This window comes from Pinus tabuliformis, chromosome 1_2 (genome assembly GCF_031772625.1).
Source record: "Pinus tabuliformis cultivar Carrire ecotype Pingquan chromosome 1_2, CPIR1, whole genome shotgun sequence".
Classification (NCBI taxonomy): Eukaryota; Viridiplantae; Streptophyta; class Pinopsida; order Pinales; family Pinaceae; genus Pinus; species Pinus tabuliformis.
The window spans coordinates 975,233,029-975,305,117 of record NC_142298.1 but is presented as its reverse complement, the minus strand read 5'-3'; positions in this window follow the sequence as shown (position 1 = coordinate 975,305,117).

Sequence of the window (72,089 nt, the reverse complement as noted above, 5' to 3'; positions counted from 1 at the left end):
GTACTACATTCACGATGGTTATTTACCGGGGAATAGTTCATTTTTTAATGAGCTTAAACGCGGGGGGAGACATTTGCTCATGTCTTATGTTTATTTTTTAACGAGCTTGAACTATGTGCTAAAACTCCTCGATGCGGGTTTATTTTTTAACGAGCTTGAACCCTACATTAACACTGCTCGTGATAAGTTTGCATGCCCCCAGCATAATAACGCAAATCGAGGTGCATGCCCCCCAAGCTTCATTGCATTCAACTCGGTGGTTGGAATGAAGGTTTACCTTTGAGATTTGGAAAGGGGATTTGTTTCATTTTTTAATGAGGTTGACACAGTAAAAGAACTATCCTCATGACTCCTTGTTTCATTTTTTAACGAGGTCGACATGAGATAAGAACCATCCTCGAAATCCACCGTATTTACAGTATTTGATAGAAAATAAAAAACTGATGGATGATTAAGGTTGCTGGAATAATCTTCGTGGTAATCCGGAAGATGGGAGTGATGGTGGTAATCTTCCCATGGTGCCTCTCCTATCATCATTGATTGAATGATTCCTTCGTCTGTAGAATGTACATGCGACCAAGGATCTGAAGAGGTGCCATATTCCTTAGACCTATCTATCCAAACACTTGATGAGCGTTGATTTGGGTTTGCCCCGCAAGCCAAGAAAATTGATTGCTACAATATTTCTAATATGGCGATGATCCATGCTGAAAAAATGTTTAGGAATCTTCTGAATCCATTAGATATAGAGGATTTCATATTGTAGGTTTCCACTGTGGCCACTTCTGCCAGAATAATTTGAGGCGGTAGGGCAAAAGTACCCATTAAGGCAGGGTCTTTTAGGAGGCCTACTCCAATATTTTGAAGCGAACGATTGCTTCCATGGATCATTGGAATGCTTCCCGTAACTTGTGAACTGTTGGGGAGAAATGTTTGTTGGTCGACGATTGTAATTCTTCCTTGAAAGGGAAATGCAATCTTCCTGAAGTAGGTCGACACAACTGCAGCCATGGCATATATCCAGGGCCTTCCCAGTAGGATGTTGTAATCGAGGTTTCTGTCAATTACTTCAACATCCATTTCTATTGTTTTGCCCCCTAGTTCAACTTGCAAGTTACTTAAAATCCCGTATGGAGTGTATGATCGTCCATCAAATGCTTTTAACATTGTTGATGATTGCGACAAGGGTGGTGAGCCTAAATTTTTCCAGCAACTCATCGACATAATACATGTAGATGCGCCCTCATCAATAATTGTTCGATGAACAGTTTTGTTGAGGGCTTTCACTTGAATAAGGAAAGCTAGTTGAGCTGGTAACTGAGGGTCATATCCTTTGTGATTAAAGGATACAAGATTGGAATCCGTTGGGTCAATCCCACCTTTTACTGATAATAGATCCTGCTTTTGGGAGAGGAAATTTTGCGGTACATCAAGTGTCGACATAGCGGACGACGATTGGGCCAAGTCCTCTAGTATATTATAATTCTGTGCTACTTTGGCACGAGGATTAAATGTCGATTTGTGTACTACTCCCTTTGGTGGTTTTATCATTGGTTTAGGAATGATGGGTGGTACAACTTCGGTCAAAGTTGTTGTCGAACTACTAGGTTGTTCATTAGCCTTGTTATTCGACGGCTGTGGATTCCCGTAATCTTTATTCCTTGTCAAAGTATCATTTTGCTGTTTTGAGATAGACAACATAAGCACTTGGGATCGGGAAGCATTTTGATTAGCAATCATTTTGGTTCCCGGGCTTGGAAACGGATCAGTTGATACTGCTGAGGTTTTTGAACTTTTAAAGAGTTTCTTAACTTCAGCTTTATGTGGACAATCTCTCATCTGATGATCCTCATCGCATATATGACACCCCGTAGGGGGTTTCCTTTGCCCAGAAGGGTTTGCAGAAGATTTTTCAGGAGATGAATCATCTTGCTTCTTTTTCCTCCCTTTCTTTTTCTTCTTGCCCCTTGGTTGCTTCAGTTGTTTTCCCTTGTCGGTTGACACGACATTCACCTCCGAGGCGAGAAGTTTTTCATTTGCATTTTGACTAGAAATCTTACGGGCCTTTTTAGATGTAGCCTTTGTCGATTTCATGTCTATTGCGCCAATCACGCCATCGCTGGCATGAGAGTCATTGTTTGATTTAGGAGGAGGAGGGACTGAGAATTCTGGTCTAGGAGTGTCAGGTATTTTATCGTAGAGCGTGCCAGACTGAGTGTAAATCAAGTCCAAATATTGTGCATGAGCGATAACTTGCTCTTCGGTGATGACTCCCCCTTTTGCCACATCTTCCGTGATGGAAGGTAGTAATGACTTGATAAACCATTCAGCTAAGAGCTGATCGGGAACATACGTTTTTACCATTCTACGACGACGTCGCCACTCATGTATATGATCAGATATGTGAGTGGCCATCATCTCTTTGAAGTTGGTAAGGAGTTCCGTTCCCATTTCGTACCTTATTGGTAATTGAAAATGGGTTAAAAAGGTTGTGGCTAAGGTACTGAAGTTGTCGAATGCAGCTCTAGGCAATTCGATGTACCATTTTGCCGCTGGACCAGTTAACATCCTCTGAAAAAGGCGAAGCCTTATTGAATCATCATTTAGGGTGTTTGATGAACACCACAGATGAAAGGTCATCACATGATTCGATGGATCTTCACCCAGATTTCCATTAAGTTTAGGAATATCTGATGGAAGTTTATGCGGAATCGCTGGCCACCAAGGGGCGTAAGCGATTGGATCATTTGTTAACCGATTTAAATCAGGTAACTCTAAAGTTGCCACAAAGGGTAACTACTGATTCAGGTTAGGTGAAGCATACCCAGGATAAGATGGGATTGCCTGAGCAGTTGGTCTTTGCATACCGACATAATGCATTTGATGCTGGTAACTTTGGTAAGGTTGGTGGGCATGGCCATTGTAAAATGGTTGATTTTGACCGTTTTGAATATACGACTGCCCACTATTTGCAAAGATTTGTTGCTCAGAACCTTGGTATAATTGTTGGAATTGCGGTTGTTAGTATTGTACTAGCCATGGTTGTGAAGCCATGTGCTGTTGCTCGATACTAACAGTTTGACCAAGATGAGGGGTAATTGTACCCATCTGAACCTGTGTCGTTCCACCATTCGGCAATTGTGGTTGAGTCGCAGGGTCAAGGGGCTGTTGCATCACAACCTGAGAAACCTGAGGTTGACATACAACAGGCAGTGCTTGAACTTGCGACACCGTCACAATAGCTGGCGTTGTCGGTATATTTGACATAAGTAAGCATTGTTGCATCGAGTATACAACTCTTGGTTGTTGAGGCAGTATCGGTACCCAACCGCTAGAGGTAATTCCAACATAACCCGAATTTTGTTGTGAACTCCCGTATGGTTGTCCTCCTTGAGGGGATAATGAAAGGGCATAGTGCCCCCCATACGGTGGTAATCCAGAACTCAAAGGAATGGTTTGCCCTTTAGGGCTGGACTGCCCAAATTGACCTCCAAATGGATCAATTTGTTGGGACTCAACATAAGAGTTTCCGGATATAATTCCGGCTGAACAAACAGGAACAGACCATACTGTCGAAACGACCCCTGAGTGGGCTCCTTCTAGCGGTTGAGAGCTAGTTGGGACAGATGGTATACCGGCGAACATTGTTGGAGTGATAGCAGGGAGTTCTGCCGTCGCTGTGTCAGATGACACAGTCCTAGATGTTGACGGTTGTTCAGACATTTCTAGTCTATCCAAAAGATTACCTAGCGATTCTACAGGAGCTTCCGCTGGCGGTAGACTAACTTCTGATGAAGAAGGATATAGAGTGATCCCGACTCCAAATTGCGATGGAGTAGTAGTTGGAGGATCTTCCACAATCTCTTCTATGGCAATCAGACCAGGTGGAAGGGGGAGACCGTCAGGTCCGTAGAATATTTCTGGTGCCGAAGAAGGTATGGAATCGGCAGCGACAGATGTTTGAGGAGCAAGACTCTCTGAACCGGTTGTAAATGGAATTGGTTCGGTAACACAAGTGTTTACTCTCAGACTAGGATCAGTACTACTATCCTTCTATGGCTGCTGAACTTCTTCTGTAGAGGCAGGGATTCCAGAAATGTTTGGAGTAACCGAAGTCTCTGATGTTGTTGTAACACTTGTTCTAACTTTAATAGGAGATTTGGAACCGGTTAAACGAGTTCGCTTTGTCCGTACTATCTTCGATTTTGGAGACAAAGATGGTTGACTCGTAAGCCTCCGCGAACGACGGGGTTTCAATTGACTTTCTTCCACGATTGCGGATTACTCGATCAACTAAAATAAAGGGGAAGTATGTTTCCGAATTAAATGAATTTTAGACGCTTTGACACAACTTGTTTTTTCAATTTTTAAGAGTCGAGAAAAAACAAAAGATGACTCTAGTCTCCTTCGATTTTTAATGAGCCTGAAGTGACAAGTGCTCAGATGGACCTTTTCCGTTAAGGAGTCTGAAAAGGAACGAAAGGGACTGCTATGGAAATCTAGGTAGAGGGATTACCAAACCAATCGTAAAATTGCAGAATACTTTTTACGGTACGACAGTCAATCTTCCCGAATGCTGTGTTCAGTGCATTGTGATCGACAGGGCGGCAGACACGGCTTCCTATGGATAAAAGATTAAGCCTATTGGGGTCTCCAAAAATATACTCGACGGTATGTGGGAGCACAAGTCTGTACTGGCACTTATCGTCTCAAAGTGGAGGAATCACCCAACCATTAGTGAGAACAATAGTTACCAGGCTTTACGACACCGGAATACGTCTCTAGCCTAGACTTCTAAATGTTGTGCGTTAAGTTCCAAAGCGTTGTTAGATTCATTGAATTTATTTTAAGTTGATCTTGTTTATGAAGTTTGTCTTTCAGGTTCACCGCGAGATGTAGATGTAATTCCTAAAATGCAATCTAAGATGATAAACAAACTTTTTATCCTCTTTGTGCAATGAAAATCCTAGCTACTAAGGAAAAGAAAGACAGAATCCTTTCACAAAGAGCAAAGAGCACACCCTAAATGCACTTCCCTAAATCAAGCCAATCAGACTGTCTATATGCAAATGCACATGCATGTATTTGTTTTCGACTTTCTTAGTATATGAATGCTAAAAAGAAAGTTGATGCACAAATCAGAATTTCTTTTCAAGCGACAAATATCAACAAGTTTCTTTTCGAAATAAAAAATGGAGACGATCACAACACCTTACGATTTTGAAATGAATACTTGTTCTTGACACTAGAAAATTACAAATTCAGACCAAAAGCAATAGTAACAGGATAACCGACCATCAAAAACAATAAAACTCTTTCCTACGATTGAAATCGACACTTGCGACAATTTCAAATCAAAGGACGACAATACGATTATGCTACTTTTGCAAAGGAGAACTGAAAATGACTCAACAAACACACAAAAAAATTTACAGTTCTTTTGTACAAAGGCTGCGGAATAATAGCAAGGAAAAGGGGTTTCAAACAGACATATACTGATCACAGGCAGCAAAATTCAGGAATAGAACTGGAAAGAATGAATCACAGAAACCAAAACTGCACAGAGCCTAGTCTGATCAGCGCACCTGTAACATAGAGAATTTGAAATTCAGCGCAGCTTGTCCACTCGGGAAGTGCGCTGAAGTTCAGATTCTCTGAACAATACCTGCGCTGGGCCAGAAACGAGACTCTGTTTGGTTCCGAGTCACAGTTTGCAGTTCAGTTCTTGGGTTTTGGCCGAGAAAAAAGCAATCATTAATGCAACAATCAGGGGTAGATCTAAGGAGGATCTAAGAGCTATCACAAGGGAAATCAGAGAGTTTGTGAATCAGTTGTTTAAATCACAGACAAATCTAGTAGATGGATTGAAGTAGCATTTATCTACTTTGCATTTGTTATGGCAAATGCAGTTCAAATGCTACTTGTAAGTTTATGAAACAGAAAACAAAGAATGATAAACAAACAAACTAATTCTTCCCCAGCGGAGTCGCCATTTCGTTATAGGGAAAAGTGTCTATATAGAACTGCTCTATCCCACTAAGGTGTGACAGCTACCTTAGAAATAAACAGAGAAAAACTACTTTCGTTTTTCCTTTATGAATTATAGATAGAGAGGAACAGAAAGACCAACCTTTGTCTTGTGCTAATCTCCTGATTTGATTCCTCTCTTCTTTGATAGTCTTTAGCTACCTGCTCCCTTGCACGTCCAACTTCACAAAGTACATGTAAGATCACAGTAGCATAGCACTATACAAAGACATGGATCTATAAACATAAACAATCTAGGATCAGATTGAAATTGACCATACAAATGTAGCAAGCATCAATGACACAAGAGCATGGAGGAAAACTTGAATAGCTTTTATTGATAAACAAGAAAGAGCCAAGAGGATTTACAACCAGTTGTTCTGACCCAGCATCAACCTCCCAGCTAAAAAGCCCCTCTTCACCTCAAACAAAGCTTAGATCACCCAACAATCTGATGTTTGTCTTAAGAAACCAACGACAAATCCTTACAATATGCAAAATTCCAGCCTCTGGATCTCTGGGATGAGGGATCCATATATAGATATCTGTAATGGAGATGAGTCAGCTCATAATTTGATTAGTGTCTTCTCTCTGATAGTTCTTGCTTCCACTTGGAGATTGATGATCTCTTACTCATCCTTGGTCGAATTCAGTGAGGCAAGTGTCACAGGAGAAGATTCTGGAAGCTTCCATTGCCTCTCCACCTCGCGGAATGACACTGCCATTTGTCATTTCTCTCCCATCGCACCCCACATAAGGGATTTTTGAAATGCAATGCACCCACACAGTGTATTTAGGTGAGATGCAACGCACTTGGCTAGTGGAGCAACTGAAATGATCCTGTTTTGACCAATTCTGAGCCATTTTTCATGGAGAACTTCTGGGAGAAGCTGTAATCTGTTGACCTTGTTCCTTTATGGGTTAGAACAACACTTTTAGGGACTTAGGAGCCCTTGATTTATGGACATTTCATGCTTGGGGTTGTAGGGCCCAAAAATGTCTATAACAATGAGAACAATTGCAAGAGAAGTTTCAGAAGTGAAAGTATACAATAATAATTCCTTACCAAAATCTAGACTATATAGTGTTGGGGCTTCGACGATTGCCTACTTATTACGAACAAAGACATCCTTTTCTATTTTATCCCATTTGTATATTACATCCTTCTTTATCATCTCTTTTAATGGTTTTACTATTTGTGCATAGTCTATGATGAACTTATGAAGTAAATTGATTTTCCCTACGAAGGTTACTCACTGGAAAGGGAATCTAAGTAAAAGCTTTGACCCAATTTGGGTCTACTTTAATCCCACTCTTTGAGATGATAAGGCCCAAGATATTTCCCTTGAAGACTATGGAAATTCTATTCATAGGATTTATAGATTTCCTATATTTGTGACATTGCTAAGAAATCTACCTTAGATGACGCAAGTGATTAGATTTTCTCTTCGAAAACACTATCATATCGTTTAAGTACACCACAACACTTTGTCCAATCAAATCGAAGAATACGATGTCCATAACATGTTAGAATGTATCCACTACATTGATAAGTCTAAAAGGCATTCTTTTGAAGGAAAACGTAGCCCACTTGGCCCTAAAAGTGGTCTCATGTCTATCAAGTTCTACCACCAAAACCTGGTTGTAACCAGAAAAACCGTCTAGCAAAAATCAACGCACAAGCATCTTTCCCTGTACTTCTTTCTTATGGGAGGCTAATTAGAGACCCATCTCGAATGATGAACTTTAAAAACGATCTGAGCATCAAACAAATTTCTTAATTCTTTCTGAATGAGGGGTTCAAGCATAGGATGAACTTTCCTCAATTTTTGTTGAAATGGTTGAACCCCTTATTTAATGGGAATCACATGCTATATTATTCACCTATCATAACTTTTGATATCATTTTACGTCCATGAATAAATATCAATATTGTTTGAAAGGGAAAATCAAATATTTCTTCTTTTGAGTTGTGCAAAAAGTACCGAGATTTCTAAAATTCATATTTTCTTTCATGCCAAGATTTACTTGTTCGTGCAAAAGTGTGGATCTATGAGTGTTTTCATTAACTAACCCCTTAAATCAATTTTGCATATCATATAACTTTTCTAATGATACCATGCCCTTAGGCATGGTATTTCATTTATTTTCTTGTGCTGACCCTTGTAATGCCTTTTTGTGTTTGTCTTCATCAATGGTTGCATCCTTAAATACATCAGTGTTCCCCATAAAGTCTAATATATGCTAGTCATCATTAAAAATGTGAAAGTTAGTAATATTATAAGGCATAGATCACCTATAAATGATTTCAACTGAAATTACATCCCTTAAAGGTGACAACCTAGTAGCAACATTTCCTATGTATCAACAATGGCATTATGAATTCAAGGAACAAAAATAATATTAAAATCTTAGAAATTCGAAATTAAATGTCATACCTCTTTTTGATAATTCCCGAGATTAGGTGACACACAATGTATCATATTTCATACTTTTCGTGTAACAAATTTTCAGTCACCTATTTCTTTAAGTGCTTTAACTTTGAGGTTGATGGCTTTCTTTAAACCCAGAATGAGTACTTCATATTCAAGAACATTTTTAGTACACTCAAATTCGAAGCAGCAAGAGTTTAGATGTTTATTCTATCATGGATCTATTAAAATGCAGTTAGCTCTAGAACCGCTCCATGGCTTCAAACAATCAAAATACATTGCCCAAATGTTAGCAATACTAAAGTTATGTCCTACATTAATACTATTTAAATCTAATATGCAAGAGTCATTTGCGCTATTTAGATTTCGAGGAAGGATTTCCAACTATGTGTCTGGTGGGATGGGTAAAGGATGTGCTAGATAACATATGTGATCTAATTCTAGAAAACAATTTCTAAAAATGACATCTGCAAATACTACCAGCTCATTATGTCCCTCAAGTTATGTCATGGTATATTTCATATAAAACTCACTCTCTACTCGAATCTAGTTTTTTCTACCCTTACGTGGAAGTCATAAATGTGTCCAATTGGCTAAAATGTACCCTTGTAGCTTGTTTTACCAATATCTGCTCAAAATTAAACCATAGGGTTCATGGAATATCCATAATAACAATGTTTATGCACTAGTGAACTCTATGGTCTAATGAAAAACGAATCATGACATTGTTAAGTTCATCAATTGCGTAGAAAAATTATCTATCCAGCTATATGATTCATGCATCAATATTTTACCATTTAGTGTTAATTTTCTTGGCGACAGATAATGGCATGATATTCGTGGATGCACCAGAATCAAAAAAATGATTATGGACATTATAATTAAATATTTCAAATGTTAAGAGAAATAAGGGGTAGAGAGTGTTAGAATTTAAATTGACAACATTGAATATAAACTTGATAATATCATAAGAGTTATCAAACATAACTTGAGAAGAAGAAATTTCCTTACCTGTCGAAGAGTGCAATGAGAGTGCTTGGTTAATTAGTTCTAGTTTTGCTCAAATATTGAAATGTTAGCACAATCTCCTTTCATGTCTTCTACAATTATGTTGTAATCAATACTTTCAATATTAATGGGTTGTGATGACGGATTGAGTGGTGTAGCTTTGTTCGTGGCTTCAAGAGTGGTGGACTTGTTCTTACTATTGGTGGAACTATTCTTAGAAGGTGGAGCACTTCTCAACTTATTCTGTAATTTTTGAGTTGAATTGGAAGGTGGTAGAATCATTCATAATAATTACTTCTTAACCTCTTGCCAAAAAATAGATCCCTTTCTCCTCAAATTATAATGGCCAGTTAATTGTTGGGTAGAAGATTCACTCACTAACAGTTCATCAACACTTTTATTCACAACATTGTATACAACACCAAACATATTTGCTGAGTGTTCAATACCTAAACTTTCATCTGTCACGGTAGGTTCATTTTCTTCCTCACTATGCTCAGGTTGTTATTCTTCTAATTAGGTGTCTACAAGATTAGTCATCGTAGTGTTTGTATTAACATTCCAGTATGGGCATGCTTTTTTTCGAATGCCTCTCCTTGTGAAAAACAAGAGTTATCCATGCCCAAACTTTCGATGTTGAACATTGAAGTGGAAATCTGAGCAGATTTAGATGGTTGGGAGTTCTTATTATTTTTAAAGAAAGGTGGCTTAGAAGACTTGTTGGGGGTGGATGCCTCACTTTCCTCCTCTTTAATTCTGATACTTCATTTGGGAGAAACCTCAAGGACTTGGTCAAGCTTTCCGTATCAAAATAATCCTTCTCTTTAGCCTTAGTGGAAGAGGCTTGAGTTTTCTTATCAGTTTCCTTGGAGTGTTTAGAATCATTAGGATCTTCAATGGATCCAATTGATCACAATTCCTTTTCAACAATGATAGCTTTTTCAAAGTTTAAAGTATTCTTTTCAACCCTTTTGAGAAACACCAAATGTTAGTTAGCATGTAAGATGCATAATAATATTTTGTGATAGAATCATCGGGTTGCATATATATGGCGAACTTGTTCAACAAATGGGTATATCTCTTATTAACATTATTTATTTTTTCCTCGTTCCCCATATTAATACTACCAAGTTATTTCAACAACATGGAGAGAGATTTAGCAATAGAAACATTTTCCAAAAATAACTTCTTAAATTCCCTTCGACTGTGGATTGAGTTGGCCGAAAGACTATGATACCATATTGATGCTCTACCTTCTAGAGTGCATGACAAAAGTCTACAAGAAACATCATCAAAAATTACATCAAGCATTCATAAATGCATGTAGAAATCATTGATATGATCTTCTTCCTTTGTCTTCTTATCAAGATTTAACTTTGAAAGAAACTTTTCTAGGTGTTTGGGCGTGTGATGAAGATTACTCGGAAGAGCGAGTGACCCTTGGGCCATCCAATATAAGTCTTGATCAACCATGTATTCACATTCTTTGTCTTCCTCATGCTATGAATTAGAAGAATCTTCCCCTTCTCCATCTAAATATTTGTTATAATTAGGTAGTTCTTCTTCCCTCAACTATTCTTTGTTAGAAAAATGAAAATCTACCTTGTCAGCTTCTACACCTTCCTCAATAGGTGGAAGTTCCTCTTGTTTAAATGGCTCTTCTTGAGAGTATACTAACTCCTCAAGAGTGGTGAAAACCTAGTCTTCCACCGATAAAAACCAATACATAAGTACAAATTGTTTATTTATTTCTTGGATTATGAGGAAGACTATGAGTAACGGGAAGCAAACCAAGAGCTCTTGCAAACCAATGAGTAATGGTAATGTCTAGAGATGATCATAAGTAACTTCAAAAGTTTTTTCTGGACTAGGATGAGATGACAATCCTACCTCAAAAGTATGAGTTGGAATGGAACTAGGTATGTTACTTGATTGCACAAAAGATGAATTATTACGATGAGATTAATTTTCAGCCATAAAAAGGTAGCTTCCCTCCTTCTAACACCAAAATGTTGATGATGCTAGAACCGCCAACATCCAAGGGGTCTCCCTGATGTGAAGTCCCAATTAGACTGCACACCATTTATTTTAGGAGCCCTTCTAGAAATAAGGCTCGATTGCCATTATTCTTAAATATTTTCCTTGGATGACATGGTTAACACAAGAGAGTAATGTACATGTACTTTTGAATGAACAAGTGAGTATGCTTTATGAAATTTTTAGTTGTAGAATGTATCAAGGTTCTTTCACCAAAGGGAAACAAAAGTGAGTCTTAAGGAGAAGAGTAAGAGTACTAATCTAATAAATACACACGAGCATATCTATACAAGAATCGTTAAACAACTAGTGAAATAGTTCACATAGAAGTAATGATTTTTAAAACAAGTACAACACACATTCAATAAGATAATAACCAAAGTCACTGAAATAGTTCAATTCCTTTGGTATAAAATAAAAACAACGTACACCACAAACATTCAAAGAGTAGTCTTAAAACATTCATGATATATTAACAAAAGTGTGCCGACTCAATGAGGTTCAAGTATTAAGTGAAAGTTCCAATATGCATCAATACCATGAACATCGCTAACTCAAATAATGGAGCGTTAGAGCTACCACTTGCTCTCCAAAAGAACTATCTTCCTCTATAATTCCTAGTAGGAGAAGCCAAGGTGAAATTTCTTTGCTTGAGCTACGAGGGTGTATATATAACAAATGACATGACTCTCTACCTCCTTTATGACTCTTGGACTCCCCTCATGACTCTTGGGCTTCCATATGACTTTTTGAATTCTCATGAGACTCTTTGACTCCTATATGGCTTTTCACATTCTATAGGTGACTCTTGGACTTACACTTTATATTAAAATTTTCATATTATTAAAAATTACAAGATTACATCCACAAATGATGACTCATATGACATATTGAAGTGACACCTTAAGAAGACATGACTTGACATTGATTGCATGGACTTGATGATGATGTGGTGGTGTCAAGCCACTCTTCCCGCTCCTATATTTGTGTCTTCTTGAGAGATGATAAATGCTCTTCCAGTTCCTCCTCCATAAGGCTAGAAGATAGAGAGTCTTCACTGTGATATTGATCTTCCAACTTTTGTCACAATCTAGTGTCCCTTCATCTTCTTGTTCAAAGACCAACTTGTCTTTACGACTTCATAAGTGTCTCCTAACATTGTATCCTTATCATTCTCTTCAATCATAATCCTATCATACTAAGGTATTGTACCTGCAAGTAGAAATAACTCATGACAAGATGAAATCATTCCAGAAATATCTTAGTATAGCTTGCTTCATGAAAATCATTGTTTGAGCAAGAATTGGGTATTGGACGGGGGGGAGGCTCATGGATTGCGTAGTGCATATCTTGAGAGGTTATGAGTGAGTTACTGATGCTTGTGAATATGATATGTGTAGTTCTAGAGGACCAAGAGGCAAGACTACATAGTTGAGGGTCACAGTAAGGCATAATTTCCCAATGTAACTACATAATGCGTAGTTCAAGAGAAAGAGAGACAAAGGATTGCGTAGTTACATAGTTCAGGAATGTAGTGAGACAAATTATTGCCTGCAAATATGTAATGTGCAGAAGGAGACTAGCTCAGAGGCAAGATTGTGTAGTTCTGGATTTAGGAGTTAGTTATTGGGCACTGTGACTATGGAATGCGCAATCCTTGGAAGCAGTAATTGTACAATGCATAGTTCCAGGAGGCAAGGGTGCATGCTTAAGGCTTGTAACTTTGTAATGTGTAGTTCGATATGGGAAAGTAAAATCAAGTTGGTTAGGCATGAGATATTCCAAAATTTGACTAAGTGTGGGATCAATGAGGAAAAAATTAAACTGAGGTTGGAATTGAACATGATCACACACTTAGAACAATTGATGGCACAAAATTAAACAATCAACACTCAGAATGAACATGATCCCCTTAATGCGATGACAAAACAACATTCTCCTCAAAGTGCGACACTTAGGATACACTTTGTGATGATAGTGGTGACACTAGTATTATAATGCATAAGACTTTAGGAATGAGTCTAATACATGTCTATATGATAAATAGGATCCATTGGTCTGAAAGTTGCCACTTGAAATGAACCATAAATTTTCTTTAACAATGTGCGACACTTCCCATGCTAAATGAAACACTTAAGTTTTCTTCATAGAGGGACTAGAAAACATAGAAGAAATACATGGAACATCTCTTGCTAGTAGAAATGAAAGCTTGCAAAGTCAAAGTACCATCAAAAATTTGGATGTAAGCCAAAAATTTCTAGGGTTTTTTAGTAATGACAACACTTGGAGACACACCGGTAGAATTCTAGCTTCTCTCCTTTGGTCTAACTTTATGTGAAAGGTTTAATGTCTCAAGAAGTATTTATTCATCATGTAGATTATTATGGTTTTCCCTCTTAACTTGGTTATAGATATAGTCTCCTCCATTCCTTTCTCAGTTAAACACATTCACAAGGCTACCTATATCACAATTGTTTCGAATCATGAGAAGGGTAATATATTTGCGAGCTTAAGATAATTAGAGTCTTAGTTTCCATCTCTAGTGTTGTTCCATTTCCAGTAGGCTTGGAGAATACCCCGATGGAATCACTATAGGAACACACGAATTACTTCGCTGCCAGCGATCATGAATAGTACCTTGGCGAAGTTGCTTTCTTCACTTCAGGAAAAATTTCTCTTCTTTCACCTTTTATTTACTTTATTTATAGAACCATGCTTTGGAACTTATTATTTCATTGAGGTTGAAGAGGAATCTCGTTTTATTGAGAGAAAAAGAGGTTGTTCCTTTAGAGAAAGATATATATACCTCTGATATTAACATGGTCATTATAGATTTTCCCCTTGTCCTTATCTACTTGATTGGACCAACATGCAAAACATCGAATCATAAAGAACTAAGCATAGAAATCAAGTTCCTAGAATAGATACAAGTATCATGGTTTTGCACAAAGATTTCCTTACGACTAGATTGTATTTTCCATTGAATCATCATTTATTAAAAGATATGAACCAAGACAAAGAAGAAGGAATGAAGGTTAGATAAATGTTGTAGTGTCAGAAGGCCTCTTTCAAATTTTCCCCATGCATTGGTACCAAACTAGACACTTTCATATGAGTCTATATTCACAAGAATGACACAAGAACATCGGAAAAGACTCAAAAAAAAACCAAACAACTAAGAAAAGGAAATAAATATATACATAGGGTAGGGACAAAACCCTAGACTACTATTGAAAATATTGTTTGAGATATTTTCCATTGTTAGGAAGAGAATCCATCTTCCCATCAAAATATTGAAAATGATAAGTGTGGCGGCCAAGATTGTCATGAACTATGAATGGTTGGACCCATAGGGGATGGAATTTAGTGTATTTCCCTTTCTCTTCATGGGATTTATCTGACTTCAATACTAAGTCTCCCACACTAAAGTCCTTATTCTCTTCAGACTTCTTATCAAACCATCACTTAATATAACTCTGATGAATGGAAATTTTTTTATTCGCTTTCCTCCTTTATTCCTGTAACTTAAAAAGAGTTTATATCCTACTCTGAACCACAAGATACAATTTTCCACGATACTCTTGAGAAAATTAGAGGGCTAGGAGGCATATGTTCAAAGGTAGGATGGATTAGTTTCCATACATTAGAAACTAAGGATAGTTTTTTAGAGAGGGTTTAGGTTTAACATTGTCAACCCATAGAGCATTCACCAAATTGTTACTACAATTTATTTGTTCAAAGTAAACTACTTTCTTGATAATGCAAATCATATTTTTATTGGTTGATTCAAAAATATTGTTACCATGTGGACGATAGTTAGATGAATGTTTCAACACGATGCCATTTTCTAATGCAAAATAATAAAGTTAAAGTTATGAGAAATAAGTTGCATTATTGAAAACAAGTGATGTAGGAATGTCGAACCTGGTGATGATATTTTTTTTGAGAAAATTGATGACTTCCTATTCATTCACTTGTTTGAGAGGAACTTCTTCTGTCCACCATGTGAAATAATTTGTAGTAGTGAGAATATATTGGTGCTTCTTAAATGAGTGTGGAAATATTTCACCAATGATATCCACACCCCATTGTTGGAAAGTTTCTTTTATCACGTCCAAAACATATATGACAAAGTGGACACTTACAGGAATAAGCATGAGCATCCTTGAAAAGTGTGGGCCAATAGTAATTGGCCCACATGAATTTATGGGTAGTAGTGTCACCTACATAATGTCCATCAACTGCTTCATCATGAAGATAATGCAATACCCTTTCTGAATTGGGTGCTTCCAAACATATGAGAAGGACCTCGTTATGGGTGCTTTCGAAAGAGCACTCCATGTACCAATTGATACGATAAATAATTTAGTCGAATAGCCCTCTTTTATCTCACTGATAAGGGTGAGGGAAAGGTACCCTTCTGAAGACACTGTCGCACATCTGCATACCAAGAGGTGGGTGTGTCAGTGGGGGTAGCTTGTTTGATATTATACATCTCAATTTCCTACTCCCATCTAGAAGAATAATCTTCTAGTGTATTAACCACTTCTGCTGCAAGCTAGTATAAACCATGGAATTTTGTCATGTTAAATGGATTGTACTCAAGGTCATACTATTCTAAGCTTGTCATCTAGTTCTCTCTTCTTGCACCCAATGCTTGTTGACAAACATTGATTTGACTGTCAGGTGAGGCACAAAGATAATAACTTGATTTTTAAGAAGATAAGGCATGAAGTGTTTCACTTCCTTATACACTGCGTAATCTTGCTTATTGATGGCAAGCTAATTTAACTTAGGTCCTTACAATACAACATTCATGAATGATATAGGCTACTCATTACCTTGATCATCCTTTTGTGTGAGAAAGAATGCAAGAGAAATGTCAGAAGCAAAATTATACAACAAGAAATCCTTATCTAAATCTAGACTGTATAATGTTGGGGTTTCAATGATTCCTTACTTAATACATGTGAAGGCATCTTTTTCCATTTTATCCCATTTGTATATTGCATGCTTATTTATCATCTCTTGTAGCGGTTTTACTATGTGTGCATAGTGTAAGATGAACTTATGAAGGAAATTGATTTTCCTTAAGAAGGATTGCATAGATTCCTTATTCACTAGAAAAGGAATTTGAGTAAAATATTTGACCTGCTCTGGGTCTAATTTAATCCCACTCTTTGTGATGATATGGCCCAAGAGATTTCCCTCGAACACTGTGAAAATTCAATTATAAGGATTTAGAGATATCCTGTATTTGTGACATCACCAAAAATCTAACTTAGATGATGAAAGTGATCATATCTTCTCTTTGAAAACACTATCACATCCTCTAAGTAAACCACAATATGTTTTCCAATCAAACCAAAAACTGCGATGTCTATATCACATTGGAATGTAGCCCTTATATTGATAATTCCAAAATTCATTTTTTGAAGGAATAAGTACCCCACTTGGTCCTAAACGTGGTCTTATGTCTGTCAAGTTATGCCACCAGAACTTGGTTGTAACCAAAAAAATCGTCTAGCAACAAGAAAATTTCTAACCCTGATGCCATTTGTAAAATTTATTCCATAGATGGCATAGGGTAGTTATCCTAATCCGAGGCTCGGTTCAGATTGCAAAAATCAATGCACAGGTGTATTTCCCATGACTTTTTCCTTACGAGAACTCGATTAGAGACCAATATCGAATGAAAAACTTTAAATATGATCCAAGCAGCTAGCAGTTTTATTAGTTCTTTGTAAATGAGGGGTTCAAGTGTAGGATGAAATTTCCTCAGTTTTTGCTAAAATGAATTATCCCCTTCTTTAATGAGAATCACATGCTAGATTATTCACATATCGAAAGTTTTGAGATCATTGTACATCCATGCAAATAGATCTCGATATTGTTTGAAAAGGCGAATAAAATATTGTTTCTCTTGAGGTGTGAAACACATACCAATATTCACAAACTTTGGATCTTCTTTCATGCCAATATTTACTTGTTCGTGTGAAAGTGTGTAGTTATGAATCTTTGCATTAACTAGCCCCTTAAATTGATTTTGCAGGTCATACAACTTTTCTAATGATACCACTCCCTTGGCATGGTGTTTCCCTTATTTGCTTGAGTTAAACCTTGCAATGCCTTTTCGTTCTCATCTTCATCAATGGTTGTGTCCTTAAATACAATAATGTTTGCCATAAATTCTAGTATCTAACATGAAAGTTAGTAATATTATTAGGCACGAATGACCTATAAATGATTTCAACTAAAAAGCCATCCTTTAAAGGTGACAACTGAGCAACAACATTTGCTAATGTATCAACAATGAATTTAGGAATTCAAGGAACACAAATAATATTAAAACCTTGGAAATTATACATGCACAACTGCTTCCAAACTCCAACAATAAAATACCTCATCCCACCTATAGTGTTGAAGTACAAAATTTCAAGACATACAGATATGTCCTCTTGGTATGAATGATATCCATCTTAGAATAGGGAGAGCTTTATAAAATAAGTATCCCCTTATTGTCATTGAAGAACATACATAGGAAGAGGTTCCTAAAAAGGAAATAATTCTCGAGAAGGAATAAATTCCTAATAAAGTAGATGAAACAAAAATAAGACAAGCTCCTACTACTACTCTAGTAGAACAAATGTCTATATCTTTACAAAATCCTCCTTTACTGGAGATATTAAAAATAGATAAAGGTGTAGAGAAACAATTGATTTTTCTAAATTCCAATACACTAAATGAGTTATGAAATATTTTCATTAAAATTCCCTTACTTAAAGTAATAGGGTATATTTGACGCAGGGCTAACACCCCACTATACCCACAATATGCATATAGTATGCATATTCTCTTGTTCCCAGGAATTCCTATGGCCACCTTGGTCAAAATTTCATAAGCTAAGGTTAACGTCCTTCATTTATTCTTCGAGCGGAAACATTTCATTAGACTTCCCATAGTCTAACCCTTCATTAGTCTCCCTATTGGAATTTTATAACTTAACTCTTCATTAAACTCAACCCAATCCTTAATCCCTCACATATATAACCCTGGTTAATCCTTTCTTAACTCTTGTAACTCAATAGAGTATACCTTCGGAGCTTTGAACTTGCAATATGTGACAACATTCCCCACCATTGATTTCTTTTACCCAGATAAACGGCTATTGCACTATCGCATCCTTTAACATTACGTGCCTTTGTCGCCTCTGGCATGCGATATGCGATTATAACCGGACTTCAAATAGAATCAAACCACACCTATAATCTCTTTGGTTCCACCTTTTCAATTCCTTTATCGCGACCTTCCTCATCGTCAATCTTGTCTTCGATCCGACGACTGATGTCCTTTCCCAATCACCATATTAGCTTGACATTGTGTGACTGTTGATCTAGATCCGCTTAATCTGATGGTCCAAAACAATGTCAGGTGGACTACTTATGTAAGGTTTAATGCCTTTTTGGATCCGATGGGAATTATAAACCCTCAACTTATAAAAGTTTGGGTCTGCCCTTACGGTTAACACCTGACCAACTTACACCCTGATATCCATTGGATGATGAGGCCTTTAAATCCTACGGTCCATATTGATTCACGTCTTGTTCCTTCCGCTAGTACTTAGATTGAATTTCCACCATCCATTTCTTAGCTCTATCTTATGACTTAATCCTGGCTTCTCATCACGAACAAGTCTTGTCCATTGATCTTCTAGATCCAACGGCTACCATGCATCAACACTTCCATTCTTCGCTATTCTCTTCACTTGGGTTTTTGCACCAATTCTTTAATGTTCCTTTGTGGTTTCGTTTCCTTCAGGGTTTCTTTTCCTTTAGCTGTTCTGCTACAATTCTTCCCTTATCTTAAGTCTACTCGCACCTTTATGTTCTTTCACCTTCACTGTAACACTAAAGGCTCCCTTCGATGTATACAAAGCCGAAACACAGCTCTATGGTTCTCTCCTTGAACCTCTTGTCGACGACACAATTCTACCCAACACTCCTTTTGTTGGAATTGTTCTCTAAGACAACTCTACCCACAATCGCAACTGTGGAGCTGGCTCAACAACTTCTACCCAATTGCATTGGAAGTTGTTATGTTACTCTTCTCTGTGTTTCGTTTCCCTTCTGCACCTGCAACATAAGTTACACAGAACTATTCAAGATCATCTAAATGTTATGAAACCAACTCACAAGAATTGATACAGAACCATCAAGAACTATTCAAGCATTGAGGACAACACTTTTTGAAGGAGAATGGAATGTTAGGTCCCTATAATACTAGTGTAATCCCTTATTGTTATTAGTGCAACCCCCTTCTTATATTGTTATGACCATGTAGTCCCCAGATTGTTATTATTGTGCCCCATAGAAGCCCACTATTGTTATTATTGTTATGTCTGCTCTGATTATATTATGAACTCCTTTCTTGATATAGGAGTCTAAGGGGTCATAATATAATCAGATCCGACATAACAATAATAATGTAAGGGAACAATAATAACAATAGTGGGCTTCTATGGGGCACAATAATAACAATATGGGGACTACATGGTCATAACAATATAATAAGGGGGTTGTACTAATAACAATAATGGACTACACTAGTATTATAGGGACCTAACACGCCCCTCTCCTTCAAAAAGTGTTGTCCTCAATGCTTCAGTAGTTCTTGATGCTTCTATATAAATTATTATCCTCCCATGTGGAATCTTCAACAGGTAAGTTCTTCCACTTGATGAGATACTCTGAAATTGATCTATTTCGTAGCTATCAATTTCTTGGTTCTGTGTTTGCTTCTGGTTCCAATATGATTTTTCCTTCCTTGTCAAGTTCTTGCAATAATGTTTGAACTGGGATCTTCTGTAACTTTTGAATGAGTTCCCACTCCTTTGGGCATATGGATATCTATGAGGCCTGATGTTTGGAGGAATACTTCCTGGAATCAAATGAATAGCATGATCATGGTCACAAATAGTTGGGAGGCCTTTGGGAGTCTCAAATTCCTTGGAATGATTGTCCAAAACGTTTTGGAGATCTGGAGAAATGCATGATTTCGAGGTGGGATCCTCTAGTGAACATAATTGTGCAATTACGCCCCGTTGTTATTTAATTAGAAGCTTTGTCATGCTGTTAGAGTTGATTATCTTTCTCAGTTTCCCTTCGATACCACTCAATTCAACTTCCTTTCCTTCCCAAAAAAATTTCAAGAAAATTTCTTGAAAATTAAAAGCTATCGTACCCAAAGATTATAGCCATTGGACTCCTAATAAAACATCAGCACCAACCATTGCAATGGAAAGCATTGGTCTATTCAATACATATTCTCCCTTGGATAGCTTGATATTATGGCACTTTCTAGAGAAATGTATGGTTCCTCCACTTGCAACCATAACTTGACACTTTGGTGCTGGATATAGGAAGTAATTCATTTCCTTGGCTATGTTACAGTGAATAAAATTATGGGTATTGCCCAAATCAATCAACACTATTACCTTTTTCTTCTTGATATGTCCTTCTATCTTGATAGTTTGAGGAGTGGTAATTTCTTCCAATGCATTACAAGATATGGTCGGATTCATTTCTTGATGCTCGATGCGATCTTCCACTTCTTGAACATTTTTCTTCTTGATATGTCCTTCTATATTGATAGTTTTAGGAGTGGTAATTCCAGCCAATGCATTACAAGATATGGTCAGATTCATTTCTTCTTTCTCAATGTGATCTTTCACTTCTTGAACCTTTTTCTTCTTGATATGTCCTTCTATCTTGATAGTTTGAGGAGTGGTAATTCCGGCCAATGCATTACAAGATATGGTCAAATTCATTTCTTCTTTCTTGATGTGATCTTTCACTTCTTCAAACTTTTTCTTCTTGATATGTCCTTCTATCTTGAGAGTTTGAGGAGTGGTAATTCTTTCCAATTCTTTACAAGATATGTTCGGATTTATTTCTTCTTTCTTGGGGTTGGTTCTTGGTGTATATCCTCTTCTTTTAATGTTTCTTGATTCTTTTCTTCCTCCTCTTCACAATCTATGTAAAATAATTTCTTCTCAGCACACTTATGACCTTTAGTGTATTTGCTATCACAAATGTAACAAATCCCTTTTTCTCTTTTTTCTTTCAATTATTGTCGTGTAAACCTTGTAGGTTGTGGAAGGCTAGAAGAAAAAACACTTCCATATTTATACTTGTGAGTGGTAGGATTCCTTGTTTCCATAATTCCACTTTCAATTTTTCTTGCCAACCTGAATGCCTTCTCCAATGAATCAGGTTCCCAAAGACGAACCTCATGTTGAATGTTATCCTCTAAAGTCCCCATGAAGACATCAATCCTTTTCTTCTCTGGAATATCATTTACCCTTATATTCAATTTTTAGAAATCCTCAATGTGCTCTGCCATTGAACCCTTTTGTTTGAGATTTATCAGTTGGCTAAAGATGGTGTTACTCTTTGTATCCTCATAATGTGCTATGATTTCTTCTGTGAAAATGATTTCTTCTGTGAAAATTGACCAAGTGACAAGTGCTTTATGAGAACACAACCCTTTATACCATTAAAAATGATCTGGTTCTAAATTTGAAGATGCAATACGTACCTTTTGTAACAGTTTCACCTCATGTAGATCAAAATATTTCTCCATCTGTGGTATCCAATTTATCTGATCCTTGCCATCAAACTTCCTCATATTGCCTTTTCTTGATTTTAGGAACTCGATCTTGAAACGATTGTAACTCTGTAATTTCGGATTTTCCAATTTTGAAATCGTTCCCTATAGTAGCCCTATGCATCTTCTTTCCAATGCCACCATTCTGATCGAAATTAGATTCTCTAAGAAAGAGTTATGCACAATCTCCCAAGGTGACCTAATTATATACCTTTTAAGAAGAGTGAACTTCTATGAAGTGCCACGTGTCAATATTTTGACCTTTGGATTTGAAAAATATAAAAACAAAACGACAGTCTGTCCTCTTTCTATAACTTCTTACAAAATTTCAATCTGATGCTCAGAGCGAAATTTATGACAATTTTCCCAAGGTGATATGTTTGGAATGTAATTTGGGGATCTGTAAAAACCTTAACTTCCTCAGTTTATATCTTTGAAAATATAGCGATACAGGATTTGAAATTTGGACCAGAGGTTTAGGGTGATTTTGTCTCAAATGGGTTTTCGTTTAAACGTTGCAGAAAAACAGTTATAGAGAAAATTCCACGAAGACTTGTTTGGAGCAGCGAAACCCTAGAATCCAAAGCTCAGATACCAAATGTTATGAAACCAACTCACAAAAAGATAGAAAAGATAGATCAACACCTTAGAAATAAGCCTCTTCGAGGGGGAAACCTCCTTTACATTACACAAATGAACAATTCTTTGATGATACAAATGACAAGACCTCCTTTTTATATATAGGAGTCTAAGGGGTCATAATATAATCAGAGTCGACATAACAATAATAATGTAAGGGCACAATAATAACAATAATGGGATTCTATGGGGCACAATAATAACAATATGGGGACTACATGGTCATAACAATATAATAAGGGGGTTGTACTAATAACAATAAGGGATTACACTAGTATTATAGGGACCTAACACTCAATTACTCAATACACACACATGAATCAGAATTGAGTTGTTTATATTAATAAACAAGTATTTACACAGGAACCCTTTCCTTGACCTGATCTTCTATATCCATGGCCTTTGTTCCTCTCATGCTCGTAGGCTTACAATTTGACTAACTGAATCCTCCAACTACTCTTCTCATTATCGATTGACTACTTTTAGGATTACCTTTATACAAAAAAAAGGTTCTGTTGAACTAAATCTAGTTCAAATCCTTAATTTACTGAACTAACTCCTCAATATTCTCTAAGTCCACTTTTAACTCCTACTTATCCCTAAGAGTCCTCTCTAGCTCCTCGAATCATGAAACTAATTTCTAGTCTAAGACTTTTAATTGATTTCTAACTCTCTCAACATCATTAATTACTCATCTTCTCCTTCATTCGAGAGCATTTACAAATATCCTCACTCTTATCTAATTAACCACTCAAAACATTAATAATTACATACATAGGAATCTAACTTCCTTGTAAACATAAGACCCCATATGTCTACTACAATACAATGACAGGTTCGAGCTAATGCTCCTGCATCAATATTCCAAGCTATGCAAAAGCAATAAATGAGCTGTGTATTAAAAATTTAGGTAGAAAAAGAAAAGAATTTCAAAATGTTCAACTTATTAGAAAAATAATTGAAATCATGATGGGAAAAACTACTATAGAAAAATATCTAGCTATAGGGAGTCCTATCATGAAAATTCCATTAATAATGTTGGAATCCCATACTAATTAATTGATGTAGGTGAAACACTATATGTTATGAAAATAATCACTATGGATGAACTAAAACTACACAATCTTCAATATACACCCTAAAATTAGTAGAGGGATCTACTATAAAATCAGAGGATGTATTAGAAGATGTACTTGCATATCTAGATTCATGCAAATATCTAGCCGATTTTATGGTATTAATACCATAAACAAATCTATATGGTCATCCATTGATATTAGGTAGGCCTTGTTTAGCCAAAATTGATGCATTTATTAACTATAGATAATGTGACATGATAGCTTCTAATGGAAATTCAACAAAAAAAATTACATTATATTTTCCATGAAGAGAAATGACTAAATTTAAAAATTAAGAATGAATTTATGATGATGAAGAATATTCAGATGTATAACCTATTTTAATTCTCACAAGCAATGCCTATTAAGCAAAATGATAAGGAAAATCAATTAATGGATTTTACGAATAATTATGATTTTTTTCAATATTTTAAATAAAATTATTGTGTGCATATGTTAGAACAAGGTTTTCAAGAAAAAAAATTAAGATTGAAGATTTATCATCATGCCATTCTATGCTATCACTAAATTCTATGGAGAAATTTGGCAATACTCTTATACAAATTAGTCCAAGAAAAACTTTAAATATTAACAATAACCTGGAAAATTTTCAGAAAGGTTAATTAATAAAAATGTTGCAAATACATTAATTTGATTTTGCATGGGAATATACAAGCATGAAAGGAATAAATCCTAACACTTGAATGCATCATATATACATACAATAAAATTCTAAACCAATCATACAATCTCAAAGAAGGATGAATCCTAGCTTGAGGGGAATACATGTAAAATTTATCTATCCAATTTATAATAGCTAGTGCATATCACCATTGGTTATTGTGCCAAAGAAAAATGGTAACAAGTGAGTTTGTATATATTATAGGAAATTAGACAAAGAAAATTAAAAAGATCATTTCCTACTTCCTTTTATTGCTCAAGTCTTAGACACATTAGTAGGGAAATAATAATTTTATTCTCTTGATGGCTTCAGTGGCTATAATCAAATTCAAATAGCACTAGAAGATCAAGATAAGATTGTATGTACATGTACTTGGGGAATGAATGATAAAGAGTACTTGATTTTCAAAATTAAACACTCAACAAAGGTTTTCATTTCCAAAATTTTGGTACCCAAATGTCAAAAGGAGATAAGAAATTTTCTTGGATTTATAGGTTATTATAGAATATATGTAGAAAACTTCAGAAAAAATGATTTTATACTTTTTAATCTACTCACCAAAGATCGTAAATTTTATTGGGATTCTTCATGATAGTTAGCTTTTGATTCATTCAAATAGATTTTTTTTGAAGCACCTATCTTAATAGGGCCAAATTGGTCCCTCTAATTTCATATTTCTACTGATGCTTTAGATACAACTTCATGGGTTGTATTAGGGCAACAAATATAAATCATGCAATTTATTATACAAGCAAAAATTAACTCCTATATAGTCAATGAAAATGAGTTCTTAGCAGTAGTCCATGCCATCAATAAATTTAGGTATTATATCACTAGACACGAAGCTTTTATTCATAATAATCATTCTACCAGAATATCTCTAATGATTAAACCTATAACTAATGGTAGAATTACTCGACAAAATTTATTATTGTAGGAATTAAATATGATATATAATATAATGCACTGTGAAAACCCCTCAATACTTGAATACAAAAGAGTGAAGGGAGCTCTATTTGAATGGTTCATGAGGCACAATACTTGCTAAGGTTTTGCAAATGGAGTAGCAAGATAACTGGGATTGATTTTGGGGAGAACTCCACAATTAAGTGTGCTTGAGCAAGAGGCAATCTGGGATGGGTGACCTCCTAGGAAGTCCTGGTTACTTGGTGCAAGCCTCGTAAGTGATGACTGACTCTATGTGATTCATTTCACTAGATTCAATCCCACTTATTCACCCTTGTGAGCATCACCTGATGCAATGAGTGCTAAGTTGGATATTCAAAAATCGCGAGAAATTAGTCAATTACGACTACCTCTCATGGAAATGGTCATAGATGAATGACTTACTTAATGTAGTTGAATCCCAAAAAATGATATCTAATATTTGTTGACTTTCTTTCCAGTATGAAAAATACTAACACAATAGTTCCTATAAAGGATAGTTTTCCTAGTGAACATATTTTTTCAATTTCTACTAAATATCCTTCATTCAAATACATTACTAATTACTTGGAAAAAAGAAAGTTTCATCCTAGATTATTAGCCAATAAAAGGCAAAAATTTATCTAATCGAGTACACCTTACTCATGGATAGAAAGATAATTGTACTAAATAGGACCAAATCTAATAATTATAACGTGTGTACAAGAAGATGAAGTACCTGATATACTCAAAGCATGCCATAATGAACCTTGCGAAAGAAATTTTGTTGATAGAAGAAATTTATATAAAGTCCTTCTCTCTGGATATTCTTGGCCTTTCACTTTTAAGGATGCCAAAGAACATGCGAAGAGATGTGGCAATTGTCAATGAATGGGGAAACCTATTCAAGTAGATGAAATTCATCTACAACCTCTTGTATTGATAGAGCCATTTGAAAAATGGGCTCTAGAATTTGTAGGTCCAATTAATCTAACTTCCAAGTAGAAAATGTACTTTCTTGTTTTTATTGATTGTGTCACTAAATGGGTAGAGGCTAAACCAATACATTTTTCTACTAAAAATGTTGTTGTAACATTTCCTTTTGAGGATTTTTACTTGTTTTCATCTCACAAGAGAAAATATTATAGATTAGGGTACACAATTCGCATCCAAAATTGTTTAGAAGATCATGAAGAAGTATAAAATTGGACATCAGAAGTCCACTCCACAGCATCCATAGACCAATGGACAAGTGGAATCCATGAATAAAGGTCTTGAAGCCATACTAACCAATAATATTCATCTACGTTTGAAGGATGTTGGGAAGAATACTGAGAGGTGGGGGGGGGTGAATCAATATTTTCAAATTATTAAACTTTTCAATTTTATATCTTGATTTCTATACACGACTTTACTGAAGGGAAATCGCGTGTGTATGTGACTGTTCTTAAGAACACTACAGTAAATCTAGTAAACTTACTTTTCAATTAATTCATCTGCTATTTATCTTGAGCTAGTGCATCAATAATTTATTAAACATTAAATAGATAGTAAACATGTGATGTAAGAACAAAATAAACCATCACACATAATCAACACACATGAACACCAGGACTTAACGTGGAAACCCAATGCAGGAAAAAAAGCCTACTTTTATGGTTTCTATATTCTTTCTAATATAAAGAAAATCTTTTACAATCTTGCATTGGTGCAAAATCATACTAGTACATAGGAGCCCACCTACAAAAGGCTACAACAATCGCTCATTCTCTAGATCCTACATGAAGGGAGCTCCAACCCCCTGAATCTTGTATTGGCGTAAACTCATACCATTACCTAGGCACCCACCTGTAGGAGGCTACAACCTTCGCTTATTCTCCAGCTCTTAATGGAAGGGAGCTCTGACCCCCTCATTAAAGGCTTAAACCCTCAACACCTTTGGGGACCATGTTTCATTAATTTTCATTTTGGATCCAACTGCTACACAACATCACAACTTGTAGGCCATGTTTCTTCAAATTTTCAAACTGGACCCACTACAAACATTTAAGCTCAAAAACAATCATCAATACTGAAACTTGTCAGTGTAACTCAATTATTGAACTCTTACCCATCTGAATCAACCAATCACTGAAACTCAATCACTGAATCAAATTAAATCTCAACCAATCAACCAGAATACCAAACAACATACTTCACATCACAAAAATCAAATTTTGTTACTCCAAACCTTGAACATAGATCTTCCAAAATATGTACACTACTTTATAGTAGAAAACTCACATGCGTACGTTCTTTTCATGAAGCATACCAACGTACAGATCTTAAACCATTGAATCCTAAGAACTGAAACCTGAGAACAAAAAAACATCAAAAAATCAAAACTGATCAGACATCCTTTTCATCAAAATCCTACTTTTTGTATGATCTTTCTTCAAAGCATATTTGCGTGTGTATATGCTTTTCAAGAAAAAACCCACCTGTACGTGACTTACTAAAAACATACTCACGTGTGTATGCGCCTTGCAGGGTATAAAACCTGTGTGCAGATCTGCAATTTCAAAATCAAATCTTCACTGTGACACAAAACTTTAAACATACCTAGATCTTGGAATACACGAGAAAATCACATGTTAAGAAGCTATCAACCCAAATCAAATAATATCATAATCATGATTGTCATCTCAGATCTATTGGATTTGATCCATCATCAAATTTCTGGGTGCATACTTAGTTTTAGATTAAGAAAAGCATCAATAGCGCATTACATGCATATTTTCTTTAGATCTAACTATTCATAAGATTTACATCACTTGCACACCTCTACCACTTTGATCTTCATCTCCTTATATAGTTTAGCCTTTATCCAATACCACAGGTCAAAACCATACTCCAGCCGATGGTTTTCTTAGACAAGATAAAAACATCTGTTGTTGGGCTCAATACCATACGGAAATACCATGGTAAGGACCTTTGATATTTAGATAACCATGGTGAAGAAACTGTATCTGATTTTTCTTATTCATACTTGCATCTGTATGTGGATTTTCTTAATAGAACCCAAATATACTCTTGAAATTTTTACTTTATCATTCCTTTGCCCCTGAACTGCTATGCCTTTGTCAAAACACTCTGTCACATCTGTAGACACATCCCATTGACATCTATATCAATTTGGTTTCAATCAAAGAGCAACTCATCAAGTAGGTTGGCATTAAGGACGACAAAAAATTCATAATGCCAACAATCTCCCCCTTTGGACTTGATGGCAAACACTTTGGTGTTTGGTCACCACAACCTATAAAACATATCAAGCCAACCACCAAACCAATCTACTCTTAAAATACAAAGCTATTCTCCCCCTTTGACATCAAGGGAAAAGGGTTGAACAATGCATAATGAAGACTTCTATATCTGAATTTTTGAGTATGAACATTGATCATGCTCCCCCTTGGCACATGCTGAAGTTTCTGATGGATGTACAAAGAAGTACATGACTCTATGACTCATATGACTTGTCCTATCACCAAGGACTCAAAATTACATCAATCACCAAATCACAATGGGTTTACATATTTGACATCATTATTACATCATCTTCCCAAACAAAGTGGGTTTATCTTGTAGCAGCCACAACCACCCTCCAAAATTTTTCCTTCACTTTGTTTTGGAGCGTCCCTCCTTAAATCTCAGTAGTTTATCTTGCATTGCTCAGGTACTTGTTTTTTCATTTGAATTTATATTTCGATTTATAACTTGTGTTCACTCACTTTCTTTGTTGTCTAACCACAAGCTGACCCCCCATGACTTGGTTGCATTCGGTTCTTGCACTACCTTGGAAATTTGCGCAGTCCTAGAGGGTAGCCAATATTGCTCTCAGGAATTGCGTAGTGCAGCCCAACAATGAGCCTTGCTGTCAAGAATTTCACAGTGCAACCTAGCAGTGAGCTTCGACTCCAAAATTGCATAGACCCAGCTGGAAGCTTGTCTTTAGCTAAGAAACTACGTAGAATAGTCCAAGCCAGAAAGTGAGCCTTCAGCTCCAGAATTGCTTAGACCCATCTAGAAGGCTACCTTCAGCTGGGAAATTGTGCAGAGCCTGAGAGGTAGCCCATAACCACTTAACCCAGAAATTACATAGAACATATTGTGCTCAACATCTGCCCAGTGCATAAGCTAGAGGGTTACCTAGTCCTTCCCATAATTATGCAATCTCTCTAGATAGTGCATGGCGGTTTTCTAAAAAAGAAAGAATATATTGGGATTTATTATTAGTTTCCCGAAGGTGACACATTGCCATATTTTCTTCCAAGTGTCATTGTTGTCCTCGATCTCAAGCATACACATCCTGAAATCTGTTTTGTTCAAATCTATGTAATGGAAACATCTGGAGCTCACTTATACACCTAATCATCAATCTCTAGCTTCCTTAGAGATCAAGAAGCCTTCAAAGCATTGTCGTCACTTTTCAGGGTGATTTTTTCTTTTATCACCTTTTGTTGCTTTCTCTGTGACTTTTGTTTGTTTAGCTTGTGAGAATTTTGTTTCACTCATTTTTTTGAATGACCACCGACGTTTTAACTTGTAGAAGTGTTGTTTCAAGTTATACATTGCCTTCCCCAAGTGTCTCATGAGTCTTCCCATTTTTGCACCAACGGTCGCCGTTAAATCCCTTCACATGCTTCATGTTCCTTCAATTTAATCGATTCCTAAACTTGTTTTACATTCATAAATATACACTTAGTCAGATCTGCACTCATCCTTACATCATCCTTCAGATTTGCCTGTTTTCACGCTCCCCATGAACAGGTATAGGCTCCCCTTGCCCAGATCTCACATTCGCTTGCATGAACTGCGCAATCCGGTAGCTCAATGCCTTTACCTTGGCTTCTAGAATTGCACAGAGGTTATCCTAGGATGGATCCAATTGTGCACTATGCAGTTCCAGGAGCTAGTTTCCCATCTTAGTCATTGAGACCACGCAATACGTAGTCTATCCCAGGCCCTGTCCTAGACATAACTCCACATTACACAGTTCTAATCATCAAGCTTCCACACTGACTGTTGGGACTGCACAGTGTGTAGTTCCCATAGTTAGTCAGCCACCCATATCAGTCAAAACTACACAATCCCTCTCATCAGATGCCCTGATTGCTACTTGATCATGTTGTGAAGTTGGATTTGTAAGAGCTAATGTTTGCTTGCCATGAGTGTCTATTATGTCCCACAGGTACCACACTCATGAAGCAATTCTCTCCCGCAATCATTTTACCATGTCACCAAAGAGAGTTGTTTCAAGAGCAACCACGAGAAGAAGTATTAGCAGTTTAGAAAGTGCCAATTTACTTGCTAATATATGCAGATGCTTAACACTAACATGGAAACAAGACCAACAGTAGTGGAAGAAGGTAACAATCTAGTACATGAGCAGGAAAGAGGAAATTGTTGACATAACAGAGGGAGAGAAAAGCTGCAGAGTGAAAGAAAACTTAATATTCATGGAGATAGCTATTATAGCAGAAGAAAAACGAAGCACAATACATAGAAAATAGAGCAGAGGAAGAGAGAAAAGTAGAGCTTGCAAGTAGCAGAACTGAGATCACAACAAGAAGAACATGAGTTGAGAAGTAGAAATAGGAAGAAAAATGAAGGCAAGGCACAATGACAAATCAAACAACACCAATATAGGTTGATAAGACAAAATAACCAGTGGCTGAGGAAGAGAGTGAATAGATACAACTTCCCTCACCAAAGCTAAGCACGAGAACAAAGTCCGGTCAGAGGTCGACAAGTACATGGACAAGTTGATGCACAAGGCAATCATTGATGACTTGCTACTGAGTTCAGGAAACATGTAGAAGTACATTGGTGGTCCAACCACACTCAGGAAAATTCTGCATATACTTCAAGATGAGACAGAGTCAGGGTCGAAGACCACATGCCTGGATTCCATGGAGGTAAGAGTCCGCTTTTAGCAAGACAACATTAATAAGTTTGGGGACATCCCAACAAAGTACCAAGCTTGGCATCAATACATGACTGAGAAGCATCAAATGGATGTTTCCAAGTTGGTCTTTCCCCAAACCTCAGATTCATAATGTTTTTTCTTGTTAGGCTGTCACTTGCCTAGTTTGCCTCACATGGGTACATGTGGAAAATTGTATTATTGTAAATATGTTGTAAGTGAAATTACAAGTGTCACTAATGGAATGCGAAAAATCACTATGTAATTGGAAGATTCATGAGGGTAGTCCAAGAGTCAAAGGGGAATGTTAAGGGGCACTGCACCATTTACTATATATATAATCTCATAATCATAGTACATGATTTTTGGAGCCAAGATTTTATTTAGGCATTTCTTAAAGAAGGCTTAAAGAGTATTGTGATGAGACTTGGCTTCTCCGTAGTGTAGAGCGAGTACATATCTTTGGAGGAGCAAGTGGTGTTGATTGGAATGTTCCACTATTGGGGCTAGTGGTTGTCAATGGTGTATGTATGGATGGAACTTTCACTTAATAATATAACTGAGCCAACATGTTTTCATGAATATGTTGTTATAGTAGTTTGACTATTCTAGTTACTTTAGAAATGTATGTTATTTCACATACATATTTGTCTATGAACTATTTTGTATGCAATTGTGTTGGGCACGGGATCCCCCAAGGGCAGTTTTGGAGCTTAAAGGCCATATTTTGGTCCAATTTGTAATCCAAATGTAAAGACTCCACATTTTTTGGTTGTGGAGCGTGTAGATGTTAAAGAGTCATACGGTTGTCCGCCCTTATTTTGATAATGTAATGTCGGTTGTAAAATATCTACCCATGATCTACGGACCATGGGATTGTATAAATAGAGCGAAGCTCTAAGTAGTTAAGAGATAGGAAGAAATCAATGATCGAAGATGTATGAGAGATATCTCTGAAGTACAAATCTGAGTTTTGGGGTCATAGCATAGGTAGAGGCTCTGCAGCTGAGTGCGCGGTCCTTGTAGCTGAGTGTGTAGGGTGAGTCGAGTTGGTAATCATATGGAATTATCAATAAAGAGAAGTATTATATAATTTCTGCGTCTTTATTTCCTGTTTATGCATCTATTATATTGGGTACGAATTTCACTTCTAATGCTTATATGATGCGCGAATGTGCATAACTGTATTGGTTAAGTGAACACTAGTAAGAACATATGTTTATGCGAATCTAAATAAGGTTTTTTAATAAGATAAGTAAGATACTTAGCTTAGTTTGGGAGATATTGCAGTTTGCTTCCCTAGTAGTGCGAAATCATATCAGCCCCTGGTTAGGGTTGTGTGGAAGCCGATTGTAACATTTCATGAAGGTAATGAAGGGTAGAGGAGAGGGATAAGAAACCTGCGCGAAGGAAAGTATAGTTGGAATAAACTAAAATCACAACCATCTCAAGGGTGTGGAAACTTGGTTCTAGCATCCCCCCATACTGCTTCAGGTGAGACTTCAGTCCACGCTCTGCGGGCCAATGCCGAAAGGGCTAGTAGTGTAGGGATTTGTTTTGCTAACTAACATTGAACCTAGGTCAATCCCCCTCAAGCCAACAAATGGTGTCGTTGCCAGGACCAAAATCTGCATGAGAGATGTGAGATGTCGTATCACTGGAATCCAACTAAGAAAGAAATTGAAGGTTGGTTGGACAGAAGGATTCACGAGTTCGCGACACAAGAGAACAGAAACCCACGACTGCTAAAAGAATAGTGGTTGGACCAATACCTCTATGCATATATCCACAAAATCTTTTTCGCCTCTTTCCTTACTGAGCTATACGAGTGGATCGCAAAGCTAGTAGACAACTAAGGAAGGTGGAAACTTGACAATCCTATTGTGTGGAACCTAGACCTAGTGCGAAGGTTGGAAGCATCGGAGGATAAGATCATGTGCCCCATCGATCATTGGCTCGATGACATTATAGGAGGATTTGTTACTGAGTTCGCATTCGACACCTCTGTCAGCTATAGTGAGGTAGAGAGATGCTTTTTTAAAGGACCATGAGGTAAGTACGTAAAATCTCTTAATACTTGGATTAAAATGTTGTTGTGCGAAAAATGGGTTATGCAGTTACCTTGATTTTTGGAACTACACGAAGTAGAAAAAGTTATAGAAACCAAGGAAATAAGGGTCCAGAGTATAGCCCCTTGATTTCACCACCGTGAAGGGATGAAGAAGGGATAACGAAGGTCTCTCTGCGAAGTGCTATTCAATTGATAAGACAGGGATTTCCACGAATACCATCTCCGCCCACACCACCTCCATCTTCACTGCCATCACCTCCAACTTCACCCATACCACCTCCACCACCATCACAATTCAATATGGCAAACACAATGAAGTTGTCGTTGTTCAAAGGCTTGGGAAATGAGGACCCAAACCAATTTTGGTTCGTTGTGATTGCTGTATAGGAAGCTCAAGGTGTTACAGATGATAACATAAAGAAGGCAACACTGGTTAGTGCTCTGCAAGATCACACGCTAACTTGGTATATTAAGTACTCCAGTGCTAACCCGAATGCTAGAGTAGCGGACATCCAAGCAGCATTGAATAGGGAATTTAGCAGGCCTAAACCTGAAGCACAATTGATTGTGGGATTCAAAGAGATCACGATGCTACCAAGAAAGATGCCTTGGGAACTAGATCAAAGGCTAAAATGTATGATCCATGAAGCCAACATGAATTTGACAGATGGACAACATCGCGAGTGGTTTGTGGCTTCGCTAATACCACATTTAAGGAGTGTGCTATCGCAGCAGAAGATAACAACTCAGCCAGAAGCCTTGGAGATTTCCATGAGACTACATCAGACTTCGATGCAAGATCCTAATATAGGAGTTCAGTAGATCCACGTGCAGCTAAACAATCTGTCTTGAGATGCAAAGTTTGAAGAAGGATTGGACATTTCAGCCAGAGGTACGTGGAGAAGTATGGTGCGTAAAATGCAAAAGTCAGGGTCATAAAGACCACTTCCTGGTCTTTAAAAATTACCTTGCTGGAGGAGGACCGATTCCTTTAAGGCCAAAAGCTCAAGTAGGACCTAGCACGACGTTTGCTTTGAGGTGCGCTATCTATCAAATAGCCAGAAAACATGCCACGGATAAATGTCACTTGTTACAGAAGTATATGCAAACTCCACAACAGTTATTTTACAACTTTTGTAGATCGATCGGACATGATGAGCGTTCTTGCAGGAGTTATGAATTGATGATGGATAGAACTCCTGCCTACAGGGTTCAGGCCAAAACACAACCCCTTGACCAAAATGCAGGGATGGCACAGACAGGATTTCAGGGGCGCAGATGAGGCTGAAGTGGAGGAGGACTTAGTAAAGGTCACGAACAATTGATTTACTACAATTGCGGAGGGTGAGGACACTATGCCCGGGATTGCACTAATCCAATGTGCCTTCCGTGCAAGTATTTCATGTTGTTTGATCATGAACATTAAGATTTTCCTACACTGATAGCTAGGATACGGGACAAAGGAGCGCTACTGCCTCCCCCGACTCAAAACATGCAGATGATGAGGTTTGAACCACATGAGGAAGATCCAAACGTAAATATAGTGCTCTGAAGTGGAATCACGATGGGTGATGACAAAGGGAAACAACCAGAAGATAGTACCTGGGTTCGCAAGTCCCTGAAGAAATAAGCTGAGTTTGAGTTGGAGCACGCTCGGGAAACCTTCATGGAAGCTAAGAAGAGCTTCACTGAGGCTTCCACTTCAGGAAGCAAAGATAAGCCTGAGCTGGAGATTGACCCCTCTATGCTCACTACTTTCTTGGAAACTTGTATGAAGCTACTGCGTGATAGTGAGGCTGTGAAAGGGCTATAGGAACTTATCAATAGATGTTTTAGGACCAAGCTATTTGAACTGCATGTAGTCCACAAGATCGGAAAGCATAAGACAAGGACGGGGCATGGAATGAGACTGACCGCATAGATCGAAGAATATGAGATGGATCAAGCCATTCTGGATTTCGGATCAGATGCAAATGTTTTATCGAAACAAACATGGGAGTGAATGGGGCAACCTGTGCTGCAATGGTCTCCTATTCATCTAAGGATGGTGAATTAGAATAAAATCATACCCATGGGGTGATCGCATGGGGTAACCGTGGATATTGAGGGAGCAAGCGCGCTGGCAGATTTTGAAGTAATAGAGATTGTTGATGACAGCAATCCCTACCCTGTGCTCCTAGGAATTGACTGGGATACTGATATGAATGGGGTAATCAATCTAAAGAGGTGAAAGATGATCTTTGAGAAGAAGTCACTACGCGTAATAATACCCCTGGATCCCGTTGAAGGATCGCGTTATACGGAACCAGTCCACGACTATGAAAGTGATGATGATCTGTACTGCATCTACAAGATAACAATGCGAGACCAAGATTGGGTGAATCCCACCATGGATGGGTGGATTACATGGAAGCGTGAGAGTTCCTGCACTTCGGATTTTGATGAAGAAATAGAATGCTGGTAGAATCGGTTACACGAAGTAACTACGTTGAATTGAAATATAATGACCCGGTCACTGCGCTGTGCATCATGAGAAGAAAGGAATCTACCTACTTATGATGGTTTAATTGAGGTAGATATCTTCTTGGATGCATTTGAAAGGGAGGTTCTAGAAAAACAACACTTCTGGGCCTTGGACTGGGTACTATGCACTACGCCTGTAAGATGGTGGGGTACACACAAAGGAAGATTTGATGATTGGTATGAATATAGGAGGATGATGGGAGCATGATTTAAGAAACCTAAGATGTGATTGACAGATAAGTATGATGGGTAGGATGATCTGTATGCGCATCTGGCCAAATGGATGTAGGCTTATGGATAAAATCCACAACCTGAGTGGGTGCACCTGTTCTGTCACACCCTGGATGTTGTCCTAGTGAGTTGGTATATAGAAACAGAGCTCCACCATGGGACAAGTGAATGGGATATCCTACGCGAAGGATTCATGATGAAATTTAGTTTTGAGGATGGATTTGACAGCATTTATGAAGAGCTACAAGAGGAGAAAGTAGCCATCTTTAGGATACCATGGGATCCTTTAGACCTAACTCAGCTTGAATGGGCTACCCAGTTGAGTCGAGCACTAAAATGTTATAATGTAACTACTGAAGAGGAGGATGAGGATCCATGGAAGATTAACATTCCAAAAATAGAAGGCCACCGTGACATTCAGGGACCAAAGATTGAGAACCCTGATATAACTGCGTCGATGAAAACTAACAGGTGAACATTGGTACGAAGGCAGAACCCAAATTTGCAAAGATGGAGATTAATGGGATGATGCAATGGTGGATAAGGTCACTCAGTTACTCTGCGAATATCAAGACTTATTCCTGACCAAGTTTATGGATTTGAAAGGAATAAATAAATATCCAGGAGTGATGAAGATCACGTTAAAGCTTGATGGAAATCCATTCAAGCAGAGGCCTTACCACCTAAACCCGAAATACAAGGAGAAGGTTTCCTTAGAGCTAGACAAAATTGTAGTAGCGAGCATCATTGAGCCTGTGGAGGAATCCGAGTGGGTAAGTCCAATGGTGGTGCAAGAGAAGAAACATAAGGATGAAATAAGGATATGTGTAGATCTCAGAAAACTGAATGATGCTTGTGTACATGATCCTCTCCCAACTTCGTTCACGGATGAGGTCTTGGACAATGTAGGTGGTCAGGAAGAATATTCTTTCACTGATGGGTTCTATGGGTACCACCAAATCAAAATCGCACCCAAGGATAGAAGCAAGGCAACCTTCACAACTGATTGGGGTTTCTTTCAATATACTGTAATGCCGTTTGGATTAAAGAATGCACCTGCTATCTTTTCGCGCGTGGTTGTTGCGGCATTCAAGGAATATATTCATAAGTTCCTGGAGGTATACTTTGATGATTGGATTGTATTTGGGATAGTTAAGCACCATGTAGTGAGCTTGCGCTTGATTTTGGATACCTGTCAAAGATACTAGATCACGCTCAACCTCAAGAAGTGTCTGTTTTGCATTCCTTTTGGGAACCTATTGGGGCATGTGGTTTGCAGAAAAGGGTTGATGGTAGAACCTACAAAGATTGTTGTGATTCTGAACCTGGAAGTGCCGAGAAGTGTGAAACAGTTGCGCGCTACTCTGGGACATATGGGATATTACATAAAGTTTATCAAAGGTTATGCCCAGATCACCATGCCAATGGAAAAATTGTTGAAGAAGCATGTCTCGTTCTATTAGAACGATGACTGTAAGAAAATCTTGGATATATTGAAAGAAAAGAATGGTTACCACGCCAATTCTAGTCTTCCCGAACTGGAAGAAAGAGTTCCATGTACATGTTGATGCGTCATGTATAGCACTGGGAGTAGTACTAACACAGGATGGTGGAGAAGGCTTGGACCACCCTATCGTGTTCGCAAGCCGCAAATTATCCAAAGCAGAGAAGAACTATTCCACCATTGAGCGCGGAGGGCTAGCTATGGTGTATGCACTCCAGAAGTATTGTCACTACTTGCTAGGAGGCTACTTTAATATGTATATAGATCACTCTGTGCTAAAGTACCTAGTCAATAATCTTGTGTTGGGGGGTGCATCTATAGGTGGCTCTTATTGTTCTAGGAGTACGATTTTGAAGTTGTTGTGAAGCTCAGATAATTAAACGCGGGACCTGACCACCTGTCGCGCATTGACACAGGGGAGGAACCCACTAATTTGGAGGAAGGATTACCTTACGCGAAAATTTTTGCTGTGTGAATTTCAGATGGACATCTCGACGATATAATACACTTCCTAACAACTGGGACTATGCCAAAAGGATACTCTGTCCAGCAAAAGAAGGAATTAGTGGTGCACACAACAGAATTCTCTGTCATTGCTAGGCATTTATACAAGATGGGGAATGATGAAATACTGCAAAGGTATGTACCTGAGTTTGAATGAAGCAGCATCCTTGTAGACGCTCACAATGGCGTCGCGGGAGGACATTATGCAGGAATGGCAACCACACAGAAGATTCTATGCACCGGGTTGTGCTGGCTGTTGGCTTAGTGGGGCCTGACCCAGGTTAAGAGGTGATTTAGCCAAGAAAATCCCGATACTACCGGCCCTTTCGGCAACAGTCCGCGGAGTGAAGACTGAGGTCTCACCAAAAGTAGTATGGGAGGGTGATAGAACCAGGTTTCTGCACCCTAGGGATGTCTGATGGGCTTCTGGAGGACCGTGGTTTTATTTGTCACTACGCGCACTTGTGATCCCTTCACAACCCACGGTGCGGCTTCCGCACATCCCTACTCGGGACGCAACCCGTATAATACCCATGATCCTTGCTAATTATCTGATTACTTAGCTTGTGTGTGTAATATTTATGGTTATTACAACATCTATATCAATTATATCAGTGCGTACAATACATAACTGAATAGAAACATAAAGAAGATAATGCACAACAAATACGTAGGAATAGAAATCAAATTCTCTTTTATTAATCTTCAATCTTTCTTACAAACTCGACATTGCCCTACGCACTCAGCTGCAAGGGTCCATGCACTCAGATGCGAACTCTACTAGGCCTTTGCGTACTCAGCTGCAGAGCCTCTTCCTACTACTACGACCCAAGACACTTAGAACTCTACTCTAAGCTCGAATCATTCCTTCACTATTCATTTATTCATCCTTTCTTCATTAACTTTACAACTTAGGGCCTCACTCTATTTATACAATCCCATGGTCCACAAACAATGGGTAGGCCAACTTTACACTATTTTACAATACAATCTTTAGGGCGGACAACCCTATGACTCAATTGTACACTTCGTGCTCCGCGCCCACAATTCGCGAAGTTTTACAACATTTCTGACCAAAACTTGGGCTTTAAGCCCCAAAAGCCTATTGTGGGGGGATTCCATGCCCAACAGGCCCTGAACACAATCATTGTGACTCATCCTGAGTCACTCTTCTAGTGCAGTGACCTTGGCACGGAGCCCCTCCAACTGTTCGCTTCCTGGAGGTCCGCGGCGCATTGATCTACAGTCTGCTGGATCTACTCCACTCTCTCGGCCGAAGTCTCGCTGTCAAGGGCAACTCCCTGTCTTAAGGCATTCATCGCCTTCATCTGTGTGAGATTTCCTTCAATGTCTATAGTGATGAGGAAGGCCTCATCAATCCAAGGCTGGAAGCATGCTTTAAGGACCGCCTCTTTCTGCTGCGCGACATCCACATGTTCCTTCAACGCCTTTGCTTGCTATAGCTTTGAAAGCCGCTGGGTCAAGACAACTATCTGCGTCATTCTGCGCACACTGTCATACTACACTTGAAGATCCCGTGCCTCCATTTCCAGGTGTTGTATGTTGGGGTCCTCCTGTAATGAAGTGAGGACTGTGAAGGATTCTTCCAACATAGCAGTGTAGTTCTGTACTGCCTATCCTATTTCCTCCAGCCCTCTTTGAATAGCACCAGCACATTGTTCCCTAACTTTTGGGGGCGTAGAGGAGTGCGCCTTTAATTGCAGTTCGGAATATGAAGGTTGAGGTCTAGATGTACCCTCGTTGCTTCCTCCTTTGCCTCGTGGAATCCACTGGCTAATTTGTGGATTCGTATTCCAACTCGTAGGTTTGTCACAATTTCTAGCTCTAGAATGTGGTGACATGCTTCCTCTACCATTTGCTCCAGCTGCTGCTTCTGTGCAAGAAAGTCATCGCGCTGGAGACTAAGCTGCTCAATGTTGATTCTCTGTTCGTTGATCATCTGCACTGCGCGTACTTCCCTAGCGCAGAGTTCTGTTGTTGCTCCGTCCTGCAGCTAATATAATGTATCTCATGGAAGGGCAGCCAAGTTTAGGCCAAGCCCCTTGATCCTGCCCACCACTGTTTGGTCCTCCTTGCTTTCTGATGTTAGCGCTCCTTCTGGCAACACTATGGTGTTGGTATTCTTACGCGCAACAACTACTTCGTTGTTGATGTACCTGTAGCACTATAGGTGGCTATTGTTCCTTCCTACGGGCCTGCGCCTGAAGTTCCTATAGCTATACCCTTAGGCCCCCCAACACATTCTGTTGCTCCGTCATAGCTTCCTAGAGCACTTCCCGGGTGACCTTGCAAACTATGTCGCCGATGTCATAGAGGTCACCCTTTATCAATGTAATTGGCTCGGTGTCCAATTTGGAAGATTTGGCCTTCTTACGTGGACCTGACCGCTCCATGACGTGCGGCCATTTCAGTTGAGAGGACGTTGTGCTCGGGTCTGCACCTTCTGCTGTATCTGGCCCCTGTCCTATAGACACGTCCTTGCCTCCTTCCTCTTGTGTCACAGTGGCCCCTGTTGCTTGTGCTGCTGCTACTCTTTCGGTGGCCTTTGCCTATTTTGCGGCTGCCTTTGCTGCTTCGTGGGTGGCCCTTACCTCTGCAGCCGCTTTTTTGTTATGCCTTTGCTGGGCCAACTTTGTGACACACAACTTGGTTGCATCTTTCTACTTCTGTGCTACTAATCTGGGGCGTGCCAGTCGGGAGGCCATGAGTCAAGCACGGAGAAGATGGAATCATCAATTGCGATGAAAGGAAGCTTGGTCCAGTTCTGCGCTGGGTCCTTGCGCGCCTTGATATACACATTGTGCATATCGCCTTGAAGTCTGCAAAGCTCCATAGACTGTTGTACACTATTGGGGATAGCACAACCTTCTGTTAATCCACATCCAGATGCTCACCTCCATGAGCACCCAGAAGATCTTAGTCTCGCAGATCCGTGTGGCGTCCTTTGTAGCCTAGAGCAACACATATTTTGTAGCCTCTGGCAAGTCTTGTTCAATAGGAGGGAACTAATTGTCCTCAGGCAGTTCCCTTGTCACCAGTAACATAGACAAGAGAAACCACGCGTAGTGGAAGGTCTTGCCCTGCTCCTCCTCTTCCTTGGAATTGGTTAGAAATTCTTCATAGAGGAATTCAACCCAGTTGAATTGGACCCCCTCCACACATTGTTCTGCGAGTGCAACGACTGGTGCTGGTACCTCATCTCCATCAAATTTTCTCATTACCTTGCCAACTAGTAGTTGGGTGGATACACGCACCCCTTTATACTTAATGCTACTGATTACGTAGCCTCTCTTCTTCTTTTCCAATTTATACTTCTTCTTCATGGCCTTTGCGAGCACCAAATCTCTGCTTTTGCCAGCTATCTCCGCGGGGTCCTTTCCCTTACAAGGAAGCTAAGAAATCCTATGAATAAGCTCCACCATGATGGGAATAGGCTCCTCTAGCCATAAATACCCATCATGCACCAGGAAAAGCAGCTGCATGATGACAAAGATCGTGATCAGTGCATGGTGAAAATGTGGAATCCATAGTAGGTGGAGTAGCCCAACCTTATCCACACTGCGCAACCATTTCTGTAGCTCTAACGCTGTGGCCCCTCCTTACTCTGCTTCATGAGGTTCTCCATCTGTAAATGTGGGAAATTTTCGCTGCTCGCGAGGTCCCAGTCTTCAAATTTTATCGTGGGCACGTACCCCAGGACCGAGCCTTCAAACAGGATTCCATTTGGGAGGAGTGGGGTTTGGAGTGCACTCTTAGCAGCACCCAAATCTTGCATACTTTAGCTTTCCCTTTCCGTGGAGGGACATACTCGGGCAGTTTTTCTGCAACGCGCACTGGCTCGATGTCTTCTTCCATTTCTTCATCCACCTCTATCTCCTCTACAAAAGCCTGGAGGTCCTCCTCCTTGTCATCTATCTCAAGGTTGATAGCCTTGCCCTTGTCTTCCATGGAATGTTTACCAAACTGTGGATTTCGTAGGGACATGTAGACTGGTCCCATAGCATGTGTATCCTTCTTGGGCCTTGGCGTCCGAGGTGATTTCAGAATCTCTGGCGCATCCTCCATCTGGACTGTAGGGCTCTGTGCAACATCCTCGATGGTACTCTCTACAAATACCACATCTCTCCTGGTAGTTGTCATCTTGTTCGAACTATTTGTGGTTGTTCGCGAACTTGGGGGCTCAAATACTGTTGGGTGCTCAACACTCTGTGCTCTTCGTAATAGCTCAAATCTCAAATGAACAAGTGTTGTCTCGTGGCTAGCCTTGGGACTTTTATAGCATCTTTTGAATTTGAATTTGACCATTCCTCGCATTTCTGAGTCATTAATGCATCGTTGGCGGCAGATCGTCCAAAATCTAGCTCTTAATTTGTGTCTTAATTGCCCGCCGCCCACTCCCTTTTGCCTTAAATTGGACGTCTTGTCATGAACAATGACGTCAACAGATACTTCCCAGCCTACCCGCGTGGCAGCGTAACCCCCCTGCGCGGGCGCGAACCTTGTACATGTTGATTCTGTGCGCACCTCCCTCACCACACAGTTCCCAAATGGATTCTTTTAGAGTCCCACGCTCTCTTTCAACTGTTCGGAGCGCTGAGTCTGTGCTCCCTATGGCTAGTCAGGTGGTCGCCCCACCTGTGCAAGACTGCAACTCGCTTTCCAACATAGCTCGTGGAAACTCCTTACTTGTCCTTGTGACAGTTGGCGCCGCGTGTTCTACCTTATGCAGTGTGCTCCCCTTGTTACTGCGTTTGGTAAGGTGTAGTCTCAGCCATGATAACAAAGATAAATTCTCGACGACAATCATCTAACAAAGTGGTATGATAATTCGTATCTCACCTTTTCATCCTTGGTTTATGAATGAGACATGCGTGCGTGACCTCGTTTTCTAGTCTTTTGATTTCGCAAAGTCTAAGGTTCCCTCATTGAATGGCTTCCCAAATCCTTATATGGTCATCCTCACATAGTTGTGTGATTCCTTCGTCCTGGTCTTCGCGCGCTGTCCCCACTGTGGGAGCTATTACGTGTAAGTTCCTTTCTTTCGAACTTATGGTTGTGACTCGGTTTGGCATCTTTGGAATCATCTCCGTGCTCAGGATTTTGCACATGGTCCTATAGGCCCATCAAACCGTTGGCATGCACAGGTCCCAATGAGTTCATCTTATCTAGTAAACCTTGTTCAATACTTCGCACACCCTATCGAATGCTTTGTAGTGGAAATTGGTAACGCAAGTTGCCCTTCCTGCTACTGTGGTTTGTTTTGATTCTCTAGGTTGTGCGTTTGTGCAGACTGTACAACATATGCCTGTACCCATCAGGAAAGGTGGGCGCGCAAGTCGTTCCACCCGATCTGATTTGCTTTCATTCAAAGCTAGGGTTTTCCAAAGTGTAGGCGCATCATCCTTCTACATCTGCACCAGTCTTCTAAAGTTCCTTGATGTGTACCCCACCATCATGCAGGTGTTGCACATAATGCCCACTTCAGTGCATTGAACCGTTGCTACTCTGGTACTGCATTTTCAAATTTTCTCAAAATTCATCCACTGTTGACAATCCATGATATGTCAAAAGCTCCCTTGCCTCTATTTTTATGGAACATAATGACCTGATCATCATGTTGTAGTTCAGCATTCTTACTTCGTGCAATGACTTCTGTCATCGCTCTATCTCTTTGTCTAAATCTGAAGTGCAGGAGCTTTCACGCTCCCATGAAATCCTTCCATCTGTAGTCGGATTCAATCAATCCTCTCCTTGTGCAGTTATCTTATAGATACATTCGAGATCATCATCACTATCGTCGTCGTGCACCTGTTTAGTGTATCGTGTTCCCTTGGCTGGGTCCGGTGGTATTACTACACGTAGTGGCTTTTTCTCAAAGATCATTTTGCACTTCTTCATATTTATGACCCCATTCATATTGGTAGCCCAATCTATTCCTGGTAGAGTGGGATAGGGATTTCTTTCATTGACAATCTCCATCACTTCAAAATCTGCCTGTGCACTCATGCCTTCAATATCGACTGTTACCCCTTGCAATCTTCCATGGGCAAAATCTTCTGTTGGCTCCCCATTTGTAACTGAATAGGGAACCATTGTAATGTGAGTCTACCCATGCCTTCCCATGTTTTCTTTGGTAGTAAATTCATCGAAACCCAGGTCCAAGATTACCTGATCCATTTCGTACTTGCCTATTTGCACAGTCAACCTCATCTCCCTTCCTGTGCGTAATGCATGCTTTCCCAGCTTTTGGACCACATGGGGTTCTCCTGACCCCATGCACCTAGTGATAAGTTCCTGTAGTCCTTTGACTACCTTGATGTTACGCAAAAGTTTCATGCATGTCCCCAGAAAGGTAGTGAGCATTGAAGGATCCATCCCTAGTTCTAGTTGATCCTTACTACCTGAAGTGGAGGCCTTCGTGAAGCTCTTCTTAGCTTCCATGAATGTCTCCTTCGCGCGTTCTAAATAAAAGTTAGGTTCCTTTGTAGGAGCCTTCTAAACCCACATGTTTTCTTCTGGCTGCTTCCCTTTATCATCCCACATTGCCATACCGCTCATGTGCATCATGTTTACATTTGTGTCTTCTTCGCGGGGTTCATACCTCATCATTTGTAAATTGTGGGTCGGTGGGGGCTGGAGTACTCCTTTTTCATGCATTTTCGCTATCAGCAAAGGGAAATCTTCTACCTCATGATCAATCTGAGTACAATACCAACATGATATCCTAAACGGGTTCATACAATTGCGGACATAATGCCCTAGCCCTCTGCAATTGTAACATATTATTTGTCCGTGACCCCTCCACGCCCCTAAAACCCAGTGTGTGTCATCCCTGCATTTGGGTCGAGGGCTCCCATTTTGGCCTGCACCCTATAGGCAGGAGTCTGATCCATCATTAGTTCGCAGCTTCGGCAGGTGCGTTCATCATGGCCTACCAACCTGTAGAAATTACAAAACAACTGTTGGGATGTCTGCGTATACTTCTATAATGGATGACAATTATTCGTGGTATGTTTTCCTCCTATCTCGCAGATCACACACCATAACGCAGATGCCATGCTCAGGCCCACCTGTGCCTCGGGTCTTAATGGCATTGGCCCTCCTCCTACCAAGTGGTTAGTGAACACTGGATAGTGATCTTTGTCGTGGCCCTGGCCTTTGCATTTTATGCACCATACTTCTTCACGCGCCTCTGGCTGAGGTGCCCTATCCTATTTCAAACTCTTCATTTCTAGACATAGATTCTGTAGCTGTTCATGGATCTATTGGACTCCTAATCTAGGGTCTTGTATAGGGGTCTCATGCAACCTCATTGCCATCTCCAACACTTCGGCCTAGGTGGAAAGTTTTTGCTGTGACAACGTCGTACTTAAGTGTGGTGTAAGTGAGGCTACAAACCATGCGTGATATTGTGCATCTGTTAACATCATATTAGCTTCGTGGATCATACTCTTCAGCCTTTGGTCCAGATCCCAGGTGGTCTCGTTCGGAAGCATCGCGATCTATTTAAACCCGATGATTGACTGTGTCTTTGATTTTGGCTTGCAAAATTCCCTATTCAACGCATTCTGGATCTTCGCAATTCTTGCGTTCAGGTGGTCATTGGAATGCTTGATATACCACGTTAATGTTCAATCCTACATCGTGATCACCACCGTAGCCTTTTTGATATTATCATCCGCGACGCCCTATGCTTCCCATACTGCTCTTACTACAAACTAGAATTGGTCCCGATCTTCATTCCCTACTCTGAATATTGGTAGTTTGATCGCACTCGCCATACTAAAATATGGAGGTGGTGGAGGTGGAGTAGGTGGAGATGGAGGTGATGGGGGTGAAGTGGGTGGTGGTGTGCGTGGAGGTGGTAAACGCAGAATCCAATGCCTTATCAAACTAACCACGCTTCTTGGAGAAACCTTCACGAGCTCGTCCTCGTTCTCCTGTGAGGGTGAAATTAAGGGACTGTTTTCTAATTCTTCACTACTTCTACTTCTGTAGATCTTTTTGCTCTGCGTAGTCCCAAACATTAATTTATTAGCATAACTCGCTTTTCACATAACAACATCTTAATCCAAGTGTTCAAATATTTAATGTACTTACCTCGCGGTCCCTTGAGAAAACATCGCTCTGCCTCGCTGTAACTGATGGTCATGTCCACCATGAACTCAGTGATAAATCCTCCTATTATTCGGTCGAGCCAATGGTCCAAAACTCACGCTATCTTATCTTCTGAGGCTTCCAGTTTGCGCAGTAGTTCCGGAGTCCACACTATTGGTTTGTCGAGCCTACACCTTCCTTGGCTATCTACTAACTTCATGATCCACTCATACAACTCTGATGAAAAATATGCAAAGAAAATATCATGGATTTCAGTGTACAAGTAGCGATCCAACCACTGTTCCTTAGATACTTGTAGATTTCTGTTTTACTGCGCCACGAACTCATGAATCTTCTTGTCCAACCACTCTTCAATTTCTTTCTTTGTAGGGTTCCAGTGGCATGACATACGACATCATTTATGCAGATCCCGATCCCAACAATGGAACCATTTGTTGGCTTAGTGGGGCCTGACCCAGCATTAGAGGTGCTTTAGCCAAGCAAATCCTGGTAATATTGGCCCTTTCGGCAATAGTCCATGGAGTGTGGACTGAGGTCTCACCCGAAGTAGTATGGGAAGGTGCTAGAACCAAGTTTCTACACCCTAGGGATGTCTAATGGGCTTCTGGAGGTCTGTGGTCTGACTTGTCACTACGTGCACTTGTGATCCCTTCGCAACCTGCGGTGCGGTTTCCTCACAGCCCTACTCGGGGTGCGACCCATATAATACCCACGATCCTTACTAATTATCTGATTACTTAGCTTGTGTGTGTAAGATTTATGGTTATTACAACATATATATCAATTATATCAATGTGCACAATACATAACCAAATACAAACATAAAGAAGATAATGCACAGCAAATACACAGGAATAGAAATCAACTTCTCTTTTATTAATCTTCAATCTTGCTTACAAACGCGACACCGCCCTGCGCACTCAGCTGGGTCCGCACACTTAGCTGCGGACTCTACTAGGCCTCTGTGCACTCAGCTGTAGAGCCTCTTCCTACTACTACAACCTAAGACACTTAGAACTATACTCTAAGCTCGAATCATTCCTTTGCTATTCATCTATTCATCATGTCTTCACTAACTTTACAACTTAGAGCCTTGCTCTATTTATACAATCCCATGGTCTGTGGACCATGGGTAGGCCGACTTTACATTATTTTACAATACAATGTTTAGGGAGAACAACCCTATGACTCAATTGTACCTGAAATTCCTCTGTTAGTGCGTTGATCGTCTCATTTAGGAAGTGTGTACCATGATCGCCCTATAATCCAGAAACATATGCCATGATCCATCCTTCTTGTGCATGAATACTACTGGCAGAGAAAGAGATTTGACTAGGTTGAATTATACTAGCCTCTAGCATTTCTACAACCATATTATCAATTTCACTCTTTTGGGCATATGGATATCTGTAAGGTCTGATGTTTGGAGGAGAAATTCCTGGAATCAAAAGAATAGCATTATCATGATCATGAATATGTTGTATTTCTTTGGGAATCTCAAATACCTTGGAATGATTGTCCAAGGCTTTTTGGAGATATGTAGAAATATTGATTTCGATGTTTGGACCTCTAGTGAGAATAATTGTGCAATTACGCCCCATTGTTATTTCTTTAGAAGCCGTGTCATGCCATTAGAGCTGATTATATTTATTGGTTTCATTTTGATACCCCTTAATTCAACTTCGTTTCCTTCCTAGAAAAAAACTCAAGAAAAATTCCTGAAAATTAAAAGTTATCATCCCCAAAGTTTCTAACCATTGGACTCCTAGTACACATAAACACCACCCACTGGAATGGAAAACATTGGATTATTCAATACATATTCCCCCATGGTTATCTTGATATTATAGCACTTTCTAGAGAAATTTATAGTTCCTCCATTTGCAACCATCACTTCACACTCTAGTGCTAGATATAAGAAGAAATTCAGTTCCTTGGCTATCATACAATGAATAAATTATGGGTACTACCTGAATCAATCAACACTATTACCTTTTTATTCTTGATATATCCTTCTATATTGAGAGTTTGAGGAGTGGTAATTCTTGTCAATGCATTACAAGATATGGTCGGATTCATTTCTTCTTTCTCTAGGGTTGGTACCTGGTGTATATCCTCCTCTTTTGATGTTTCTTGTTCCTTTTCTTCCTCTTCTTCACAATCTATGTAGAATAATTTCTTCTCATAACACTTATGACCTTTAGTGTATTTTCTATCAGAACTGTAACAAAGCTGTTACACAGTAATTTTTCACCATCCCTATTACTCCTCTTGTCGTACCTTGGAGGACTCATCCCGGGAGTTATAAGAAGTGACAAAGTCTAAAAACACTTGCATTATGTTCCCCTGAGTATGTACTCCATGTTCCCTGAAGACACCTTCTGCAGATTATCCCTGAAAAGTGCTCTTTTTCCATTGGCGCAAGTCCACAATATCTTACCCGCGCCAATCATGGAGATCCTCAAAAGAGGGCACGACCATTGGCGCTCTGTCTTAGAGCAACAATCGCGCCAAACAAGTTTAGTCATGCTTTTTGCCTTAACGCATGCCCGACTGTTGTTTCCTTCATTACATGGAGCTTTTTGAAGATAAAAAATCAGCTTTATGTCGAGCTCTATCCTATCTCCATCTTTAATGGCTTTTGGGGGATAATGGTAATCCACAAAAGGTGTCCCGGTTCATCGTATCCTCCTCCCTTCTTCATCTATATAAGCTTGTCATTATGCATTGGACAAGCTAGTGATAGTAGTGATAATCGTTAGTCATGGAGTGATAGATGTTGAGTTCTTGAGTTCTTGGAGGAATGCTAGTGAGTGCTAGAGAGGTTATGCTGCCGGAGAGGAGATGCATTGCAAGACACATATAGTTACTCGCCCAGCCAGGAGAAGGGTCAGCGTCAGAACAATGGTTGTAACTTTTCCTGTTTATTATTAATTGATGAGCGACTGCTATTATAGTTCCAATCTCATTGTCTATTATGGTGATGTGTTGATTTATTTCCTTTCTGACTGAAATATAGTTGTGCTTTGGTAGCTTTTATGTTGGTATCTGTCTCTTCCTTTGCATGTGCAGGTGTTCGTTTATGATCTGTTGGAGCGAGGGAGCGGGGATATCAACTCTGCTTCAATCATAGCGTTGGACTCCAGGTTGGTCTTCTTGATTCACCTTTGATGCATAACTAGGAACTTGCGTAGCAGCGTGGTTTGATTGTGGCTAGTTCTGTTATAGGCTAGTGGGATCGCCTCTGTCCGCAGAGGGGATTTACCTGACCAACAATTTGGTGACTCCACTGGGGAGTAGCTATTTTTTTTTTGATTTTTGTCTTGCATGTTAATTTTCTTCTGCTTGCTTGAGTGAATGAGCTTCCTGAGTCAGTTTTGAGTTTATTCTTTACTGTTTGACCCATCTGAGCACTGTCAACCCGACCTGAGGTCGTATCATTTATTTTTCTAGCCAACAAGCTTAATTGGCGCGGTTATTTCTCTGACAGTCACGCCAGTTGGCGCATGTTGCTCAAAAGCAACTCGCGCCAATCCTGTGGTAGCGCAAGTTGCAGGCTGACAGTCGCGCCAGCCCTGTAAATTTTGCCTGTGTGTGGGTGGAAAGCTTTTTCAGTCTCTTTTTATATCTCTTACAGCCTCTGGAAGTGTGTTGAACCTCTGCTTGACTGGTCTTAGCCTTTATCCTTCAGCTGTTTGCTTATTTCCATTGATTTTCGTCTCAGCCCTAGGACATCTAGTGACTTTGCATGTCTAGCCTTCTGTGGGAAGTTTTGACCTCTTGATTATCCAGTCAACTTGTTGGTTGTGTTCTGCACCTATCCAGTGATTTGTTAAAGCTTGATCTTCTATACTCTGAGTGATTCACTTCTAACCTCTTTAGATTTCACTTGACTTCATTCGAACTTAGATTACATGGTTCAGTGAAAGTCTTTGTGTTTTTTCCTTGCTTGCATAGTTAATTTTGGTGTTTCAGAATTGGTTCTATTTCATTGAGTGAACTTGGATTGTGCATATCTATTAAAATTTGTTTAAATGCATCATGCCATCTTAAAGGAAAGAAAAACAAAAAATCTTTTGCATCATATTAGTTAGCATTTGTTGTTATTTGTTGCTATTAAAAAGAAAAAGAAAAAATTTCATTTCTTGTTATTAGCTGCATTAGGATCTTTGTTGTTGGTTGAGTGATCATTTCATTTGTAAAGATCTCAACCCTCCTGTAGATAGAATTCATCGAATCAAATGATATAATTTTGGCATATAGTTTGCATTTAAGAAGTTTTTGAGATATCACATACGGTAGGACCAAAAAACTGAAACATAATCGAAGATAAACTTTAAAATAAACTCAATGAAAATAACAACGCATTGGAACATAACGCAAATACTCTAGAGGTCTAGGTTAGAGACGTGTTCCGGCGTCTTTAAACCTGGTAGTTTATCGTCGAGTGGTTGGGTGATTCCTCCACGGTGAAACGATAGGTGCCAATACGGACTGTGCTCCCACGTACCGTCGCGTATATATTGGGAGACCCCTATAGGAATAAAGCCTTTATCCATAGGAAGCTGTGTCAGCCGCCCTATGATTCGCAATGCAGTGAACACAACATTCACGAAGATCGACCACCCGTACCCTAAAAAGTATTCTGTGGTTTTGTGAAAAGTTTGGCACACCCTCTACCTAGAATTCCAGAGCAGTCACTTTTGATCCTTTTCGAACTCCTTAAACGAAAAGGTGCTTGTGAGCGTCTTGTCACTTCATGCTCATTAAATATTCGAAGGAGACTAGAGTCATCTTTTATCCTTTTCTCGACTCTTAAAAAATGAAAAGGTTAAGTTCAGTGTCTTAAAATTTATTGGCCACGATAACATCTACCCAATTAGATTTTGTTTGCGTTAGCTTGAGCAGGATTATTTCTCCTTCAACGGCAGCCTTCCCGGCGCCCACCGGCCAAGGTATTCCTCCTGATGGGAACCCTCGTCCATTTCCTTCTGTTGGAAATGTCGGTGTTCAGTATATCACAACTTTGTCCTTGCCTGGGTTAACCATCGGTTTGCCCGTATGGTTGTTTTCAAACTCGGTGGTCTCGAGTGTGATAACTTCTGCTCCGAATGAACCCACCTCCCAGGTAATACCCACTTCGAATGTTACTTCCGAGGTCAATGCCGTCCAATCCAATACGACAAACAAAGCCTCGAAAGCAAAGAAGAAAGGGAAACCGAAGAATAAGCCAGATCAACCCAAGCAGGAAGCCCCTAACCCTCCGCCCGAGGATGGTGCCAAACGCAAACCCAAGTATCCTTGTTTTATCTGTGATGAGGATCACTATACCAAGGATTGCTCGAGGCGGTCCGAAGTGAGTCGTTTGTTAAAAGGCACCCCTGGGACTCCTGCGGCACTCAAAGAGCCCTTTCCCACCCAACACACTCAAAAAACTCAAATGGTGGCTGACCCATCTCAGCCTCCCTCTTCCTTTGGTTCTCAAGTGTTTATGGCTGGAACAATACCCATCAATATCAGTACTCGAACAAAAGATTACCCGCCATCTACCGGGAAGGAGCCTGAGATACCCTCTAGTGCTCCTCCGTTCAGTTCGGGTCCACCACCACCTCCTCCACCTGAACAACGTCTCGCTGATTCCAAGGTGGACCCTTCCCCTTCTTCGCCTACTACTGCGTCCTCATCTTCTACTTCGCTTGGTGAACCTCTGGATTCAAGTAACCAGCTGGCTAAGAAGCAGAAGAAGAAGAAGATAAAGAAGAAGAAGACCCCTAAACCAGAGGTTAAAGGTATAACCCAAGTCGAGCCACCTTGTGCTCCTCCGCGGAAGGTCAAATTTCCTTGTAAGTTATGCAAGGAAAACCATCTTCTCCGCGATTGTCCTAGTATTCCCAGAGTTTGAGAAGTATGGTCTCATGATCTGGACCGCCCTGCATCATCCTCTGTCGATCATGGCGATGTTACCTTATCACCTAGACACGGTAAGGGAAAAGAGAAGATTCGAATCCCTTATAAACTTTGTGAAGGCAATCATCCCCTTCACCTTTGTCCATTCATGGATAGAGCCACTATTGTATTGGAAAGTCTTACAGCTCCCTCAACCCAACTTCCTACTCGTTATCAACGTCTTTCTGCGACTGCAGAACGTTCCCCTGCTGACAAAGAAATCAACCAAGATTCCTCTCTTGTCCAGCCTCCTCTTCCTGAATCTGGTTCTGCCAAGCCTGTTCCAGACCAACCATTGGTCGGAAAGAGTGTCGACTCGAGTTCATCACCCGCCGACCACTCTATTTCGGAAGAGCATCATTCTCCTGTTCTTCTCATCTCCTCAGATTCTCCTACATCTGAGAGTCCTACTGCGCTCTCTCCCGAGCAGGGGGGCAATCATTTGATTCCCCCACCAAGTAGTTCAGTCGCTTCCTTCGACTGGAGACGTTTGACTACCTTCCGCCTCCCATCCCATGTGCCTTTTTGGGTCACGGTACACGCCTATGACAAGGCAATACCAGAAACTGTTTTGGATGAGGGTGCATCTGTTAGTCTTCTGTCTGCCACTATTTGGAAAGCTTTGGGTTCCCCACAGCTTGTGCCCGTAGCATCGAATCTGACTGCTTTTAACGGAAGAACTAGCCAACCATTAGGGCTCCTTCCAAAGTTCCCTATTACTTTGGGAGGCAAGACCGTCTATCTAGACGTATGGGTTACCCAAGGTGCTTTAGACTTCAATCTTCTCCTTGGTGGTGACTATGTTTATGCCATGGGGGCCCTTGTCTCTTCACTTTTCCGTGTGGTTTGCTTTCCACACGATGGAAGAATTGTGACTATCGATCAATTATCGTTCGTTCATCCACGGATCCCTCTTGCGCAGTCGTCATCCCCTCCTGGTTGTCATCCACCAGTTGCATCTGCCCCACCGCAGGTCAACTACGTGGCCACCTATCCCATGCCTGTATCCAGCGATGCCGCCGTTGTGCATAGTGTCCTGGGGGCATTGGGTCCTGACTTCCGAGATGTTGACCTCCCACCGGGAGAGGCACTCTTGGAAGCCCCGACTTCCTGTTCATTATGATGAAGGTCGGGTGGAGCATAGTTCATTGTCCTATGTCAAGCTCCTTAAAAAATGAACCTAGGTGTCCGGAGCATAGTTTTGATCTTGTGTCAATCTCGTTAAAAAATGAAACAAGGGTATGAGGATAGTTTTTTTCCTGTGTCAACCTCATTAAAAAATGAAACACCTCCCTTTCCAAATCGAGTCTTTTGATTAAGATCTCGTAAAATACAAGTCGAGTCTTTCATCGATCTCGAGAGTGAACCTTCATTCCATCCACTTTGTTGAATGCAATGAAGCTTGGGGGGCATGTACCTCGATTTTGCATTATCATGCTGGGGGCATGCAAAAATTTAATAAGCATAGTTTTTCGTTTCAAGCTTGTGTAAACATGAAACCGAATCCAAGCAGAGTTCTCCATGGTTCAAGCTTGTGTAAAAATGAACCCATACCTAATTTACATCCCGTGATTAACTTTTATCTGCTAAATTCTGCTAGATGAGCCTTGGTTGTTTCATTCCATCGCCACCATCTCTTTGGCCGATCATATGCTTTCACCTGGTTGTTTATCCTTTCCTGAGGAATCGCAGCGATGAGTGGTTTTATTAGCCAGCCTCTTGACCATTACATGTTTCGAGTAAGTTCCACCATTACTGGAACCAGTTGCTATCCCTTATACCACTCGTTCCTTCAGGACGAGTCGCCTTTACGCTCTTTTCTGACTCGTAAAATATGAAAAGATTGCCGAGTATTTTTCCTTTTTGACTCGTTAAAGAAAATAAAAATGGAGGTCTTCTTTCAGCTCTTTTCTGACCATTTAAAGAGGAAAAGATTGCCGAGCCGCTCCTCTTGACTCGTTAAATGGTATTAAGTGGAGGTCGTTTTAAGTTCTTTTTGTCGACCGTTAAAACATAAAAAGATTACCGGGTTTTTGTCGTTTCAAACTCGTTAATGGTTACGAAACGACGTGGTTTTGACCGCTTTTTTACTTTTTTCGGGTCGAAATCACTAATTATGAAAAGTACTCCTCGATCGTAATGATCGGGCGGTTCTTTCGGGTATTATTTTATACTTTTTCGGGCCCGAGAGACACAATTTTATGAAAAAGGACATCCCTGGAGTTTCCTTTTCTGCTGTATTTTCAAACTCTCTAAACATGAAAAGACGCCGAGTTCTTCCTTTGTCAGACTCGTTAAAACTTAATGACATTGGATTTTGTCACAACACAAGCATATGCTATCCCCATCAAGCTTGTTAAAAATAACTGGGGTACTCGCCAGAAATTGCGGGGGGAAAAGAAAATTTTTGAACCATAATTATTACCGTAACGGCAGTATGTCGCTCTTGAACATGGCACTTTTTGCTTTCGTGTCCGGGGTGGGGATATTTCATCTCATATCTTTCACTTGCTTCCATGGACTTGGGTACCCTATTTGACCTCTCATCCACTCATTGCCTCGTCATCATGACCTTTGATACATTGATGTCAAATACTGCCAATTCCGTTAATGTGCCGCCGATATGTTCAAGAGAAGTTGACCTCTGCAAAGAAACAACCTCCCTCTGATAGTTCGCACAATCTTGATTCACAACATTATCTCTCTGTCTCGTGTCGATGATGTGGGAAACATTATGGCCCACCTTCGATCAAGGTCACTTCCTGTCGACTTCAACTCATTATCCAGGAAGTTGATCTAGAGACTCCTTTCCGGTGCCTTGGAGCCTGCATGCCTCAATGGCAGGTTCTTCGTGTTCGACATGAGGTTTTCATCATTGGCCTCCGATCGAATGATTCTACGGGTGTTCGACTTCAGATCATTGATTCACACGCCGTAGATTGTACCTATAGTACCTTGAGGGCCATTGTCATTATTGGTGGTACCTCTCGCGTCTGTTAACAGTTTCCACTATTGACTGGTAATCAGACGATGTTCATGCATGTTTGACTTCAGCTCATATATTCACATGCTTGAACTTGTACTCTTGTTCGGGGCGAGATGGAGCGCAAGACCCTGGATTGTGTCTGTTGTAATCCAGGCGTGATTCTTGATACTTTACTCATTCACTAGATGGCTGCGACCATACCTGAGTCAATTCATTGATCCTAACCAGATGGCTGCGTCCATACTATGGATATAGATTATTTATGTACTCTCTTATGGATGGCTGCGACCATACCACGTACATCATGTAATTGAACTATCAGTCATGTCTCTTAATACAGATCCTCGGCGGCAGTAACTATATGTGCTCTTATGTGTTCTTGTGTGTTCTTGTAAAGCATTTCACCCCTCTCCACCTCTCGGACTTCATGCTTTAGGGGGCATCTGTTACACAGTAATTTGTCACCATCCCTGTTACTCCTCTTGTCGTACCTTGGAGGACTCATCCCGGGAGTTATAAGAAGTGACAAAGTCTAAAAACACTTGCATTATGTTCCCCTGAGTATGTACTCCATGTTCCCTGAAGACACCTTCTGCAGATTATCCCTGAAAAGTGCTCTTTTTCCATTGGCGCAAGTCCACAGTATCTTACCCGCGCCAATCATGGAGATCCTCAAAAGAGGGCGCGACCATTGGCGCTCTGTCTTAGAGCAACAGTGGCGCCAACCAAGTTTAGTCATGCTTTTTGCCTTAACGCACGCCCGACTGTTGTTTCCTTCATTACATGGAGCTTTTTGAAGATAAAAAATCAGCTTTATGTCGAGCTCTATCCTATCTCCATCTTTAATGGCTTTTGGGGGATAATGGTAATCCACAAAAGGTGTCCCGGTTCATCGTATCCTCCTCCCTTCTTCATCTATATAAGCTTGTCATTATGCATTGGACAAGCTAGTGATAGTAGTGATAATCGTTAGTCATGGAGTGATAGATGTTGAGTTCTTGGAGGAATGCTAGTGAGTGCTAGAGAGGTTATGCTGCCGGAGAGGAGATGCATTGCAAGACACATATAGTTACTCGCCCAGCCAGGAGAAGGGTCAGCGTCAGAACAATGGTTGTAACTTTTCCTGTTTATTATTAATTGATGAGTGACTGCTATTATAGTTCCAATCTCATTGTCTATTATGGTTATGTGTTGATTTATTTCCTTTCTGACTGAAATATAGTTGTGCTTTGGTAGCTTTTATGTTGGTATCTGTCTCTTCCTTTGCATGTGCAGGTGTTCGTTTATGATCTGTTGGAGCGAGGGAGCGGGGATATCAACTCTGCTTCAATCATAGCGTTGGACTCCAGGTTGGTCTTCTTGATTCACCTTTGATGCATAACTAGGAACTTGCGTAGCAGCGTGGTTTGATTGTGGCTAGTTCTGTTATAGGCTAGTGGGATCGCCTCTGTCCGCATAGGGGATTTACCTGACCAACAAAAGCCCTTTTTCTCTTTTTTCCTCCAAATGTTGTGGCATCAAACTTGTATGTTGTAGAAGGCTAGGAGCAACAACACTTCCAACTTTATAGTTGTGAGTGGTAGACTTCCTTGTTTTCATAATTTTTCTTTCAACTTTTCTTTCCACCCTAAATTCCTTCTCCAATGAATCAAATTCCCAAAGGCGAACCTCATGTTGGATGTTACCCTTCAAACTACCTATGAAGACATCAATCCTATGCTCCTATGGAATATCAATTACCTTGATATTCAATTTTATAAGTTCTCAATGTGCTCCACCATTAAACCCTTTTGTTTGAGATTTATCAATTGGCTAAAGAAGGTGTTTCTCTTTGCATCCTCATAATGTGTTATAATTTACTCTGTAAAAATTGACCAAGTGACAAGTGGTTTACGAGAACAAAGTCATCAATACCATACAAAATAATTCGGTTTTAAATATAAATATGCAGTGTGTACCTTTTGTGTGTGTTTCACATCATGGAGATCAAAATATTGCTCCATCTGTAGTATCCATGTTACTAAATCCTAGCCATCAAACTTCCTCATATCAATCTTTGGAATGTGGTGGGTCTTAAACCCAACATTAGAGCCTCTAAAATCATAATTAATATTCCTTTTGTTCTCCTCACTAGTTTCATGGAATACCTTTTCGCCATTAGGAAGCATTTCTTGTAGTAACTTTGTCAAGCCTTCCTTCAAACCTCCATGTATGCTTCTAAACCATTCATATCACCTTTTATTTATGATCACCTTTTAAGCCATCAATGTCCCCTTTTAATCCATCCATGTCCCCTTTTAATACATCCATGTCTCATTTTAGTTCATCTTTGGTTTCTTTTTGCGAGAGTGGAATTTGTTGCACTCGGTCTTGTAATTTTCATATATCATGGGGAAATTCTTCCTCTTCATGAGTCATATTAGAGTTTTTGAGGGATTAATGGGTTTAGAATTATTTTTTTTGTGAGGAATTTTAGAACCAAATATTGATATCTATGCTTCAATATGCCCTTCAAATCACTTCAAACTGATTTTTCAAACAAAAGTTCTGCAAAATTTTAAACAAGATACACACATTTTTCTTTCTTTTAGGAGCTTGACATTGAAGCTATTGTATATCTATAATTTTCGATCTCCAAGGTCTGAAATTTCTTCCTATGGTATCCCTCTAAGTTTTCTTTCCAACCCCCTAAGTTAGACCGGGATTGGATTCTTCAATAAAGAGCTATGTCCAATCTCCCATGATGGCCTGATTATAGACTGGTTCAATAGAGAAAACCTGTATGGAGTGTCATGTGTCACTGTTTCAACCTTCGGCCTTGAAAATGATACAAAAATACTACATTCTATGAAATTTTAGTCAATTTTTACGAAATTCAAATCTGATACTTGGACAGAAAGTTATGACGATTTTCCCTAGGTCACATGTTTGAGATGGAATTCTGGTCCCTCATTGCTTCCTCCTTTGCCTCGTGGAATCCACTGGCTAATTTGTGGATTCGTATTCCAACTCGTAGGTCTGTCACAATTTCTAGCTCTAGAACGCGGTGACATGCTTCCTCTACCATTTGCTCCAGCTACTACTTCTGTGCAAGAAATTCATCGCGCTGGAGACTAAGCTGCTCAATGTTGATTCTCTGTTCGTTGATCATCTACACTGCGCGTACTTCCCTAGCGCAGAGTTCTGCTGTTACCCCATCTTGCAGCTGATATAATGTATCTCGTGGAAGGGTAGCCAAGTTTAGGCCAAGCCCCTTGATCCTGCCCACCACGTTTCGGTGCTCGTCGCTTTCCGATGTTAGTGCTCCTTTCGGCAGCACTATGGTGTTGGCCATTCTTGCGCGTAGCAACTGCTTCACTGCTGATGTACCTGCAGCACTATAGGTGGCTACTGTTCCTTCCTATGGGCCCACACCTGAAATTCCTGCAGCTGTGCCCTTAGGGCCCTGAACAAATTCTTTTGCTTTGTCATAGCTTCCTGGAGCGCTTCCCGAGTGACCTCGCGAACTATGTCGCCGATGTCATAGAGGTCACCCTCTGTCAAAATAATTGGCTCGGTGTCCAATTTGGAAGCTTTGGCCTTCTTGCATGGACCTGACTGCTTGTAATGTGCGGCCATTTCAGTTGAGTGGACGTTATGCTCGGGTCTGCACCTTTTGTTGTATCTGGCCACTGTCTTATAGACACGTCTTGGCCTCCTTCCTCTTGTGTCACAGTGGCCCCTGTTGCTTGTGCTGCTGTTGCTCTTTCAGTGGCCTTTGCCTATTCCGCGGCTGCCTTTGCTGCTTAATGGGTGGCTCTTACCTCCGCAACTACTTTTTTGTTATGCCTTTGCTGGGCCAACTTTGTGACGCGCAACTTGGTTTCATCCTTTTGCTTCTGTGCTATTGATCTATCCCTTTCTGCCAGATCTGGGGTGTGCCACTTGGGAGGCCATGAGACGAGCACGGAAAAGATGGCATCATCAATTGCGATGAAAGGAAGCTTGGTCTAGTTTTGCGGTGTTATAGACATATTTGGGCACTGCAACCTCAATCACATATTTCCATAAACTAAGGGATTTTAAGTCCCTAAAAGTGTTGTTTCATACCCTAAAGGAGCAAGGTCAGCTGATTACATCATCTCCTAGAAGTTCTCCATGAAAAACTGCTCAGAACTGGTCAAAACTAGACCATACAAACTGCTCAGTGCTAAGGGTGCGATGCATACTGAAAAGCCCTTCTGTGGGGTGCGATGAGTGAGAGAAGACAAATGGCAGAAGCAGTTGGCTAGGTGGAAACCCAAAGAATCTTTTAGAAGCTACTCATTTGACACTTGCCTCTTTGAATTCGCACAGGGATGAGTAAGAGATCATGAATCTCCAAGTGGAACCAAGAACTATCAGAGAAAGGACACTAATCAAAATCCCAGAAGCTGAGTCACCCACCTAAAACATCTATATATGGATCCCTCATCCCAGAGATCCAGAGGCTAGAATCTTGTATTTTGTAAGGAAGTGATGTTGGTTTCTTTGTGGAACATCATAGTGTTGGATGATCTAAGCTTTTCATGACGTGAAGAAGGGCTTTCATGCCGGTAGGATGACGCTGGGTCAAATCAATGGGTTGTAATCCTCTCTTCTACTCTTTCTATCAATAAAGCTATTTGAGTTTTCCTCCACATTCTTGTATTTCTGAGTTGATATATGCAAGGAGCCAAGCGAAAGATTGAGGTTGGTACTCTCTGCTTCTCTCTCATCTACTTCTCATAAAGGAAAACATAAGTAACTTTAGTTTGTTTGTTTCTAAGATAGCTACCCGTCTTAGTGGGACTAGCAGCTCTGAATGGACACTAGATTTCCCGATAAAAAAATGGCGACTCCGCCAGGGAGCGAATAGCTTGTTTTCTTGTTTATATTTGTTTGCTTTATAAACTACAGATGGAGCCTGAAGTTAAGCCAACTAGCCTTCGAACTGCATTTTCTATGCAAGTGCAAAGTAGATCAATGCTGCTTCAGTCCATCTCCGGGTTTTGTTTATAAACTGAACAACTGATTTGCAAACATCCTAATTGCCCTGGTGGTGGCTCAAGTAACCTCATTAGATCAACCCCTATGCTTTGTATTTACTGACTATCATTAGCTCAGCCTAAATCCCTGAACTAAGCTGCAAACTGTGACCAAAAACCAAGTTAAAGTCTCGTCCCTGGACCATCGCACTGTCTCCTTTTGGTAGTCTGGATGCATCGCACCTCCCATGTGCAGTAGGTGAGATGCATCCCTGTTTCCCTGTGTTACAGGTGCGATGATCAGATAAGACTGTTTCTGCCTCCAGATTTTGGTTTTTTCTTCACTCTCTTCAGCTTTATTCAGGAGTTTTGTTGTCTGTGATCAGTATACCACTGTTGAAACTCCCTTCCTTTGCATTATTCAACCTCCATTGTACAAAGAATTGTGAATTTTTTAATGTATTTTTTGCCATTTACAGTTCTCCTTTACAAAGAAGTAGCTTAATCAAACTGTCATCTTTTGATTTGGAAGTGTCGCAAGTGTCGTTTTCAGTCAAAGAAAAGAATCCTACTCTTCTTGATCGTCGATTACACTGTTACTCTTGTATTTGATTTGAATTAATAGTATTTCAAGTTCGAAAGCAGTTTTCAATTCAAAATCGCAAAGCGTCGTCCTTGTCTTCCTTTCGTATTTTGAAGAGAAAATTGTTAGTACTGTCGCTTTGAAGGAAAAGATAATTTAGATTTGTACTTAGCATTCTTTTTGTCATTCACACATTAAGAAAGCGGAAAACAAATACATGCATGTGCATTTTCATTTAAACTGCTTGTTGAATTTGATTTAGGATAATGCATCGAGTGTGTACTCTCTGCTCTATGTTGAAAGATTCTTGCTTCTCTTTCCTTAGTAGCTACGATTTTCATTGCAAAAAGAAGAGTAAACGATTGTTTATCATCTTAAATTGCATATTTAGGAATTGTACATCTACATCACGCGGTGAACCTTAAAGGCAAATTTCTTAAGAAAGATCAACTGTAAAATAAATTCAATGAACATAAAATCGCTTTGGAACCTAACGCACAACATTTAGAAGTCTAGGCTAGAGATATATTCCAGCGTCATAAAGCCTAGTAACTATCGCTTTTATCATAGGTTGGGTGATTCCTCCTCTTTGAGACGACAAGTACCAGTACAGACTTGTGCTCCCACGTACCATCGAGTATATATTAGGAGACCACAATAGGCTATATCCTTTATCCTTAGGAATCCGTGTCTGGTGCCCTATTGATCGCAATGCACTGAACACAACATTCAGGAAGATTGACTGCCGTACCGTAAAAAGTATTCTGCATTTTTGCGATTGGTTTGATAATCCCTCTGTCTAGATTTCTAGAGCAGTCACTTGCGTTCCTTTTTAGACTCCTTAAAAGAAAAGTTCCATCTGAGCACTTGTCACTTCAGGCTCATTAAAAATCGAAGGCGACTAGAGTCATCTTTAGCTTTTTCTCGACTCTTAAAAATTGAAAAAGCAAGTTGTGTCAAAGCGTCATAAAATTTATTTTAATCGGAATAACGTCACTGTTCCCTCATTGATCTTAGGTTGAGAAAATGGAGTCCACCAACCAAGTATTTCCCCTTGGGGGAAATCCTAGTCCTTTCTCCTCTTGGGGAGATGTTGGTGCACCTCATATGGCCACATTGTCCCTTCCAAGACTGACGATTGGACTACCAGTATGGCTCTTCTCGACCTCTGTTGTTCAAACCACCAGGATTCCTGAGCAATCAAATCAACAACTAGATGATACTAGAGTAACCCCCCAACCTTCTACTTTGTTTGTTTCTCCCTCTCCTTCTTCCTCTTCGCTTGGTGAAGCTAGTAAAACTAAAAACCAAGTAATTGAGAAGAAGAAGAAAGGGAAGGAGAAGAAGAAGAAGGAGCCAATGGAAAAAATGGGAAACCATGCATCGTCTAGAGAAAATCCACACACTGCATCATCCAAACCTAAATCTCCATGTGTCATTTGCAAAGGGGACCACTATCATCAAGATTGTCCTTGCATCCCTCAGGTCTTAAGGGACTTGTCTCCTCGCTTGTATAATTCGGTGTCCTCAACCTCTGACACTCATGTTGAGAGTACACCGTCAACTAGTGAAAATGAAGTCAATGGACAGAAAGGAAGATATTAATTTCCTTGTAGACTGTGTGAAGTCAATCATGCCATCCACCCTTGTCCCTTCCTAGACGAAGCTAAAAGAGTCTTGGATAACCGTCCTGCTTCACCGCTACGGCTTCCTCCTGGATACAAGAAACTCTTGTCGAGTCCATCTCTAGTTGAAAATCTGACTGACACACCTTTGTGGTTGGTCGAAGCATCTACCATTGAAGATAAACCCTCTGAGTCCATACTAGACCAAAGTCAACAGGTCGAGATGGCAGTCAACCCAGTCTTGTCTTCAGAAGACTACCTTCAGATGATACAGTCACCAAGGAGAATGAGAACGACACCATTCAAATTCTCTTCGTAAACACAGACTTCGATGAACATGGGGGCAATCTACCCATTCCTTTACTGCAGGAAGGAAGTTCGTCAGAGACGCATCCGGCCGTTTATTCGGTCCTACCTCCAAGCAACCTAGTCGTTTCCTTTGATTGGAATCTACTAGGAAGACCCTGTCTACCATCTAATGTACCATTTCGAATCATAGTACAAGCTTACAGAGTGGTCATGGTTGGTACTATCATAGATGAAGGGGCTTTTGTGAGTATCCTTTCCTCAACTACTTGGAAAGCGCTTGGCTCACCATCGCTTTTGCCTAAGATGTGAAATCTGATAGGCTTCGACAAAGGAACCAGTCGACCGTTAGGGATCCTTCCAAATTTGCCTATAACTTTGAGAAGGAAAATCATTTATCTGAACGTAATGGTAGTCCAAGGACCTTTAGATTATAATCTACTCCTTGGACGTGACTGCATTTATAGCATGGGAGATATTATTTCCTCACTCTTTCGAGTAATGTGTTTTCCGCATGAAGGTAGAGTGGTCCAGCTCGTAGACTAGATTTCATTCCTCAGCTCACACATAGCTAATAGTCAAATGCCATCCCTAACTGGTCTTTTTGTGCAAGGAATGTCTCATCAATCTCCAGCCAATCCACCTGATGAACGCGAGTGATTCGGTGAATGTGACTAAACCCAGGGGGCATGCACCTTGGTCTACTTCGGCAGAAAAACTTTGGGTATAGGGTAGGTTTCTGTGAAGGATATATGACTAGTCTGACACACCCGTCCATTTAGGAAAATGGGATTAGACCGGAATAAGATTCCCTTGTCAAGGTTAGGTGATTGGAGCTAGAGTCACCTTCGTATGATGGACTAAGCCGAGGAAGTGTTTCTGTCTGCTGCACGAATGGAACCATCATGTGGATGCAAGAACTTCTATATGGTAGCCTGGAAACTCTATTTCACTATACCTGGGGGCATGCAAACCTTTTGCATGCAAGTGAAAAGCAACCATTTATTTTCTTAGTTTGTAGGTTCCTAACCCTTTAAACTCGTAGGATTGGTCGTTCCTATCTTGCCTAATGAAAGGATCTGGAGCAAATTTTCGAATGGGGCAAGCTCCCTAAAAAATGAACCTATCGAAGATACATCCTTATTATACGACCGGCATGAGCAGTTTTACACAAAGCTCAAGCTCGTTAAAAAATAAACCTAGCAATGAGCATATGTTCCTCCAGAGTTTAAGCTCATTAAAAAATGAACCCACCTTCGGTAAATAACCATTGCGATCTCATTATCATTAGCTTTTGAGCCTTGGTCGTGTTCTTACCATCACCTCCACTCTGTTTTAGCCGATCATATGCCTCAATTTGATTGTTTACCCCTTTCGAGGAACAGCTGCGACGAGTGATTCTGTCAGCCATCTTCTATACACTACCGTGATTGGAAAGTTCCAAACCTTACCTGGAACCAACTGCTACCCTAAAATATCACTTGTTCCTCAAAAAACGAATCTCCTTTAAGCTCTTTTCATTTGACTTGTGAAATATGAAAAGATTGCCGAGAAATTGGCCTCTCTAGCTCGTTAAAGTGATTGGAAGTGCTATCCCTCCTCTAGATTTTAATCTTTTTGGACCCGAGGGGTCATTACACAAAAAGATCTAGCGTTTGTCTTGTTCGGCTCGTTAAAACTATCGAAAATTCATCCCTTTCGTATTATTTTATACTTTTTCGGACTTAAGGGATCATATGACGAAAAAGGATTACTGGAGTTTCCTTTCTGTCTCTTTTCAGACTCTCCAAAATTGAAAAGGACCGAGTTATCCTTGTCGTTAAACTCGTTAAAACAATAGTGACAAACTTTTCCATGGAGACAAGAGCAAGTTTAACTGTCGCTAGGCTCGTTAAAACATAGCGATGGGTTTGCCCGAAGGGAAAATTATAGAACAAGCATATCTTATCCTCCTCAAGCTTGACAAAAATAAAGAGGTACTGGTCAGCAATGCCTGGGGAAAAATTGGGAAGAAAACTTGAAGAAACTTTATTGGTAGCAAGTCGCTCTTGAACATGACACTTTCACTCCATCACCATGATTGAGTTGGGTTGGGTCATTCCGTTCACCAGTCATATTACCATTGGTCCACCATACCATACATTTTTGGGGTTAATGCTACCAATCCATTTCAGTGTCGCCGATATGTTCAAGAGAAGTCACTCAGAGAATTCACCAACCCAGCTTGTGTCTCATCCGCTGCAATACCTTCACCCTTCATTCTTTCATGACCTCCACCCTAAACCTTGTATCATCAGATCATTTTCACCTCAACAAAATCATTTTCTCTGTTCCGCGTCATAGATGTGGGATTAATTAATGCCCTCCTACGAAGGGTCACTTCTTGTCGACATTAGCTCATTATCCAAGAAGTCGACCTAAGAACAACCCTTTTAGTACTTTGAAGCTTGCATGCCTCAATGGCAAGTTTCTCACTTCCGGTGACAAGTTTACGTTAATGGCCTTTGATCGAAAGATTTTGCGTGGTGTTTGACGCCAAGTCGCATTTTCACACCACGTGGATTGTACTGTCGTACCTTGAGGGTCATCATCATTATCAATGATTCCTCTTTCGCCTGTTAACAGCTTACATCATTGGCTGGTAATCAGGCGATGTCTTTCCATGTTCGACTCCAGAACATCTTTTCACATGGATTGACTTGTACTTCAAGTGAAGATTGAATGAGTTTTGAAGACCCCGGATCTAGTTTCATCCATCTGGGCTACAATATATTCAGGAAAATAAAGACATCAAATGTACATCATTACTGCACTGATAATCATCCAAGTGAAAGGATGATGGCTCTACTAGAATCATCAGTCTGCCACACAGACGGTTGTCTGTCTTATGTACATGTGAATGAATTTATAAAGTTGAGCATGGGAATGCCCGCCTCAAATAGATCATGAAAATATTATGAAGATAATGTATTGCACTGTATCTTATTACAGGTCACCTTCTAGTTTGAAAAACCTCAGATCCTCATGATAAAGCATTTCACCCGACATCAAAAAGATTTACGACCTCATGCTTTAGGGGGAAACTGTTATAGACATATTTGGGCACTGCAACCCCAATCACATATGTCCATAAACCAAGGGATTTTAAGTCCCTAAAAGTATTGTTTCATACCCTAAAAGAGAAAGGTCAGCTGATTACATCATCTCCCAGAAGTTCTCCATGAAAAACTACTCAGAACTGGTCAAAACTGGACCATACAAACTACTCAGTGCTAAGGGTGCGATGCATCTCACTTGCCACATGCAAAAAGTGCGATGCATAATGAAAATCCCTTTTGTGGGGTGCGATGAGCGAGAGCAGACAAATGGCAGAAGTAGTTGGCGAGGTGGAAACCCAGAGAATCTTCTAGAAACTTCTCATTTGACACTTGCCTCTCTGAATTCGCCCAAGGATGAGTAAGACATCATGAATCTCCAAGTGGAACCAAGAACTATCAGAGAGAGGACACTAATCAAAATCCCAGAAGCTGAGTCACCCACCTGCAAACATCTATATATGGATCCCTCATTCTAGAGATCTAGAGGCTGGAATCTTGTATTTTGTAAGGAAGTGTTGTTGGTTTCTTTGTGGAACATCATAGTCTTGGATGATCTAAGCTTTTCATGAGGTGAAGAAGGGCTTTCATGCTGGGAGGATGATGCTGGGTTAGATCAATGGGTTGTAATCCTCTCTTCTACTCTTTTTATCAATAAAGCTATTTGAGTTTTCCTCCACATTCTTGTATGTCTGAGTTGATATATGCATTTGTGTGGCCAAAATATATCTGATCCTATATTGCTTATGATTGTAGATCTCTATGCTTTGATGGTATTATGCTGCTTTGACTCTATAGGTGTTCTTTGAAGCGGGACAAGCAAGGAAAGAGTTGCAAAGATCTGTCAAAGGGGAGAGGAAACAAGCAAGGAGCCAAGCGAAAGACTGAGGTTGGTACTCTCTGCTTCTCTCTCATCTACTTCTCATAAAGGAAAACGTAAGTAACTTTAGTTTGTTTGTTTCTAAGATAGCTACCCATCTTAGTGGGACTAGCAGCTCTGAATGGACACTAGATTTCCCAATAACATGCGCTGGGTCCTTGTGCGCCTTGATATACACATTGTGCATATTGCCTTGAAGTCTGCAAAGCTCCACAAACTGCTGTAAATTGTTTGGGATAGCACGACCTTCTGTTAATCCACATCCAGACGCTCACCTCCATGAGCACCCAAAAGATATTAGACTCATAGATCTGTGAGGTGTCCTTTGTAGTCGAGAGCAACACATATTTTGCAGCCTCTGGCAAGTCCTATTCAATAGGAGGGAACTGACTATCCTTAGGCAGTTCCCCTCTCACTAGTAACATAGACAAGAGAAACCACGCGTAGTGGAAGGTATTGCCCTACTCCTTTGCTTCCTTGCAATTGGTTAGAAATTCTTCACAGAGGAATTCAGCCCAGTTGAATTGGACCCCCTCTGCTCATTGTTCTACCAGCGCAAAGACTGGTGCTGGTACCTCATCTCCATGGCATTTTCTCATCACCTCACCAACTAGTAGTTGGGTGGATACACGCACCCCTTTATCTTTAATGCTACTGATTAAGTAGCCTCTCTTCTTCTTTTCCAATTTATACTTCTTCTTCATGGCCTCTGCGAGCGCCAAATCTCTGCTTTTGCTAGCTATCTCCGCGGGGTCCTTTCCCTTATAGGGAAGCCTAGAAATCCTATGAATAAGCTCCACCATGATGGGAATAGGCTTCTCTAGCCATAAATACCCATCGTGCACCAGGAAAAGCAGTTGCATGATGACAAAGATCGTGATCAGTGCGTGGTGAAAATGCAGAATCCATAGTAGCTGGAGTAGCCCAACCTTCTCCATGCTGCGCAACCATTTCTGCAGCTCTAACGCTGTAACTGGCCCCTCCTTACTCTACTTCATGAGGTTATTCATCTGTAAATGTGGGAACTTTTCGCTGTCTATGAGGTCCCACTCTTCAAATTTCATCATGGGCACGAAGCCCAGGACCAAGCCATCAAACAGGATTCCATTTGGGAGGAGCGAGGTTTGGAGTGCGCTCTTAGAGGCACCCAAATCCTTGGGTACTTTAGCTTTCCCTTTCTGTGGAGGGACGTACTCGGGAAGTTTTTTTGTAGCGCACACCGGCTGGATGTCTTCTTCCATTTCTTCATCCACCTCTATCTCCTCTACGAAAGCCTGGAGGTCCTCCTCCTTATCATCTGTCTCATGGTTGATAGCCTTGCCCTTGTCTTCCATGGAATGTTTACCAAACTATGGATTTTTCGGGGACATGCAGACTGGTCCCATAGCCTGTGTATCCTTCTTAGGCCTTGGTGTCCGAGGTGATTTTGAAATTTACGGCGCATCCTCCATCAGTACCGTAGGGCTTTGCGCGACATCCTCGACGGTACTCTCTACAAATCCCACACCTCTCCTGGTAGTTGTCATCTTGTTCGAACTATCTGTGGTTGTTCGCGAACTTGGGGCTCAAATACTGCTGGGTGCTCAAAACTCTGTGCTCTTCGTAATAGCTCAAATATCAAACGAACACGTGTTGTCTCGTGTCTAGCCTTGGGACTTTTATAGCATCTTTTGAATTGAATTTGACCATTCCCCCCATTTCTGAGTCATTAATGCATCATTGGTGGCATATCGTCCCAAATATAGCTCTTAATTCGTGTCTTAATTGCCCACCACCCTCTCCCTTTTGCCTTAAATTGGACATCTTGTCATGAAAAATGACATCAACAGTTACTTCCCAGCCTACCCGCGTGGCAACGCAACCCCCCGTGCACAGGTGCGAACCTTGTACCATGATGATTCTGTGCTTACCTCCCTCACCGCGTAGTTCCCAAACAGACTCTTTTAGAGTCCCGCGCTCTCTTTGAACTGTCTGGAGTGCTGAGACTGTGCTCTCTACGGCTTGTCAGGTGGTCGCCCCACCTGTGTGAGACTGCAACTTGCCTTCCAACATAGCCATTGGACACTCCTTACTTGTCCTTGCGACAACTGGCGACGCGTGTTCTACCTTATGCAGTGTGCTCCCCTTGTTGCTGTGTTTGGTAAGGTGCAGTCTCAGCCATGATAGCAGAGATAAAATTCCCGGCGACAATCATCTAACATGGTGGTATGATTGTCCGTATCTCGCATTTTCATCCTTGGTTTATGAATGAGACATGTGTGTGTGACCTCGTTTTCTAGTATTTTGATCTTAGCGTCCATTGACATGCTTTTCTTCCTCAATCATACCTGATCGTCTTCAATTTCACAAAGTCTAAGGTCCCCTCATTGAATGGCTTCCCAAATCCTTATATGGTCATCCTCACGTACCTGTGTGATTCCTTCATCCTAGTCTTCGCACATTGTCCCCACTGTGGGAGCTATTATGTGTAAGTTCCTTTCTTCCGAACTTATGGATGCGACTCAGTTCTGCATCTCTGGAATCATCTTCGTGTTCATGCTTTTGCACATGGTCCTATAGGCCCATAAAACCACTGGCACGCATAGGTCCCAATGAGTTCATCTCATCTAGTAAACCTTGTTCAGTACTTCGCGCACCCTATCGAATGCTTTGTCATGGAAAATTGGTAACGCACGTCGCCCTTCCTGCTGCTGTGGTTTGTTTCGATTCTCTAGGTTGTGCATTTGTGCGGACTGTACAACATATGCTTGTACCCATCGGGAAAGGTGGGCATGCAAGTCGTTCCACCTGATCTGATTAGCTTTCATTCGAAGCTAGGGTTTTCCATAGTCTAGGCGCATCATCCTTTTGCATCCGCGCTAGTCTTCAAAAGTTCCTTGATGCGTACCCCACCATCGTGTGGGTGTTGCGCGTAGTGTCCACTTCAGCGCATCGAACCACTGCTACTCTGGTACTGCATTTTCGAATTTTCTCATAAATTCATCCACCATTGACAATCCATCATATGTCAGAAGCTCCCTTGCCTCTGTTTTTACGCAACACAATGACCTGATCATCATGTTGTAGTTCAGCGTTGTTACTTCGTGCAGCTGATTTTGTCATCGCTCTATCTCTTTGTATAAATCCGAAGTGTAGGGGCTTTAGCACTCCCATGAAATCCTTCCATCTGCAGTTGGATTCACCCAATCCTATCCTTGTGAAATTATCTTATAGATACAGTCGAGATCATCATCACTATCGTCATTGCGCACCTGCTCAGTGTATCACATTCCCTCGGATGGGTCCGGTGGTATTACTACGCGTAGTGACTTTTCCTCAAAGGTCATTTTGCACTTCTTCATATTTATGACCCCATTCATATCGGTAGCCCAATCTATTCCTAGTAGCGCGGGATAGGGATTGATGTCATTGACAATCTCTATCACTTCAAAATCTGCCTGCGTGCTCAAGCCTTCAATATTGACTACTACCCCTTGCAATCTTTCCATGGGAAAAATCTTCTGTTGGTTCGCCATTCGTAACTGAATAAGGGACCACTGTAACGTGAGTCTACCCATGCATTCCCATGCTTTCTTTGGTAGTAAATTTGTCGGAACTGAGGTCCAAGATTACCTGATCCATTTCGTACTTTCCTATTTGCACAGTCAACCTCATCTGCCTTCCTATGTGCAATGCATGCTTTCCCAGTTTTCGGACTACATAGGGTTCTCCTGACCCCGCGCACCTAGTAATAAGTTCCTGCAGTCCTTTGACTGCCTTGTTGTCATGCAAAAGTTTCATGCATGTCCCGAAAAAGGTAGTGAGCATTGAAGGATCCATCCCTGGTTCTAGTTGATCCTTACTACCTGAAGTGGAGGCCTTCGTGAAGCTCTTCTTAGCTTCCATGAATGTCTCCTTCGTGCGTTCTAAATCAAAGTCGGGTTCCTTTGTAGGAGCCTTGTGAACCCACGTGCTTTCTTCTGGCTGCTTCCCTTTATCATCTCCCATTGTCATACCGCTCCTGAGCATCATGTTTACATTTATGTATTCTTCGCGGGGTTCAGACCTCATCATTTGTAAATTCTGGATTGGTGGGGGCTGGAGTACTCCTTTTTCGTGCATTTTCTCTATCAACGAAGTGAAATCTTCTACCTCATGATCAATTTGAGTACAGTACCAACATGATATCCTAGTCAGTTTCATATAATCACGGGCATAATGCCCTAGCCCTCTACAATTGTAACAGATTATTTGTCTGCGACCCCTCCCTCATCCCATTCCACCTCGACCCCGATAGCGCCCCTAAAACCCAGTGCATGCCATCCTTGCATTTGGGTCGAGGGCTCACATTTCATCCTGCACCCTATAGGCAGGAGTCTGATCCATCATTAGTTCATAGCTTCGACAGGTGCGTTCATCATGGCCTACCTACCTACATAAATTACAAAACAGCTATTGGGATGTCTGCGTATACTTCTGCAACATATGACAATTATCCGTGGTATGTTTTCCTCCTATTTGGCAGATAGCGCACCATAATGCAGACGCCGCGCTCAACCCCACCTGTGCCTCGGGTCTTAATGGCATTGGTCCTCCTCATGCCAAGTAGTTAGTGAACATTGGATAGTGATCTTTGTCGTGGCCCTGGCCTTTGCATTTTATGCACCATACTTCTTCACGCGCCTCTGGCTGAGGTGTCCTATCCTATTTCAAAATCTTCATTTCTAGACATAGATTCTATAGCTGCATGTGGATCTGTTGGACTCCCAATCTAGGGTCTTGTATAGGCGTCTCATGTAACCTCATTGCCATCTCCAATGCTTCGGCCTAGGTGGAAAGTTTTTGCTGTGACAACGTCGTCCTTAAGTGTGGCGTAAGTGAGGCTACAAACCATGTGTGATGTTGTGCATCTGTTAGTGTCATATTGGCTTCGCAGATCATACTTTTCAGCCTTTGGTCCATATCCCAGTTGGTATCGCTTGGAAGCATCGCGATCTATTTAAACCCGATGATTGACTGTGTCTCTGACTTTGGCTTACTAAATTCCCCGTTCAACGAATTTTGTATCTCCGCAATTATTGCGTTCAGGTGGTCATTGGAATGCTTGATATACCACGTTAATGTTAATTCTCGATCCTGCAGCGTGCTCACCACCGTAGCATTTTTGATATTATCATCTGTGATGCACTGTGCTTCCCATACTGCTTTTATTACGAACCAGAATTGGTCCGGATC